Source organism: Taudactylus pleione, unplaced genomic scaffold (assembly GCF_031769625.1).
Source record: "Taudactylus pleione unplaced genomic scaffold, aTauple2 ptg000454l, whole genome shotgun sequence".
In the NCBI taxonomy this organism is placed as follows: domain Eukaryota; kingdom Metazoa; phylum Chordata; class Amphibia; order Anura; family Myobatrachidae; genus Taudactylus; species Taudactylus pleione.
The window spans coordinates 12,459,714-12,531,802 of NW_028284856.1; the positions used below are offsets into that span (position 1 = coordinate 12,459,714).

A 72,089-nucleotide genomic window follows, 5' to 3' on the forward strand; every position below is an offset into this window, starting at 1 on the left:
GTGATTGGGTCTCCGGGCTGTGGCATTACAACCCAGTTGGTTGGGTCTGGTGCTTAAATATAGGGGGTACCCCATGTTGTTTTTGCCCCCTATATTTAAAACCAGCACTAGTCCCTGCAGCCTGGTGTTAGTTCCTAAATTCGGTGGAACCCTACACATTTTGTTCCCCGTATTTTTAGAAACCAACACTGGCTGGCAAGCCTGGGGCTGGTTTGGCTTTTGGGGGGGGACCTTATGTCATTTTTTTTTACATTTTTTACTAATTTTTTTATAGCTTAACTAAAACGGGAATTTTCTGGAAATATTCTAGGGACCCCCCTAAAGATGTCTAGACATGGGGGATCACTATGGGTACCCCCATTTTTAACTCCTGAAGGAAGTCGGGTTTTCTAATAGCCACGGCAGGAAAAAACACCTTGCAAAGCTATTTAAAAACCCGACTTTCTTTTGCAGGCAAAAACAGGATTACCCATGGTGATCCCCCATGTCTGGACATCTTTAGGGGGGTCCCTGGCATATTTCCCGAAAATTCCCGAGGGTAATTTTTTTAAAAACAGGGATCATTTTTCACCATTGAATAGGTGTCGAAAGAAAGTGCAGAATTGTGGTTTAGGGGTGCAGGCTTACAAAAAATAGCCTGCACCCCTGGGAATGACATTTAAAAAAGAACTGTGTCAAAAAAAGTTTTAAAAAAAAATAGGGACACCCCAAAATTTAATAAAAAAATTGGGGTAAAAAAAAAAAAGGGAAAAAAATTGTTTAACAATAGGGAAATAGGTTCAGGGCTATTCTGTATGTATGCGGCAGGTGTTTTGAAGAATAGATTTATAGCGGCAGGTGCACAAATGCAGAATTTTTAAAAACTTACTTTAGGGACTTACAAATATGCTAGTACCCATTTTCATGTACCCCAAATTTGATGGGACCACTTAAAAAAATGAAAAAAATAACCTAAATGCTCTTCTGCATCACTTCTTCAATGTCAGGAAAAAAACACCTGCTGCGGCTATTTAAATCCCCGACTTTCAATTAAAGGCTAAAACGGGGGTACCCATAGTGTTCCCCCATGTTTTTACAACTTTAGGGGGGTCTTACAATTATTTTAAGGAAAAATTCGTAACTTTACGCAAATCCAACTTCGGAGTTTCCCGTTTTCGTTAATTTTATATTGAATACGGGGATAAGCGGGAGCGCGCCCGATACTTTAACGCAGGTAAAAACTCTGATATGAAACGTTAACTTCGACAGTGAAGTTAACGTTTCATATTGAATACCCCTGTAAGTATTTGTTATTCATGACATCTTGAATTGAATCACTCACCTTGGAGACATTATGTATGTGTGCTTTAGGGGGTGGCTATCATTTTGTGTTGTGGCTTACTATTACATTGGCATTTTGACTAGTGTGCCAGGATGTGGAGAGCCCAATCAGGTCACAGAGGTAGCGCATGCGCAGGATGCGCATGATTCATGGGCATACACCGTTGTGACTGGGTTTCAGTCGGGCGGTGGAACGCAAAGGTGAAACGCATGACGTCACCAGGGAGCGCCGGAAGTGAGGGAACCCTGGTGTGGCCCGGCTGGAACGCACGCGGTGTCCGCTTTGCACTGTAACACAGGTGGTGCCCAGATTGCCTCGTGGCAAGTGTCGTGAGGTGAGTGATTCATTTGTTTTACATCAGAAGCGACATTTGGAGTGATTATGCTGCAGGTCTTTAACCGCCCTGGATGGGACCGAGGTCAACAGACCACTTGAGTATATGTTGGACTCTGTGCTGAGAAATTAGCTAGTATGCAAATCTATGATATTGAAATCATGTCTCATTGCGGTGTTGTTAACTGACTGGCACTTTACCAACATGTGCCAGGAGTTAAACGTTTCTTTCACTGGGTGGTGATGAAGATGTACTATTTGTTAGAACAATTAAAAGGATTGCATTTTTCCTACAAGTGTTTTTTTTTTTAAGAGTGTGCCCTCCGGTACTGGACTTATATATATATATATATATATACACACAAACATTCTTAAAAACCTACTCTTGATCAAAACACTCTCTCCAACTACCGATCCATCTCTCTCCTCCCTTTTGTCTCCAAACTCCTTGAGCGTATTGTTGGCAACTGCCTTACCTTCTTTCTTTCCTCCCACTCCCTGCTTGACCCATTTCAGCCTGGCTTCCAAGTCAGTAGCGACCTCCTTGCTGCCATATCCAAGGGCCACTACTCTCTGCTGCTTTTGATACTGTGGACCACACTCTCCTCCAGCAAATCCTTCACTCCCTTGGTCTACACAATACTGTCCTCTCCTGGTTGTCCTCCTACCTCTCTGAACGCTCCTTCTCTGTCTCCTCTCATGACTCCTCTACCCCCCCACCTTCCACTAAAGCTATGTGTTCCCCAAGGTTCTGTTCTTAGACCTCTCCTATTCTCCCTCTATAAATTCCCCTCTATAAATCTTTTTTTAGGTGAAGGCATCAGCTCTTTTGGCCTCCAATATTATCTCTATGCTGATGGTACTCAGATCTACCATCCCACCTCTCTGCCTCTCTCCTCACTTGTATCCCCAACTGTCTTTCTATCTCTTCCTGGATCTCCCAGCACTTTCTTAAAATTAACATGTCTTAATCTGATCTGATAATCTTATCATCCTCCTGCATAACCTCACTTTCCACAATTTCATTATCTATTGATTGCACAACCATCTCCTCTAGCCCCCAAGTATGCTGTCTTGGAGTTATCCTTGACTCCACTCTCTCCTTCAAACTACACATTCAGTACCTCTTGCAGTCCTGCTAATTCCATCTCAAAAATATTTCTCACCCTGGTTGCTACTAAGACCCTCATCCACTCACTGGTCATCTACAGATTGGACTACTGTAGCCTCCTCCTATCTAGCCTCCCTAATTCCCACCTCTCTCCATTCCAATCTGTCCTCAATGCTGCTGCTCGGCTCAGCTTCCTCTCCAAATGTTCTAGATCTGCCTCCCCTTCCCTTTCAGAACCCAATTAAGTGTTCTTACATTCACTTACAAAGCCCTTACCCAAATATCTCCCTTCACAATCCTGCCTGCCCACTTTGCTCAACAAATGCATCTTCTGCCATCTGATTAGTTCCTCCCACTCCCAAGATTTTTCCTGGGCTGCTCCCTACCTCTAGAACTCTCCCTCTCAGGCTCTCTACAAATCTTCAAACGGGCTCTCACTATTTCTTCATAGCCTTCCAGCTCTCATCCTAACCCGCTGCTCCATGCTCCTTCTCCACCATCTACCCCATTTGTGTCACCGCTGTCTGTCTGTCTGCCTCTCCCCTTTAGAATGTAAGCTCTCACGGGCAGGGAACTCTTCCCTCATGTGTTTCTCCTTCCCTTACCCATGCTATAATCGACTGCTAACTCCCAACACTTGGTTGCTTACGCCCTGCTGCTTGTTGAGTGTTATGATCGCTAATACAGCAATGTTTATTTACCAGGTCCTTGTCCTGCATTGCTTCATGCTGTAAGTCACTGTTTTCTTGTTTGCTCATTTGTTCATGTACTTTGTTAGGCACTGCGGAACCCTTGTGGCACCATATAAATAAAGGATAATATTAGTAGTAATATTAATGGTGGGGGGAAGTTTCACTCCATGCTGTTCATTAATATCCTATAAATGCTTAATAGGGTTCAGATAAGGGAACCGAGAAGGCTGTGAGTTATGGATACCCATTTAACTATTAGAAGAACCTGCATGCTCTGTGGATCTATTGTCATTCTGGGAAACAATTCTCCTGTAGGGAAAGGAATCACTCAGCATAGTATCAAATTAGCATTTATATTTTTTATTAGCATAATTTTTCACTGAGTGTGGCACGTTTATGGTCTCATTTTTATGCATTGATTAAAATATTTGCTTTTATTAAATTAAATGTTAAAATAGGGCCCTAATACAGTGCCTTGCAAAACTATTCACCCCCCCTTTGCATTTTTCATGTTTTGTTTCCTCACAACCTGGAATTAAAATGGATTGTTTGAACGTGTACATCATTTCATTCACAGAACATGCCTACAACTGTGAAGTTGTGTTTTTTTATATTGTGGCTCAAACAACATTTAGTACAACATAACAGAAAACTTCAGCGTGCAGAACTATTCACCCCACTAAAGTCAGTACTTTGTCGAGCCACCTTTTGCGGCAATTACAGCTGCAGGTCACTTTGGATAAGGCTCTATGAGCTTGCCACATCTTGCCCCTGGGATTTTTGCCCATTCCTCAAGGCAAAACTGCTCCAGCTCCTACGTGTTGGATGGTTTCCGCTTGTGAACAACAATCTTCAAGTCTGACCACAGATTCTCAATTGGATTGAGATCTGAGCTTTGACTAGACCATTCCAACACATTTAAAGGTTTCCCCTTAAACCACTCGAGTGTTGCTTTAGCAGTATGCTTGGGGTCATTGTCCTGCTGGAAGGTGAACCTCTGTCCCAGTCTCAGATCACAGACTGAAACAGGTTTTGCTCAAGAATATCCCTGTATATAGCACCATCCATCTTTCCCTCGACTCGAATCAGTTTCCCAGGCTCTGCTGCTGAAAAACATCCCCACAGCATGATGCTGCCACCACCATGTTTCACTGTGGGGATGGTGTTCTTGGGGTGATGGGATGTGTTGGGTTTGCTCCAGATATAGCGTTTTCCTTGGTGGCCGAAAAGTTACATTTTAGTCTCATCTGACCAGAGCACCTTCCTCCATACATGTGGGGAGTTGGCCACAAGCCTTTTGGCAAACTCAAATAGTGTCTTCTTATTTTTAACACAAAAGCTGCATACACACACAACGATTTTTTAAATGAACGATTTTAGTAAATGGATTTTCGTTCATTTTTTCAAGGGAAAAATGAACGAAAATAGTTTACTAAAATCGTTCATTTACTAAATGTAATGAACGATTTTTTTTTTTATAACTACAAACGATTTTTGCATATTCTCGTAATGAAAATCATTGAGTTGGTCAGTCTGACTGAACTACAACGTGAACGTGCATGAACGATAATCATTCATCGTTTTAACTTAGAAAGTGAACGATTTTTTGAACGATAAATGATATAGTTAAAAAAATCGTTGTGTGTGTATGCACCTTAAGTAATGGCTTTTTTCTGGCCACTCTTCCATAAAACCCAGCTCTATGGAGTGTACGACTTATTGTGGTCACATGCACAGATACACCAGTCTCTGCTGTGGAACTCTGCAGCTCCTTCAGGGTTACCTTTGGTCTCTGTGCTGCCTCTCTGATTAATGCCCTCCTTGCCCATCTGTGAGTTTTGGTGGGTGGCCCTCTCTTGGCAGGTTTGTTGTGGTCCAAAAATGTGGTAGTTGCTCAATCAGCTAATTGGCATACCACAGGTGCTTGTAAAGGGCGGGGTTTATACTGAACACAGAGAAAAGTGAACCCCTTAATGTTAGGGACGCCAGTATAGAGGAGCCTTGACGAGGCCTGGCGCTTATACATATGTTTGCAAATGTATGTAACTAATACCTCTGAATCTCTATTATCAAGTAGGATTTAAGTATTGTTTTGGCTACAGTGTGCTGGAGGGCAAATCCCCTTTTTTCTGAGTTCAGGTTTGTTGTGGTACCATGTTCTTTCCATTTGATGATGATGGATTTGATGGTGCTCTGGGGAATCATCAAAGATTTGGATATTTTTTTTTTTTTATAACCCAACCCAGAATTGTACTTCTTAACAACTTTGTCCCTGACATGTTTGGAGAACTCCTTGGTCTTCATGGTGTGATGCCTCTTGCTTAGTGTTGTTGCAGCCTCTGGGGCCTTTCAGAAAAGGTGTGTTTATACTGGCAGATCATGTGATTTCACACAGATGGACTTCATTTCACTAATTATGTGACTTCTGAAGGTAATTGGTTGCACCAGAACTTTTGAGGGGCTTCATAGCAAAGGGGGTGATTACATATGCACATGCCAATTTTCAGAATTTTATTTATAAAGATTCTTTTTTATATATATTTTTCTCACTTCACCAAATTAGACTATTTTGTGCAGATCCATCACATAAAATTCAGATAAAAAAATAAATAAAAGTTACAGGTTGTAATGTAACAAAAAAGGTAAAAAGCCAAGGGGGTGAATACTTTTGCAAGGCACTGTAACTACCAGACGGCCAAATAGTCACAGTTGAATAGCATAATAGCTGTTCCAGTGCATGTCAGAGTTCAGTGATGCAAGAGCACAGGCAATGGACTACTGAGCAGTGGAGGAAGGCGACAATCAGAGGAATTATCCTTCACCCTGCTCTTGACACACATGGTGCCAACATAAAGAACTCTACAGACCTTAGGGCTAGTTTCTGACACAGAATTGTTCTGGTAGTGCCATAATGTATAGGTAATAGAAAAGAAGAGAGAAGACTTTGTCTAGGGCACACTTTGCAATATAAATATATATAAAATATAACTTGTATTATGTAATTTATTACAAATACTATTTCAAATGGGTACAACAAACAAATGACCATGCAGCCTGAATAAGTATAAGGTGGCCCGCAAGTTGAAAGTTAATGTGGTCGCCAGATGACAGACGGTACAGGGTGGGCCGGGTGGCACTGGAATGTCAGTGCAGGATGATGGTTCTGGAGGGACACAATTGACAGTGTTCAAATGATAAAGCTTGGGCGAAGTAGTCTTCATTAGAAACCAATTCTAAAGAAACCATATTAGTGATACAAATGGTATACCAAATTAGTGAATATGGTTTAATAATACAAAACCGTTAGATCAGGGAAGTTCATATTTTGTCTATGTATTATCTGGTTGAACCACTGTTGCACGATGATGATATTGTTATATTTCTATGCAAACAAGTGGGTTCTGTACCATGGGATCTCCTATATGCATAGTGATTACCAGCTCAAGACACTGAAGAAATTGAGCCTACCTGGGCAGACAGAGATTCCGCATTGCAGAGAAACCACCATAAAGGTAAGAAAAAGAATCTCAAGCACAGGGAATAGATATGAGTGGCAAGAAAGAAAGAAAAAAAACAAAAACAAAACAAAGTAACAAAGACTTGAGGGAACTCAGTTCAAAAAAACACTTCAGTTTGGTGGTAAAAAAATAACAGCGTGTGACACTGAGGGCATAGAACATTTTGATCTTTTTAAGTGACCCAACATTGTAGTTTCAGCTGGTGGCAGGAGTGTTAAAAAAAGAATCTAAAATGTATTTCACACTATGCTTGATACATCTCCCCCATTATATGATATACAGTATATTAGTATATAATATCATATAACACACATAAATAGGAACATGGAAAACCTAAACATACTGCATTTATATTGGCTAAGACCCAGGGTTTTTTCTCACCTCTCAGACATAGCACACCAGGCTCTCACATTCATCAATGAATGTAGTTTGGTCAATTCACAGAGGACATCATTCAGAAATATGTACAAAAGGTGTCTAGTCTTACATGTTTTAGCGACATTGTCCAGGTAAAATGGGTCAGATTGGCATTTCTTTAGTTGGATAACCTTGCTGCAAATTAAATCATATTGTAATGTACAATTGGCAGACTAAAATATCTGCTCAGCTGCATTATTATCCTTTATATAGAAGTATCATATTACACAGTGCTGTACATTGCACAGTTCATATTCCAAATAAATAAGGTAGAATTCCATAAAACAGAAGGGAAGTATTGCCCTGTCCAGTTAGTCTACAACACAAGAGCTGTGGGGAAATAGAAGGTAGCTGAACGACAAAATGTAGATCGTGGTGGGAGAGGCGTGAGGTACTACCATAAAGCAAAATCTGCCAACATTAAAGCAGCCATTGGGGACTAGTATTTTTGTGCAGCTCCTGATTGTAATGTGGAAAACATTCACTTAAACTTGCAGAAACAACATTTTAAATGAATTGGCCATCCACCAAATCCTGCTGCCTTCTACACCTACCACAAGCTGTACCATTACCAGCCACACCTCCCGCAGAAAGGTACCTTTTCTGAAAGCAAAATCATTGCAGTCATACAATTGTGTCAACAATCTCCTGGCCCAATGAATGACATAATACAAAAGCTTGTTTGCAATTCTCAAGCACCGTTTTTGTCATCAGTGTGATTAGTTATGAAATAACCCTATTCTTTTTATTTGTTACATAATTTCACATCTGCTGGCTCCGGTTAAGCAGTATGTGCACGTCCTGAGTGAAATGGGAGGGGGTTGGACACAAACAGATCATCCTGGCTTACACAGAAAATAACCCTCACTGCCACAGTCATTTTCCTTAATTCGATCAATGGCTCAAAGGTCTATTGTTCTATTTTCTAGAACACATATTGCATAATTCAGGCAATACATGACAGAGCTCACTAGAAACTATGAATATGGATACAATAATTGGATTTGCAGCTTTTATGATGTAACAGTGTAAGATCATGTTGTAATTGTACCAATTTAAAAAAGTCAATAAAAGCTGATTGACTTCTGATAAAAATGTGACAATACATGAATGAATGTATGTGTGTAATCAGTAAGGAATCTGACTCCAAGCTCCACTGGAGTAGGGTAGTATGTAAATGAATAAGCAAGCATGTATATATAGGTTGTATGTATACATTCCTATAAAATCACATTATATATATTTATATTTAATCCATTTGCATTCTTGTTATTTAGGTATTCACCTACTTGGTCAGCCATTAACATTCCAATGGTCATATGTCCTATAACCTCCCCCATCATACAGTTTTGACAAGGATACGCCAATATCCTTATCATAATGGTCTTACTATTGATAATGTCTCAATGTCAGTAGTAACTTTTATTCAAAATCAGTGTTATATAAAGGCGTAGCGCTCCTGTTAGGAATGAGCTTGGTTGTCATCTGCTCTCTACTCATACAGTATATTAAGACCAAATGTTACTGTTTGGTTATCAAGTGTCTATTCAGTTCTTATAATGTTTTTATTATGTTAAAAGGCCATTAAACACCAAAATTTATAGAACCTTCCATTATATGGCAATAACATCCCCCTTACTTCCCAGAAGAGCAGGCCTACACTCCATAGAAGGGCCGTTCCCATGTTTGGCTGTATGGTCTTGTGGGTGTGTGCAATGTCACCCACCCAGCTCTCTTCCAGTGTATAGACTGGTATAAAAAAAATGTTTTTATATACTTGTACAAATAACTGCATTTATATTTTACAGATAGTAATGAAAGAGAATGGGGGGCACAGACCTCAGCACTGTATGCTTGTGAGGAGCAAAGCAAGCTACAAATTTAAATTCAGACTTGGTCACCCATTCTGAGAAACTTTCAAAAAGAAAACAGGCAAGTGGAAGACTTCTGAAACTTTGCCGACCCAATCGCGTGCTATCAATGGATGCTTTTCCAGAACTTAATGACTGAAAAGCCTAAAATATTGTGCCAAATTTGTTAAATATACAATGCTATATATAAATATGCAAACTTCTAACAACTGTGTTTTAGTTTTTGTTTTGGACTATATTTAGAGAACGCTAAGAAAAATTTAATTAAACAATGCTGAAAAAGGGTTTATTTTTTGGGGGGAAGTATATCAATTATATATACTAGTAAAAAGAAGTAAAAAAAAAACCAAAACACTCACAACCACATAATAAACCTGTTAAAGACTGTACACACATGTCATTATACTAAATTAAGTAAAATGACAAATTCTTATAGCAGAAATAAAAGATAAATGTGCTTACATATGATGTGATTTGCAGCAAAATACTTGTTTAGCCATCTAACATAATATCATAAAACTTTCACAAGTATTGTGGCTAGAAAGTCACTGGATTCTCAAATCTTTTTTTATCATTGTTTTATTTTCTTCAAAACAATCTTTCAAGCAATAAATTAAAAAGGTTATAAATATCAGAAAAAACATATATACACAACATACAGCTGCCCTGATACAGAATAAAATAAACCACTTAAAAAGGACAGGATATTTACATTAAAGTATAGAAATACACTATTGCAATGATTTCTTAATTTCACACTTCCAGTAGTCAAGACCAACCATACCAGATGCACCTTTTTTTTAAAGTCCAGTGAAGTGCCAACAAACATTTTCAATATGATAGAGTGCATAAATCTCACTTTTATTACTTGCAGTGAAAAACAAAATAATTTCCTTATAGTTGACACTATACTATTCTCATGCTTCCCATTGGATTGCAATGGCAAAAGCAGTGAAATATCTGTAGAAATTGTGGGCATTTGGGGCTTTATTTATGAAAAACTGCTGCTGCCCGATGGGTTATAGGTGAAAATTTAAAAGGCACCGACAGTGAGTGTAAAGCCTGACGTGCATTACATAGATTGCGTGCTTTATGCTGACTGCGGGTGCCGTTCTGTTTTCACCTGTAACCCACTGGGAAGCAGCGGCCTACAAAAGCCTCTGCTTCGTAAATAAAGCTCATGGAATATCTTAGGTTTTCAAAACCAATTAAAAAAAAAAAAAACATACTACAGTTAAGCGACTAAACTTTAATGCAGTAAGCGCAGGCGCTTTAATACCCTCAGCAAAAAAAGAACTGTTCTTATCAAATAATACTTATGATCTCACAGTAATGGATGGAGTAAGGCAAGAGGTCATCTACCAGTTATAGAGTAATGACATATGTATGTGAAATAAGTGGAGAAAAAAAAAGTGAGTGATTAGGTATTGGCTTATTGTATACATTATTAGATTCATCTAGAATTCCCCAGGAAAAATGCTGTGGTGGAACTAACGGCTTACTAAATATAATACACAGTGTCAAAAAGAAACTAAAATTCAAAGAGAAAAAGGAAGACAGATTTTCTGTGAGTAATATCAGAGAAAGGAAACCAATAAGCAACATTTGGGTTTCATTCACAACTTTAAGATACCTCAAGGGTTCTTCCTAGGTAAGCTCAAGCAACCACATTTTGATAGGGACTTTTGGAATCAGCCAGTTAGACCTACGCTCACTGAAGGAGAGATGTATCAAACTTTCAAGAGAGATAAAGTGGAGAAGTTTCCCATAGCAAGCAATCAACTTCCAGCTTTCATTTATCTATCACATGCTATGACATGAACTAGACGCCGATTGGTTGCTACTTCTCCACTTTAGATCTCTTAAAAGGTGTGATACATCTCTCCCTAAATAAACTATGAACCATTTATACAAACACACACTGCAATTATGCACCCCTTGCTAATTTACATATTAAAGAAAAAAAAATGAAATACAAACTGGACAACTGATAACACTTTTAGACTTAAAATCCTGGCTTCAACCTGGCTCAGACCCGGGGACACCAAGCACAGGTTGAAGCCGGGCTACCCCTTTCATACTAAGGGAAACGATCCTGGGTATTCCCGGGTCGTCACCCTTCACACCTGAACCGGGTCTTTGGGCAATCAGTGGGCGCTTGGAGATCTCATCTCCAAGCGCCACTGTCCCCATGGGGCCAGTTAGTTTGTTTTAAGAGTGACCCGGGTCGCACCTTTCACTCGAGCCAGGTCGCCCCCAGTTGTAAGTCCTGGGAAAAACCCTGCTAGCAAGAGCGCGGACCCGGGACTGTCAACCAGGGTTGCACCTAAGACTTACGCCAAGCCCGAGTTGATGTGCGTTCATGCTCAAAAACCTGGGTTTTAGGCTTAAGTCTGAAAGGGGTATTACAGAGTGAAGCAAAAATCATTAAGATTGACTAACTGTTGTCAATATTATGTTAGCAGTCAACATATTTAATGACTAAATACATTCCAGCAATGTAATGATTTTGTAAACTTCACCAGAATTAGTTAAAGAAAAAAAAAAAAAAAACACACACACACACACACACACTAGCTATCTCCATTTTAAAATTCTAAAACATTTATATTGTGAGGTCAAGGCTGAAAAGCACAATGTTAGGCTATGTCAATAGCACTTTCTAGTGAAATAACAATGCACTTTATACAAATTTATACCATCATCAACGCAGCTTCAACCTTGCATCACTTTGTGCACACGTTACATCTGTATAACCATCACAATGTGCTAAGAGCGGCTTTAAAGATCTTACTCCACAGGAAATGTATCCACTAAAGAAAAAAAAAAAAAGAGCCTCCTAAATATAATTTAACGCTCAGGTGTATGGAGGATAGAGTCAAGGTTCAGTTACCACTTCCGAGCAAGCAAGAAAATGTATTGTTATAAAATCTCAATCTAAAATCCTCCGCAAGTATTAGCTACTACAAACATGCATTCCTTGGAACGAAAAAACAGCATATGTGAAGGCAGATTATCAAGGCATTAAAATTCCACAATATGAAAGTTAGAAGAACAATGTGACTACACTACTTAAATATGGCTGGTTGAGTTTGAAAAAAATTAAAATAAAAAGACTAATTGAATTGAACAGATATTTAGAGATCAGATTGCAAAACCGGGCACCTGAAAATACTGAATTAAAAGATCACCGTCTTTGTTTTTTTTCCCATGAAAAAATAAAATATAAGCCTTGGGTCTTCCTAATACTGAGAAGGCTGATAAGGACAACAATGCCTTAATTGGGAGTGTTCAAGTGAAATGACGCTCTATGTGGTCTCACAAATGTGGAGTAGGAGTCGTCATATCTAGCAATCAGAGGTTTTACAGCTGGTTTAAATATTACATATATAAAATAAATATACTGCAAGCTTATTTAATTAGAACACATCCAGTGGCATATTTTAAACCCAACAAATATCCATTGACTGGCTAGCTTAGAGCAAGAACATTGATACAATTAAGAATCCATTTTTTATCATATGTATGAAATACTATAGTGGCACATAAATATCCTAATGCAACAGCTGATAGCTCCTGACCTGAGTCCAGCTATGATGCTTAATGCCAAAGTCCATTGTTGTGCTCTTGGTTAGATTATATAGAAATGTTGTTGTTCCAGAAATGTTGCTTTTTATCTTATTGCATTTTGATACTTTGGAGGACAGAACTTTGAAAGAAATACAAAATAATTGAAATTTCAGATTGAAATTGAAAAAAATAAAATAAAAAATCTCTCTCTTTGGGAAAATTTAAAAAATATTTTCCCAAACTTTATTTGCTTTAAAGCAAAAAGCTGCCCTGAAGCCACTTTGTCATGAAAATAATAATAATAATATTAATAATAAAAATAGTAATAAATACAAGTTGAACATGAAATAATCAATTTTACTATATAAATATTTATAAAAAATAATATATATATAGAAGGGAAATCAAAATAAAACATTCAAATAAAATCAAACACCAAATGGCTTTGGAGATGGAAAACTGCTCAATTATTATTGCTTGTAGGGTTCACCCACACTCTTATTTCAGGATTTACATTATCCTCAATGAAAGTTCAGTTAATATAAAAGGTCTTTTGGACCTAAAGTGGCCAAGGCCGATTAAAGTCAGTAGGTTCATTCTATTCTTTTCACATTTAGCAACTGGGTGATGTTGTGATGGGACTGTGAAGATAAGGAAGGCTGCTTGGTGCTGCTACTGATACAGGGAAGCTGAATACGAAAGGAGATGTGGGTGAAGAGGAATTCTTGCTACGCTCCAAAAGGGTAGCAGAAGGGCTGGCAGCCTCCGTGGCACAGGTAGTGGTCAAGACCTGAGATTCAAACTGCAACAGTTGTCCCATAAAGCTAAAGTTGGGTGAAATTATGCTTCTACGTTGCTTAACAAACTCAAAGGCCTCTTCCAACTTCACCCTTTTCTTCATCATCAAATATGCCAGACAGATGGTTGCTGAACGAGAAATCCCAGCTTGGCAATGTACAAGCACACGTCCATTATTATCTTTGACTGAATCTATAAAGAGAAAAAAAGCGCATAGAAATTACTCTATGACGTTGATAGAAATGACATATTTGTCCCAAACTGTTAATGACATTGAGTCCCATAAATGGTAAATTTTCTTTTACCAAGCCAGCAATGAAGTGGTGTGCAAATACTGAACCCACCGGCTACCTACTTTCACCCTTCCATAGAATTAAACTCTGATCCGTCACTCACTTATTACACTGTAATGTGCTGAAATCAAACAAACTGTAATGCTAGCTGACACCATAATAAGCTACCATGTGTAATACATTACATCTTATCAGTGACAGTAGGTTCACATAGCCTCTACATGGTGATCTCCTGAGGACACTTGCCCACTAATTAAGCATATTAATTTATACGCAATAAAAAGGAAAAGACATACAGTAATTATAATGGGGGAAGGCACCTTAGTAATAGGCTGTTTCTACAATGTAACAGTGTACGGGTAGAGAGAAAATCTTGCTGCTGCTCAGGAAAAGGCTGTATGAACTAGAGTTTCCCTTCTTAAAAATACAGCATAACACACACACTTATATATGGTGGAGAGGCCAACTTAGCAGAAATTTAGTAGGTTACGAAAGATGGTTGCAGCGAATTTACTGCGAGGATTTTTGTTCTTCCCAATTCAAAGAAAAAACTACACAGATCCTTACGTGAATAAACCACTATGACTTAAGCAGCTAATTATTGTTTTAATAAGTGATAGATTATGCTGGTGCATTTTCACCACTAAAGAGAAGAACAGCAGTGCGCATACTTACCGACATATTCTATTGCTTCCATGAACCAGGAGCTGATATCTGCTTTATGGTTGTCTTCCACTGGTATACATTTATACTGAAAATGACCTTCAAAGTGGTTTGGGCAGTCAGAAGATACGTTCAGTAAGGCGGTGATACCCAAGGCATCCAACATGTCTCTTCGAGCAGCATGATAAGCACTGCCGAGGTAAAGGAAGGGAAGGATCTCCACTGGACCACCCTGTTCCAAAAAGGAAGCACAAAACAATTGTAGAGGAGAAATCTAGATGAGAATACTCTAGTGTAAGTGATCTATATCACTGAAATGTCTTAATTATATACTGTATAAAACATGCAGCTCATGTTTTTCCTTATTATATGAAAAAATTCTCATTATACTCCTAATCATGTGTGTTTGTTCTATCAACAAATAACAGGTTATATTACACAGATGTCAGTGTGAGAAAGCGCAACAACAAGAAAATAAAGCAATATTCTTATTCTGAGCTACAATTTTGGGAAGGTTATGGAGATGCCCAACTCTCATTTTGTAAGCTCCTGCCTCTAGGCATAAATAACTATGCTATATCCAATGTAGAGATCACACAAACACAACAGTTTTCTTTGGGAAACCTAGATCGTACATGCTATGCTCATCACCTAGAATGTTGAAGATAAAACATAAAGCCTTTTTTCTCCTTGCAAGTGTGAGTATAATATATACAGATGTGTCCACATACATCTTACCTCCGAACTCTAAAAGTTGCGTTAAACATAACGCGGAAGTGCTGAGAGTCTCGGTAGAGCGGAACATCTTTTTGTGCAACTTTTTACCTTCAAATGCGTCTTATTGCAAAGCGGGGTGAATAGGACACACAAGCAGCTTCTGCTGATTAAAATGATATGCAGCATGCTTATACTCTGAGTGACTGCGGGTGTATCTGCCTGCAAAATGCTACGTTAAGGTGTCAGCGGCTGTAACCTATTCACAGCACTGTGCGAATAAGACGTATTTGAAGGCAAAAAGACGAAATGAAAAGATGTTCGACGCTACTGAGTCACGCCACGGCATGGCGCGACTAGAAGGGTTGTTCAACGTGCAAGGAAGTGAGCTGTATTAGGACACATCTGTAACAGATGTAGATGGAATATTATTGCTGATTTTGTTACCTGATCATGCAACGGAGTTGTACATGAGCTGCAGCCCATCTCAGCAGGCTCTGTACTAGCAGGCAGAGAAATACTGTTTATGGATTTTGTTTTTGCACAGAATTCTGGGTACTCGGAATGAAATCTTTCATAGCCTCCTACAAAGTAAAAAAGATAAACCATATTAATATAGAATCACCTACACATTTTAAAAGGCTTATGTATTTTATTTGAAACATTTTAGCGATTATAATGCCTACACAGTAAAAAGAAAGCATTTCTAGTGTAAAATGTAGAAATATATAACTTATTTTAAATATACATGCATTATTGAAACAAATTGACATTAATAATACTACAATGTGATCCTTCCATATATTGTCAAGGCACGCAACCTATATTCTTTAATAAATCATACAATGATAATGGTTTACAATTAACTTGCTTATGAAATAGAAAATGTGAAACCCTTATCGTAATCTTTACGATGATACATTTGTCAAAAAGCCGGCACCAAAAAGTTCAGAAAACTCTTTTTAATTGTGGTGACCAGACACTGTATCCCAAATCTTCCTTGCCGTTAAGAATTCTCTAAGCAAACACCGACACATTTGGTAACACTATTTATTACGTCAAATAACTGGAATTGTGTTTTTCACCTAGGATAACAAATTGCAAAAACATGAGATTTATTTATTTTACAAAATTAAGACAATTCAAAAATCTATTCAGCATGGTTTCTGAAAAATAGCACTGATGGAATTAACCAAAATAAACCACTGCATTGCTAAAAACGAATCTGGAATTCAACATGCCATTTCCCAATATTACTTCTTAATTGTTTAGCTTGTCACCTTTAAAATCTTCACACTCAAACTTACATAAAATTGTACTTTCATTTACTTTCATGGCATGTCAACATTATCCATTGAACTAGCCGTCGCTTTGCGAAACCTACAAAATGTAAAAGGAGTTTGATCTCTCATTGTATTTTAAGCTCATCAGTGATCATTTTTACTCAAAGATTGCATAACACCATATAATATTCATTAAATATTAAATGGCGATACTACGCACTCTGCAACTCAGTTCTCTTTATCAAGTATGGTAAACCACAACAACACATTTTTAAAAGGACATCACCTTGATATAAATTGGACATTAAAATATTGATTATTCCTAGGTATATTTATTTTGCAGCAATAGCCCTGTAATATTACATTTGTAGATAGTATGCTCATATAGGACTGTTACAAGTGTACGTAGTGAGCAATGGACAAGAGCAATTAATGGAACAGATGAAAAAAAGACGAAGCATACAAGAGTGTAGGGTCATTCCATGTCAAGAGAACCAATTTTGAAGTTCGTCCCCTGCTGACCATCTCCAATTTTGACAATATGAAGGTTGGAATATATGTCAAACTAACCGTGGGAAAAATGTAGTTCACAATATGCAAAATTGGCCCTTAAAGTGTGCAACTATCAAAATTGGAGATGGTCAGGTGGGGACCCCTGGTCCACTTGACATAGAATGACCCGTAAGCTAAAAGACAAGGGACATAGTCATAACTTTAATATTGGAGCATAGCACCTTAATTACTACTATCTGAACTTGGGGGCTAATTGTGTGCAGTGATGAAGGCATATTCCCAATCATCAGGAATCTGCGCGAGCGCAGGATCCGTTCAGCGAATGTGCAAAACAGGTCCTGTATGATCGCACGCAGCCCCTTCTATACCTCTGCCTGATTGACAGGCAGAGGCATATAAAGGGCAGTGCGGGGGCGGACAACGTTCCCAGATACAGGGAGTCTTCCAGGAGTGGCAAGGCCATGGGCTGCGTCTATAGATGCAGTTTCCTAGCCTCGCAAGCCGGCCAGCCTGAGTAAGCTGAGGTTTGCTCAAATGGCAGGGGGCCCGGCCCAGCCCAAGATTCGGTCGCAGTCTAGGATCGCAAATGCAGCAGGGGGGGTCATACACCACCTGCTGCATTTGCATATTTACAAGGACGGATTGGCACAGCTGCTTGCATGCATCTTTGCAATTCCGTCCCAAGCTGAATCACCCCCTTTAGTTTTTTAGACTAGAAAACAATTTAATTCTCAGGCAGAATGCTGCATTCAAAGAAGACTTTCCCTAAACCCCATGGTGATCAGACATTCCAGAAGTTTGCAAAGCAGGACAACAGTGACAGCCTTCTTTGTTTATAAATTTCCAGCTATTTAAGATTCCAAAATTGCAGCCAAACATAATGACGCACTATATGTGCATATAGACAACATAGAAAAAGAAAGGTTTATAATGTAGGAGGGCTGGGTTTCAGGCAGAAATAATGCTTCTCCTTTTTTAGAAAAGTTAAAATGTATTACTGATGGCCACTAAGAGCGTAGGAGTAGAAAGTGGTAATGTTGATAACACTAGATAACATCCTATTTAAAGCCCTTACACATAATTCTGCTCCCAGTGAGAGAGCTGCATGCACACAATAACCCAAATCTCTTTAGTAAAGCAAAGCTTGGAGAATGTTCTTACATGTCACAAAAGTGAAATAAAATAAAAAACAATTCCTGATAAGTATAATATCTATAGGTTAACTTTTGTTAATAGGTGTGAGGAAGGAATTCGAATATAGAGAAAAATGAATTAGGCGGTGACAACATTTTTTCCTGTGTTTTGATAACCCCTTTTTTATTACTTCTCCAAAATGTATTAAAAGGCAAGATTTCTCCAACGGTGCCTTCTGCTTCTCTTAATAACGCTATTATCATAGTCAGCTATGCCAGCGAAGCATGAAGGGCACTTACTAGGCATCAAAAAGCTGAGCTTGTCATTGCTTGTGCACTAAAACATAGCTGGCACCTCTGAGGATGGCGTTATGCTATGGTTACTTACCAGTCCAAACTGCGGCCGCCCAGTAGGCTTATGTGATACAAACAGGACAGAGATCGCCGGATAGATGACACCTCTCCGGTAACTATTTTTTAATACATTTTAGAGCCTTGATATTCGGTATCACTGCTATTTAGTTACTGCACCTTTGTATGAATTATGTAGAAAAAGAAAAACTATTATACGAATGAATGAACTATGTATCAGCAGCCATACAGAAATATTACAAAATTACAGTAAGAAAGCATGTCATGGATGATAATAAGAATATTATTTTATAGAACCACAAAGGATTGACCACTCTGCGCATATACTAATTAGCTGTAGCTGCACACAAACTAGCCATGGAGAACTGCATACACATTTGTGAATGAACCATGAGGAAAATCTGAGTGGGAGGCAAGATTAACACCTCATCTACAATGGGAAACATAAGCTCAGGAAGGAAGCAAAGCAGCTGCCCTTCTTTAATTTCCCAAGGGTGGCACACAATTTTCTGAATGGACCAAGGTTGCAAATAGGCAGACTTCCCACGTTCATGAATTAGCATCAGTGGGCCTGCAGCAGGGAGCATGACAACCATCTAATCTCCATCACTGAAATGATTCATATTTTCATGCACAGCTTTGCCATTAATATCAATGAATATACCATTCCATAGATCGGTTTCTCTGGCAACAAGAAGCAGAGGTAGCAGCTATCAGACACACACACTTGGGAACAGGAATATGTGAAGAAGATGTATGCTTGGATAGGAAAAGGTTATGTCATCTCAGGTGTTCAGTCAATCTCATAATTTAGCAATATGCAATGTTATTAGATTTGGCATGAAAAGGAGTACCTCAACCTTGGGTTCGTTTACATGTCGCAGGGGAAAAGAGATATATAATAAATTGGAAAATGCTTATGAATTCTGATAACAAGAGGAGACCTCTAGTTATTACTGCTTGTGCAGCAGCTTTGTAATCAGCGGACAAGCATTCCACATACATGTAATGGATACAATGTAAGTAGGCATCTGAACAAAGTGTAATGGAGGCAAAAAGTGTAAACATTATATTTATCTGCATTATTAAGCCTTGCAGCTATCAAGGCTATAGCGCCATACAGTAATTACCAAGGATTTTACAAGAGAAATAAATCCAAGAAATAGTTTATTTTGCCTTTTCAGAAAAAACATTCAGTAAACATATATGGGAATATGGTCTATCACAGAGGAAGCCTAATTTCCCTTTAATGAGGCAATCCCCTATAGAGGCAGGATTTTCATCTCACAGATACATCTACAGCTATTTATACAATTTTATTGTTCTTTCTTAAATATGTCATGTTTATGGTAATCTCTTCATGAATGGCAGATTACATCTTGGTATTGCAAATGGAAAACAATAATTTGGTTCTTCTACTATTCTGGCTCTATTCAGCAATTAATTATTTCATTAAATAATGCGTATTTTTCCTATGTATATTTCACATTGTGACAAGCCCTAGTTCTCCTATATACAGATACGGTATTAGTACTTTCAGTGCATGTACTCATTTAGTGTGTTGATAACTCCTGACAATAGTCCATATGAACATGTAGGTATGAAAATAGTATATTATGTTTTCCTGGTTACGCGGGGATCATAGCCGGAAGTTGTGTCAGTGCGCTCCAGCCTAGAACGCGGAAGCTCCTTTTGAGTGCCGAGGCTGTGTGGACGACGGTGAATATGTCACGCGCAGAGTCTGGGTGATGCGGCAAGCCCTGACATCCTGGGTGCACACGAAGTGACTTGTTCGTGTCACTGTGGATGCGGCAGTAGAGGAATTCGGCGCCAACGGTAATTGATGGCTTGTTATATGGAGAACTGGGCTTGCAGGGTAAGTGTAACTGTGCTATCTAGGTGGTGGCTGTCCTATGTGACACTATGATGTGCGGCTGTTTCTCTTGATAATGGTCCGAGTTAGGACCGAAACGTCGACCTATGATATGTATGTATAAATTAAAGGACTATACACTCTTTCATTTTTGCAAAACCCTGGTGAGTGCCCCTTTTGTTTCGCTCTACATTGTGGGCCCATTCAGGATCCTCTATTGGGATGCTACCCCAGTCGCTGTGATGAACTATGTGAAATGAGAGTGTGGCTTTATTGGAAGATATAAATTATATATATATATTTTTTTTATATAAACCACATAACTATAAATGTATACAAACTAATAAAAAGCCTATGTGCACATTTTGATCAATAGGGAGGCTGGTGCTGGACATGCACTTGCTGTTCGCCACACTGCAGGGAAGGAGACTAATCACCATATAAAGTAAGTATATGACTGAGCATGTGCAGAACAAGAAAAAAAGGAAGGTTTTTTTTTTATACTTCCGAAAACAATGCCTTCAGGAACTTTGCAGGGTCAGCGTGCTAACACAACCACTGTCCCTGCGTAGTTTATTGCTGAATGGCTATGATTAAAATTAATAATATAAAAAATATTGCGATGTTACCCAAAAATATTCAGGACAACAATCTCTGTGGTATAACATAGTGTAGATGATAGGCACAATCAGGGGTATTCAATTTGCAGCAAAAATTTCGGAATCGGCAATATTATTATTACGATGACATCATTTTCGCCGATTTCAATTATCCCCGTATTCAATTTCAAAGACTTTCGCAGGTTCGAAAAACCTTTGAAAAAAAACAAAAAAAACCAGGGATAACTTTTCACTACTGAATAGGTGACAAAAAAAAAAAAAGTGCAGAATTGGGGTTTAGGGGTGCAGGCTTAAAAAAAATAGCCTGCACGCCTGGGATTGACATTTAAAAAATAAAACTGTCAAAAAAAGTAAAAAAAAAAATAATAAAAAATAAAAAATAGGGACACTCCAAAAAAACTAATTTAAAAATTTGGGGTGAAAAAAAAAAATGAATTAAAAAAAAGTGTTTAAAAATAGGGAAATAGGTTCAGGGCTATTCTGCAAATATGTGGCAGGTGTTTTCTAGAATAGATTATTAGCGGCAGGTACATTTTTGCTGAATTTTTAAAACAACACTTTAGGGACTTAAAAATATGCTAGTACCCATTTTCATGTACCCCAAATTTGATGGGACCACTTAAAAAAAAATGAAAAAAATAACCTAACTGCTCTTCTGCATCACTTCTTCAATGTCGGGAAAAAATGGGATTTTGGTACCTACCGGTAAATCCTTTTCTCTGATTCCACAGGGGACACTGGGAGGTGCTTACGCTGGGGTATAGAGGCATGGATAACTGGAGCTGGCACTTTAAAATAATCTAGAAGTGTGAAGCTCCTCCCCCTCTATGCCCCATCAGCCCTCAGTTTAGAAAATGAAGACAGAGAGGAGATGGAGAACAAGCGGAGTAAAAGGGAGAGAAGAACACACAATAATCAAAACATACAACATACGGAACAAACCGAACAGACAGGCGAAGAGCGCTGAGGAGGGCGTCCAGTGTCCCCTGTGGAATCAGAGAAAAGGATTTACCGGTAGGTACCAAAATCCCATTTTCTCTTTCATCCACTAGGGGACACTGAAGGTGCTTACGCTGGGGACGTCCCAAAGTTTTCCCCACGGGCGGGAGCACTCTGCGGCACCTGCAGAACTAGGCGGCCAAAACGCTATGCCGAAACAGCGAACGTATCAAATTTGTAAAACTTGACAAACGTGTGAACTGAAGACCAAGTGGCCGCACGACACAATTGTGACGTGGAGGCTCCCCTACCGGCTGCCCATGACGCACCCACAGAACGTGTGGGATGAGCCGAAATGGACGAAGGAGGCCGGTGGTCGGCATTAACCTAAGCCTGATGAATGTCAGCCGGTTCCAACGTGCCAAAGTCTGCTTAGACGCTGGCCAACCCCTCCGAACCGCATCATAGAGGACAAAAACGACTCAGACTTACGGAGGGAAGCAGTCCTGTCAACATAGATGCGGAGAGCTTCAACCACATCAAAGGTAGAAGAACCACCAGAGTCCTCCACCCAAGATGGTACCACAATAGGCTGATTAATATGAAAAGCCGACACTACCTTGGGAAGGAAGGCGGTTACCATCCGGAGTTCCACCCTATCATCATGAAACAGAAGGTAAGGTGGCTTATAGGACAGAGCACTCAATTCAGAAACTCTACGAGCCGATGCTAGAGCCAGGAGGAGGACTGTCTTCCAAGACTAGTACTGAATATCAACCTCTTCCAAAGGTTCAAACATGGACGACTGAAGAAACAGAAGCACAAAGTTCAAGACCCAGGGAGCTATCGGAGGTACAAACAAAAAAAAAAAAAAAAAAAAAAAGAAGAAGGAGGCTGCAAACGCAAGACTCCCTGAAGAAACGTCTGCACCTCAGGAATGAGGGCCAATTTCCGTTGAAAGAAAATGGAAAGGGCAGAAACCTGCACCTTTAAAGTTCCAAGACGAAGGCCAGAACCCAGACCAGTCTGAAGAAAAACACAGAAACCGGGACACCGAAAAGTCCTAGAGGGAAGATCCCGACTGGAACACCACGAGATATAAGAACGCCAGAGGCGATGATAATGCGCAGCCGAAACTGGTTTCCTGGCATGTAGCATGGTGGGAATAACAGAGTCTGTGATTCCTCTTTATCTTAGGACAACGGTTTCAAGAGCCACCCCGTTAAATGCAGTTGCGCTAGGTTGGAGTGTATGAAAGGACCCTGCTGCAGCAGATCCGGGCGCAGAGGAAGGGGCCACGGATCGTCTGCCAATAGGGAACGAAGGTCAGAGAACCAACTTCTCCAAGGCCACGAGAATGACAGAGGCTGACTTGTGTTTTATCCTTATTTAGCAGTCGAGGAAGAAGTGGAATCGGAGGAAAAAGGTCAACGAAGTCCTAGATCCACGAAACTGTCAGAGCGTCTACTGCCACTGCCTGCGGATCTCAAGTTCTTGACACGTATACCGGGAGCTGACGATTCAATCGTGATGCCATGAGGTTCACCTGAGACGTATCAGCGCGTTGAACACGTCTGGATGAAGCTTCCATTCCCCGGGATGGATATCCTGGCGGCTTAGGTAATCTGCTTCCCAGTTGTCCACACCCGGGATGAATACCTCCGACAGGATTACTGACTGGCTCTCGGCCCACCTGAGAACCTGAGTTACTTCTCACATGGCCCTGCGACTCAGAGTCCCTCCTTGGCGGTTGATGTACGCGACGGCCGTCGCGTTGTCGGACTGAACTCTTACCGGACGAGTTCTTAGAAACTCTGTTGCTTCTATCAGAGCATTGTAGATCGCTCTGTGTTCCAACACATTTATGGGCCACTTTTGTTCTAGAGGGGACCATCGACCCTGTAAATGATAATCGAGGACTACAGCTCCCAATCCTCGAAGGCTGGCATCCGTTGTTATGATGATCCAGTCCCACACTCCGAATCTCCGGCCTGCAAGAAGATTGTTGGATTGTGTCCACCAGAGAAGGGCCACTCTGGTAGCTGGGCTCAGACGGATCTGGCAATGTAGGAGCAGATGAGACCCTGACCCCTGTGTTAGTAGGTCCAGCTGAAACACCCTGGAGTGGAACCGCCCGAACTGTAGTGCCTCGAAGGCCGCTACCATCTTCCCCAGGAGACGCAGACCAAGAAGGAGGGACACCCTCTTTGGTCTGAGGACCAGCTGAACTAACAACCGGATATCCCGGGCCTTGTCTACTGGAAGGAAGATCCTCTGTGATGCCGTATCTAAGATCATGCCCAGAAACAGGAGCTTCTGGGACGGATTGAGATTTGATTTCTTGATGTTTATTATCCAACCGTGTTGCTTAGGCTCCACCCCCTTCTTCATGCCCTAAGGGCTCCATTATGGCTGCTATGTGGTCCATCCCCCCCTCCCCTCCGCGCTACCCGCATGTATCAGCGGGGAGAGGGAAGAAGCAGGGAGCCGTGAGTGTCGCGCTGTGTACACACAGCTTCCCTTAGCGCAGGGCAGTGCCGACAGCGGGCTTCCCTTACACAGCGCACAGATGTAGCGCTGTTTAACTGTGCTATGCACACACTAACACAGCGCAGCAAGCTGTGTTAGCGCTGGGCAGCGGGGCAGGAGCCAGGGGATGCGCAGCTTGTTACACACTGCGTGTCCCCTGTAGTCTCTCTCTGGCAGGTCAGCAGTCTTCTCTTCTTGTGTGAAGACCTGCTGTGGTGGTAAGGAGCTGTCAGAAGCTCTTGTAATGAGCCCTGTGCACTCCTTCCTGGTGTTTGCTAAAACACCAGGGCGCCAGGTACCCGGACCCCACCTTTTAGATAGGTGGCGAAGGGTACCTATAGGAGTGTAAAAGATGCTTTTAAATAAAAAAATAAATAAAATAAATGTATTTGCTGGAGCACAGCATAATGTGACCAGCTCCATGAGGCACATTTTCTAAACTGAGGGCTGATGGGGCATAGAGGGGGAGGAGCTTCACACTTCTAGATTATTTTAAAGTGCCAGCTCCAGTTATCCACGCCTCTATACCCCAGCGTAAGCACCTCCAATGTCCCCTAGTGGATGAAAGAGAAAAACACCTGCAGCGGCTATTTAAATCCCCGACTTTCATTTGCAGGCTAAAACGGGGGTACTCAGTGATCCCCCACGTTTTGACAGCTTTAGGGGGGGTCCTACAATTTATTCCAGGTAAATCCCATTTTTTTTCACCTATCCTATTTCGCCGGCTCCCGTTTTCGTAGCTTTTTAATTGAATACGGGGATAAAGCGGGTGCGCGCCCGATACTTTATCCCAGGAAAAGCTCCAATGTGGAGCGAAAAGCCCAGCATGGACTTTTCGCTCCCATATTGAATACCCCTCATAGTGGGGTATTCAATCTTAAGGATGTACAGGAAATTTAGGTTGGCGATGTGATTGTGTGTGTGTAAAAGTCATCTCTGCACAATCTTGCAATTCAATGCCAAACTCTGGCGTGGGACCAGTATGTGGGGGGTGTTGCATTTATGGTATAGATTGTAAGCTTGCGAGCAGGGCCCTCTTACCCTTATGTATGTATTGTATGCATGCATGCATGTCTTTTACAACCCAGTATAATGTTTGTTGATTCAAATTTTAAAGCGCGACGGAATAAAAAGAGCTTTTGAACTTTCAGGTGTGAGTTAAAAAGGTTTTTCCAACATTTTGTAAACTTGTCTTAAAATATTGAAAAAGGACATTAAATACATTTTTCTGTACCCCAAAATTCTGTACAGACTTTAATTTGCTGAAAAACAATGGTTGCCTACATGGGCGTAAGTAGATATTTGAAGGGAACATAGCAAAAGTCTATGTAACAGCCACTGGTGAAACATGTATATAACACATGTAACTTTGACGAGGAAGATGGGCCCCCTCAGCTCTGGGCCCCATAACAGCTGCACCCCTAGTGCCTATGGTAGTTACGCCCATGGCTGTCTGCCATTTTTCCTCCATTACTAAAAAAATAACCATTTGACACCTTTTAAGAACATCCAACACTTTGCTTAAGGCACTTACAGCATTCTAATACTGTTCCTCTATGTTATTTGGCATTTTTGGGGGGTTCAGGGTGATTTCCCCACTTTTTCATCCACTTCTCCCTGGTCACACATTGTAGAAAGAACGTGTGATATTACCCGGGAATGGCCATTTACAATTGAATTGTGATAGGTGCCACCGTGCTGCCCAAAACTTTTCTGGTGCCTCCACTATGGAGTCACTTCTGAGAAAAGGTTTCCGTTTATGAATTATCAATTTACCAAAATGTCCCATATGCATACTATCTACAGTATGGCTAGTTCAGAATATCTACCAGTATATTAACATTACCAAATATGTAGACATTTATTGTGAAATCCAGTGAAAGACTCAAAATGTTTATGTTTAAAACAACAACATAAAAATGTACAGTATGCATATCATGCAAAGAGCTATGTGAAATGTAAGTAGCCATCTCGGTTGATTATTCCTTCCTTATAGTTTGCGATATACAATACTGCAAAATAGTCAACATACAGTCTTAACAAACGACATTTGTCTTTTGCTTTAATAAGGATAAAAACATTTGTAACTACTAGTCCCAAAAGGTTAGCAAACAGCGTTTTCAGCAACTGCCAAACATATGATCACACCAAGGACAGTTGACTGGTGAAATGACCAAACAAGAAATGCAAGTTATAACAACCAGGATATTGTGTCTGCTTCAGAGTGCTAATCTGTTTACACAGCGACACTGAAAATAAATATATATGAAGGCCAGTCTCTGAAAGTATTAGGAGCAAACCATCTAAAGAGAGTTTTCTGCTAAATCAAAGAAAATGTAGCACATGTATCAGACATGTTATAATCAAATTGCACAATTTTCAAAAATCAAAAAGTGATTCTTCTAGTAATAGCCAGATTAATCCTGTGTGGGAACTGAAAGAACAAAATAACTATTTCTAGGTACAAGTAGTGTTTATTATGCAAGTCCCTCTTAGGTAAAAGAGAGATGGTTCTTCAGGAAAAATAAATAGATATTTAAGACTCAGGCACTAAGGGGGCGATTCAATTGTTTCTGTACATGGCTGTTGGTACCGGTCGCCCGACAGAGCAATTCAATTGTTGCTCTGTGATGGCGCATACCGCTGCAGAAGCACACTTTTCAGCTCGCAGCTCCCCCGGGCAGGCGAGCATAAATATGCGATAAGTCAGGAGTTTGGTCACCCAAAGCAGAACTTTAGATGGGTTTACCAGTGTTACGCAGCTAAACCTTGTACATTTGGGTGCAAAATGTGTAATGTGCATGGGCAATCAAAAATGAATTGAATATCGCACCCCGATCTCTTGTCACTTTAGACGGGAGATAGGGAGTAGTAAAACAATTAAATCGCCCCCAATATGTCAAAAAAAAAAAAAAACCTCTAGAAAATGTCCTTAGTCATTAAGTGATGACCCAGAAAATACTTTTGGATAATTCAGTCTTTAATAAATAATATATATAACAAAATGAATATATTTGTACACAAGAAATGAGTCTGTTTATGTTTCATTAGGGAAGTCATAGGGGTATATTTAACAAAGTGCAGGTTTTTAGAAGTGGAGATGTTGCCCATAGCAACCAATCAGATTCTACTTAACATTTATCTAGCACCTTCTAGAAGATCATAGCAAGAATCTGGTTGGTTGCTATGGGCAACATCTACACTTCTAAAAACCCACACTTTAGTAAATATACCCCATAATGTCAACATTTACAATGTTGACATTGAACATGTCGGCATTTGCAGAATGTCGACATGTTCCCATGTTAAATATGGTAATTCTGCAGGAACCAAAGGGTTAGGCTGCGGCAGGGGAGGCTTAGTGTTAGGCACTAAGGGGAGGGTTAGGCTAAGGGGAGGGTAAGGGTTAGGTTGCGGCAGTGGAGGCTTAGTCTAAGGGGAGGGTTAGGGTTAGGCTGTGGAGGCTTAGTGTTACGCACTAAGGGGAGGGTTAGGCTGTGGCAGTGGAGGCTTAGTCTAAGGGGAGGGTTAGGCTGTGGCAGTGGAGGCTTAGTCTAAGGGGAGGGTTAGGGTTAGGCTGTGGCAGTGGAGGCTTAGTGTTACGCACTAAGGGTAGGGTTAGGCCAAAGGGAGGGTTAGGGTTAGGCTGTGGCAGTGGAGGCTTAGTGTTACGCACTAAGGGTAGGGTTATGCTAAGGGGAGGGTTAGGGTTAGGCTGTGGCAGTGGAGGCTTAGTGTTACGCACTAAGGGTAGGGTTATGCTAAGGGGAGGGTTAGGGTTAGGCTGTGGCAGTGGAGGCTTAGTGTTACGCACTAAGGGGAGGGTTAGGCTAAGGGGAGGGTAAGGGTTAGGCTGCGGCAGTGGAGGGTTAGGGTTAGGCTGTGGCAGTGGAGACTTAGTGTTACGCACTAAGGTGAGGGTTAGGGTTAAGCTGCAGCAGTGGAGGATTAGTATTATGCACTAAGGGGAGGGTTAGGGATACTCATCCCTGGAAACCCTACGAGAAACATTTAGTGGATATTCTAATAGTATCGATATTTCATGCTAAGCATGGCGACGTGATCAATGTTGACATTACGACATTCTCATGTCAGAATTACTACTGCAGTAACATCACAGCAACGTGTTCAATGGTTGTGGCAACAAACTACAAACTCCTTCATTGAATGAATCAAATATTAGCAGTAAACAATGTTGTCTTACCCCTATGACATATACACCAAGATGTCTATTATAATTAAATTGGCTAGAATTTGAGTTCTGCACAATGTGCACACCACACAGGCTGCATAAAATTGTCTGTTAGGCCGGCTACACACCTGCACGATATAATTAACACGTTGTATTGGAAATTATGTTTGGAACCAACATATGTCATAAAAGTAATGTAAAAGTGGACATTCTTTAAATTGGTTGGTTCAATTAGACACAATATCAACTGCAGTTGTCTTTGTCTGGGACAGCTCCTCCCTTCCTGACCTCTGCCTAGGTTAATAGATGTGACATAACTGTACATTACTGGCTTGAATACCTGGCTAATTTAAAAGAATGAATGGAATGTTGGAAGAAAGGAAAACTGCTAAGGAAGTGGTTAAATTCTCGCAACACTCAACGACATCACTATTACTAACCCCACCATTACTTATCACTGTAGAACAAAGAAAGTAAAAATGGATTGCCAAATATCACCAGCCTTTATCTTATATGGTGTCTGAAGCACCTTCTATAATCTATGCAAAAAATGGGCACAAGCTATATAAACATTTCTGCATATGCAGTCATAAGACCCAGGAAAAGCACATGAGGGAAGAGGGTTCAGCACGTGAGAGTTTATAATCATGGGGAGTGGCAGACAGGGGTAACATAAGATTTAATAACATAAAATAATACAGAAATACACAAACATACATTACATTATAGATGTAAACTACAAATATATTAAAAGTCACTGTATAGTTCCATCACAATAGGAGAGAAAAAAAAAAGGAGGGACTACTTATATAATTTGTAATATGCACAAGGAGTGGTATTTAAATTTGTATAACGCACAAGTTTTACTTACAAGCCCAGTATGTTTCTTTTGCAATGGCAGCTAATGCTACCAATAATACAAGCCACTTTTGAGAAGCAGCAGAACCAAGGCTTAGACATGTTTTCTGCACTTTTCACTGGCCCAGATATCATGTAATTGCCCTGATACTATAGCATGCCAGGGAAACGGAAGAGACCCACTTAGATATTGGTAGCGAAGAGCTTCCACTAAATAAAGGTGGCTTCTGTAGCAGGTAATTATGAGGTATATTGGTGCTGAATACAATCGGACACACTACACCAAGGCTATCTTACTAAACACCTAGCCTACTGACATTACTTGCATAGTTATAAATACAGAAGAAATAGTAATGTCCTAAAATGTCACTAGGAGTGAGTCTATATACAGCATTCTTATGTTGACAATGTCCAGATTTTTTAAGTAAAGATGGAGGTGTTACTTATACCCCTTTCAGACATACGACCCGGGAAATTTCCTGCTCAGACCCGGGAATTTCTCCTGTGCAACTTCCCGGGTATTTGGTAGAGACCCCCCTTTCACACTACAACGTCTACCCGGGAAATTCCCAGGTAGACCCCTTTCAGACAAGAGCAGGTTTTTTAGATTACATGGCAACTGCTGGACACAAAGATGAGGTGGGGCTGATGTGAGTGGTGCCAGGCCCTGATCACACACAACTATGTGCCCCCTGTGACTGGCATGCTGTGTATGTGGGGGTGCACATCATTTGAAACACTTCCCAACATGTCCCCAAACTACCTCCCAAGGGTGCCCTGGCAGCTCGCCCCCATCCCCAGGCCTCTGGCTGGGCTGCCCCTGGACACAAGGCTCCTGCCTGGCACTGATCATGGGCACAGAGAAGAGCAGAGCAGCGGCCGAGGTGCCAGGGCCGGACAGGCCAGGTACACGAAGAGCCGTCACCCACCCATATTTGCGGCAGCAGCAGCGTCCCACCCAGCTCTCCCCGCCTTTCACCTCTACAGTGGCCGGGGCAGGCAGAACCCCCAGCGAGCCAGCATCTCACCCCGTCACCCGATGCTATGTTCGGGAAATAGGGGCAGTAGTGGTGGTCCAGCGGGAATGTGGGCGGGTGGTGAGCGGCAGCGCTGAGCATCCTATAGGACGCTCTGCGCTGTCAGCTCAAAGCAGCAGTGCTGAGCGTCCTATAGGATGCTCTGCGCTGTCAGCTACATGTAAAAGCTGCTTGGTGCTGCCCGGGAGTAGTAAATTCCCGAGTAGCACCATTCAGACAGAAGCAGGGTAAAAACCCTGGTCGATTGCAGGGGCGGCTACCCGAGAACGTGTTCCCGGGTAGGTACCTTTCAGACAGACGGGGCTACCCGGGAATTTGGCTGAGGCAGGCCAAATTCCCGGGAATCTCGAGATGTCTGAAAGGGGTATTATTGTGCCAATTCAGTTTATGGAACTTGATTTTAAAGAAATACTTATATTGAACAGCATCTCTTTGCCTTGTTTGTTGCACTTGGGCCTGATTCAGCACGGTTCGCAACCGCGATAGCAGCTGCGTAATCGCACGCAGTGAATCTGAGAAAATATGCTAATGTTTGCCACCACTCAGCCAGCATAGAAACGCCCACTACTGCCCTCTTACATCCATAATACCTCGCAGTCCTGCGTATACATCGGTAACATCAGAGAACATCAGCCCCTCATGCACAATTACAGCAGGTCTGACGTGTCTCAGAATTTGCAAGTCTCATCGCACACAGTGAGTATTCAGGCTGTGTAGGCAATCGCAGTGGCTAACTTATGCACGCCCATTCAACGTCGTTCAAGCGGACAGGCACGCCTGCGTTTCTGCAACCACTCCCCCGTCACCAACCCCAAACGCTCACGGCCTGACACTCACTCTGCGATGGAGTCCACAATGCATCCGTAATCGCAGTGCGATCGCCGCGCATGCGGTGTTGTGACTGTGCAGTACGCAACAATCGGACGATCTGCGTACGCGGTTGCAATTGCGATCCATGCTGAATCAGGCCCTGTATTCGGTCACCAATAAGTACCCAAAAAGCTAGGCAATCAAATATTGACCATGCGTTATAGAAATCTGTTACTCCAGTACGTAAATAATTAAAGAAAAGCACAAATTCTTAATAATGTACAATTGATGTTACAATAACAAGAGTCTTGGTTGACATAAAGGGTTTTCTTGATTGTCAAGAGGGAAACAAATCTGGTTTCTTTTCATTGAATAATGGCAGGGTACAGGGGAGGGGAGGAAGAGGTGGGGGAGTCAAGTGCTGTTAATGCTTATTCAAAGGCAACAAAAGATAGAGAAATTACAAGAATGTATGCTACATATTCAAGCCCTAAAAAGTCTGGGTGGGTGGAGTGGATACAGAAATCTAGGTTTTTTTTTTTTATGTAATGTAGTCTGTGTGGGAGTGGGTGAGAGGTCAGTTATGTTCTCAATGGTTTCTGTACAAGTGTACATGGACCAAAATCATGAATGAGAATGACTGGTACCGTCATAGAATCATGAATGAAATGACTGGGATAAGGACAGCATTACATCAAATGTAAACGCTATCACTTCTGTACTGCTTAAATGTAATCTGTCCATTGTTACTGAACATACAGTAGGTGTCTGTTTATAAAGCGGTCAAGGACCACTTGTGATGTTTAGCTTATACAGAAATGTCCTTCCTAGTCTATCCTCAGGGAGTTATAAGTCGTGTTACACAGGGCGCATGAGAGCAGTCAGCTGTCGTGCGACTAATTTTTTTTTCGACAAAAATGCGTCTTCTTTGCAATGCAGTGCAAATAAGACGCACAACCAGAATTTGCTGAATAAAATGCGGCATGTGTATGTTCTGCGTACGGCTGAGTCTGTAAAATCATCACAGCGGAACATGGTGTGCAAAACAGCCGCTGACACTGTAACTTAGCGCTTTGTATACAGATACAGTTGCAGGCGCACACAGAACATACACATGCCGTATATATCTAATGGTGCATACACATGGTCAGATTTTCTGTCAGAACTGAACGATAACAATTTTAAAAATCGTTCATATCTGAAAGAAAATCTGACATCTGTGACTGCAACGATGCGCGTTCCCGTTTGTCAGATAACGATATCTGACATCTGATGTGTTTGCAGCCAGATTTCATTCATATTAATACAGGCAAAAATTGTTCAAATCGTTGGTCAAATCGTTCATCTGACCGTGTGTATGCACCACTAGTAATCAAGAAAGTCAGCAAAAAATATGCATTTGCAGCGAAAAAGACGCTCGGTTTGAGTAAACTCGCACGGACATAGGTGCGACTAGAAGGCTTGATTAACATGACTGCAGCAACAACGATGGAGGACACATCTGAACACTGAAATCCTCCTTACATTGTGTTATGCTGGTACTATTTTATGCATCATGATGTATCACTACAATGATTTGTTGTTTTTGTTTAGATCCTACAAGCAACCGATCTACAATTATGGAAGATTTACCAAGAAATTACCATAGTTTACAACACTGAATTCTGCCATGTTTGAGTATATGCTGCTAATTACAGCAATGAAACAGGAGAGAAAAAAAATCAAGGCAAGAAAATAAGGCACTTTCTCAGCGTGGCCAGCTAGAATAAGGATCACCTATTTAAAATAAAAAAACAGGTGTCTTGCTGTCAATGCTGCACTTTATTACACCCGGTCTGACAAGACAATTGTCCGGTTTTAAATATGACCAATTACCCTTTATAACCAAAACCCCAGTTACTTCTGTCCAGGAGTTCACAATAATGATTGTGATGTACACAATACATATTACATAGACAAATGTGCCCCAAACCACTGTATTCCTACAGCGCCATTTTTAAGTTTGAGAAACAGTATCATTTTTAATGTGAAACTAATGATCTGACTTTCCCATCTTGTAAATATATATTCTTTCCCAAATTAATGCTTTCGACTATAGATCTAACATGGCGGAATATATATGTCCATTTAAGCAAATAAGAGGTCACGTCCTCCACTGTATATTTTCAATTCATTAATGTACCAAATCCATTTTATTAATAAAATCCTACAGAATGCAACAGCATTTATGATCTCTTCACAAACAATATATATATATATAGAAAATGTACTCATCTTAATAGTTTAAAAAAAAATAATTATATATATATATATATATAAAAATGTGCTCATTAGGTCAATATATAGTTAGTCTGTTAGCTTAATATACTGATTTCTACACAATGTTGGTGTTGTCATTGTTCTGTACTGTTAAAAACAAAGTGTATATAAAAACAACCTAAATAAACCAAAGTACAGGTTTGTACTGTTAGTAACAGCAGACAATGAAAGGTCACATTACAGTTTATTTTAAAATACACATTTAGAACAAAGGCACACAGAAATACTGTTATAGGTTACAGTCACACTAATACACTGGAAAGGGGAGATATTTGGAGCCATATTTAGATCCTTTTATTCTAACATATGCCTTAGAGGACATTTTGGGCAACTGTTTTCTTAATATTAAAGCAGTAGCTACAATGTTTGTTTTTTCAATATTAATAATACAAAAACTCTTAAAAAACCGTAAATTTAAACTCCACTATCAAATAGCGTAATAATTGTAGGAAGGAATTTGCTTAGTACGGCCTAGCACACACACATAGATAGATATCTCAAATAGATTATCATCATCTTTTAGGGGGGTATTTATTAAAGCTGGGAGAGAGATAAAATTGTGAGAGATAACGTACTAACCAAACAGCTTCCAATTTACATTTGTTTAAAAAAATTATAGTTAGGAGCTGATTGGTTGGTATTTATTTTGTTTACAATTTTATCTCTCGACCAGCTTTGATAAATACCCCCCTTAGTTACATAGCTCAACCAATATAAATCCTATATAATGTATGAAGTATACCCTGAATAAATAGCCTGTAGTGAGAAAAGGAGCCTGTGTATTGTGTCCATCTACAGGGCTAAAAGCAGCATTATAAATAAGGGCCTGTCAGTTTAGAAAATCATTTCCCTGTGACAGCTTTAGAGAAGACATATAAAACAGTGATGGTAAATAGAAGCATAACATAGCAAAGCCAAGTCTAGATTACTGTACAGAGCACGAACACCTTAGAGTAGCCTGCATATATATTCTTCTGCCTGCACTATTTATAAGAGAACATCGCAGGCAATAATACATAGGCAGGTCTGGGACAAAGAAAGAAGCCGCCACGTTTATGAATGAGAACCGTTCATAAACAGACATGTAAGTAGTATTGGCCATTGCCAGCTTGACACCGCAGTGACGTACACTAACCATCACACGGCGCCGTGCAGCCACCCGTACACCCGCAGCGGGCACATACCTTTCAGTAGGCAGATGTCAGTGCTGTCAGTGTCCTTCCGCAGAGCCTGCACCACCAGCGACACGGTGCTGTCCTCCCGCAGCGACTCGGCTCTGGGGCTCCGCTCGTCGTACACAATGACCGCCGAGTACAGTCCCGAGCGCAGCCGGCTCAGCACCTCCAGTTCGCCAGCACTCCCCGCCGGCAGGATCTGCTCCAGGCTCACCGAGCCCTTGGCTCTGCGCCTGACGATGGTGTTGCAGCGCACATTGACAGAGCCCAGAATAAAGCCTGCGCTGTGCGCCAGGAACGGTCTGCAGTCCAGAAGCAGGCAGCTGCCCCCGACACCCACGTTGCTGGGGTGACCGCCGCCGGTCCTGGCGGGCACACCTTCCCTCTTCAGCAGCCTCTTTAAAACGCTGCAATCCATCTCCCTCAGCTCATCCATGGTCAGCATAGTGCTAGCAGCTCAGCGATAACGTATAGCAGTGACCGGAGACAGCAGCCTGCACACCGTATCTAGGGCTGCTGTCTGCACCCCAAGCAGCGGGTGAGGAGGGAGACTGCTCTGGTGGTGCACGTTGTCTCTCTCTCCGCCCTGCTGCACTTGTTACGGCTCTCTCTCTCTAGTCTGCTGTTGTTGCCTGAGCTGCCTGCTCTTAGGAGGGAGGGAGACTGAGAGACAGAGAATGGAGAGGGGGAGGGGAGTGTGTAGGGAGGTCAGCCTGTGCACATCCTGCCTTTTTACACTACTACCCTGTGAGTCTGTATATTATACCTTACTACTACATAGAGCATACGTCTCTGCTTGTACTGTGTACGAGATTACCTGCATCTGTATACGAGTCTACAATAGGATATATATTTATATGTGTATATATATATATATATATTTATATGTGTATATATATATATATATATATATATATATATATATATATATATAGTTACAGTTGCAGATATCGTTATATAGCTCTTATTTATAGGTATAATGCATTAGAGACGGGCTTGTTGTGTATTCTTTGTCTACACAGGGCAGCCTCTTTGTCTTCTCGGATGTACATTGAATTAATGATGCCCCTCCTTCCCTTACAGAGCCTCAGTGCCCATCTTATTAATACACTTGTGTTAGTGAATGAAGGGGCAGCATGACGTCACAGAGAAGCCGGCACCGAGCTATTCCAAGAACGCTCCCATTCATAACAGAGAAGCGTGAGTGAGGCGTCGGTCTCTCCCTGGCTGCGGGGAGGGAGGAGGAAGAGGAGGAGGGGATCTTTGTGAATGGAGGAGAAGGCTCTGCAGTAGCTTCCTGCTGTCACACGTAATCTAATGTGTCATTCACAGAATCTAGTCTGAAACAAAGACACCAGAGACACTGGAGAAAGACACGAGCATTATTCTGACCTACAGGCTCATCCAGCGGGTGTCATATGTCAGATACCCTCATGTACAGAAAACAACATCAGATAAGCCAGTGCCATTTAATGCAGCACATTTGTTGCATAATTTTAATATCCAGAAAAAGATTCTCATTTATGATATAGACAGGAAACGATTGTATCATGACATTTGCATCATAGTATTATTCTTATCTTACAGTCTCCAATATTATACACTGGGTTACATTGTTTGCATTTTACATTTTATGCTTCATCATACTAGGAATGCTAGGAATAGTACTGCCCATGCAAATCTATCATGAAATATGCCTCATTATTACGTATTTAGGACACAAAACTGCATCATACATGCAAAATCAAACATGTTTGCATCATTGTAGGTAAACGTGTGGCGTTTTCTTTTTCATTTGTATGTTTTTATTTTGCTTGTCTGTTTGACTTCATTTTATAATACTATACTGTACATCCGGTTAGGCATTTTTGCATACTATTTGTGTGTCTGATAAGAAAATGAATGTAATAGAATGGAAATATTATACTTTTAGGGGCCTATGTATCAAAGATGGGAGAGAGATACCATTTTGAGAGATAAAGTACTTACCAGTCAGCTTCCAATTTACATTTTGCAAGCTGTGAAAAATGTGTGAAAAGTGGGATTAGGATCTAAGGCGATACAGACATAAAATATATACTTAGCAGAAGGTCGTCAAGACTAGAAATTCTCCTTTTCAAAATGATCAACTCCGTAGAATGGGATATGAAATTAAACATAAACAAAAAGGAACATATGTGAAGTACTGTTAGAATTGGTACAAGTATGTAAATTTTCTTCTTTGTGTTCTAAAGAAGAGGAAGGTGATATAGATTTTCTTTTAATCCAAGATGGAGGTCACTCAATCAAATTAGGACAGGACCTCACCACCACTAGATGTATGAATAGGCAGGGCCGTTGAGAGCCCTGCGGGGCCCCGGTAAAGAGGGGGCGTGGCCTAATCGCGGGAGGCGTGGCCACGCCCCCTCGAATAAAAAAGTAAAAAAAAAGTATATATTTGCGGCGCTGCGCGCCGGGGAGGGGGGCGCTGCGAGCCCCTCAGCCCGGCGCAAAGCCAGGGGGGGCGCAATCAGTGTGATCGCTCCCCCCTCAGGCATAGGAGATTGCTGTGGCTGCTAAGCAGCAGCCACAGCAATCTCCCACTGCATCTCAGCACACGCTGTGTGCTGGGAGATAGTGAGGAGGGAGGGGGGGCGGCACTGGACCCGGGCCCCTGCCGGGCCCCTCTGGAAGCCCGGGCCCGGGTAAATTGTACCCGCTCCCCCCCCCTCTCTGCGCCCCTGTGGATAGGCGTACCATAAACTCACTTAATGAGTGTGTTGGAAATACATATAAAGGTATCTTTCAATATGCTTCACCATGTGTCATACAGAAGCGTAATAGACGGGCGTACCCCAATTCACGTAATATAAAGTTGGGATCCACATATAGAGGTAGCTTTGAACTTCTTAACAGGTAGTATATTCCCAGAAAAATGAAAAAAACACAATTCCTCCTCAATTGGAAAAAATGGGTTCACATGCAGAAAAATCCATGAACTTCTTAATGAAGTGTCACACAATAAATGTAAGGGTTAGGCACCCCATGCGGCCGGCGGTATATCATACCCATTCCATTCTAAGAGTACTTCACATAAGTTCCTTTTTGTTTATGTTTAATTCATATCCCATTCTGTGAGCAAATGTTCGATTGTCATTTGCTCCCATTCATTACCAGATTTTCATTCCAACCAGCCAGATTGGACAGATATCCGACAGATAATTGTATACTGTATGCCTAGCATAAAAGGAATGGCAAGGGTATTGACTGATAGGTGTGGAGGCAGCACTGGTGAGCAAGGGGGAAGCTCACCTATTTAAATATAGCTACGCTAACATGGGACAGATCTCCTGAAGGATCATTGGGTAGTTAGGAAAATGTATTTTTTTGATGTCTTCAATTGACACAACTCATCATAAGTAAATAACTATATAGCACAGTGTCTCTGAGGTTGGTTCTTTTACCATGAGAGAAATCCTAGAGTAAGGCTTGTAAAACATTGAGACCATACAAACTCCTGGCTGATCCAAGGAGCACTGTCCAGGGGCAGAACTATGGGAGACAATGGAGACGCCTGCCGCCGGGCTCCAACTCTGAAGGGGCACCTCCACCATTGTCCACAACATATTCACCCCACCTAGGGCTGTAACTATGTACCCGGAGTGTACCGTCATGGATGCCCAATACATGGCACCCCTTTCCGGCACCTGAGAAGCCACCATACACTAGTGGAGAGCTCCATGTCAGATCATCAGCTGCTGCCTTTGTCTATCTATAGCCTGTCTACATGCGAATTGCTACATTACAGTGTCAGCACCTGCGGGGGGTGGGGAGTTGGGGGGGACACCACATTATAACTTGCCTCCGGGCATCTGGAATGAACTTATGCCACTGGCACTGTCCACTGTGTTGCCCACAAATAGACAAGACCCATCCACATGTAAATGTGCCATATATATATTAAAGCATAATGTTTATATTTAATATCATTCATACTTTTTATAGGTCATGATCAGTAAGCACAGTGCTGTTTGCCGTGGTTCCAGTCTGCACATGATTTGTGATGTAACACTAAATGTGAAGCAGATCTGTAAGAAGAAATGTTGGTAAAATACTGTATGTGTATGGTTAAAGTCCCATGAAAAATCAGGATATATTTTTTATTATTATTTTAACATAAACTAATGTGGAAGGCTATAAGAAGTATGTTAATATGATAAGAGAATGGGTTGTCAGTTTTTGAAAATAAAGGTTTAGCCCACTGGACACCCACTTGTGTAATCATATGTGTACTATTATTGCTAATGTTGCTGCCAGTGTTTATGTGTATATACTGTAAAATATTGTATATATTCTTATATGTCACCACGCTCTCGTTGGAATATTCCTTTGTTCCCTAGGGCAGTGCTTCTCAAACTCAGTCCTCAGGACCCCACATAGGTCACATTTTCTAGGTCATCCAGCAGGTGCACAGGTGTAGTCATTACTGACACATTTTAAAAGATCCACAGGTAGAGCTAATTATCTCACTGCGATTCTGTGAGGAGACCTGAAAAACATTCACTGTTTGAGAACCTGTGCCCTAGCGGATGCATTTAGTGCTGGGTTGCATCAAGTCTGTATAGACAAGTCACACATGTGGTGACAATGACAAGGTAAAAGCATGGGGGAGAAACTAAGGCCAGCCTAGTTGAACCAAATGACAGTGAGACCAGATGGGTATAAAATGCGCAGTAGGGTGTTATTTGTTCCTGGAAATGATTGCAGCAAACAGAGTAGTAACTCGACTTTTTGGTGCTCTGGGCCAGAAAAAGCATTGGTGCACCCCTCCATGTTTCAAAGAGGGACTTAAGGCACTCGTCTGAAAAAGGGGCGTGTAAATCTGATTTGTCTCATACAATGATGAAGGGGTACCTTTCTAAAACTGTTATCCAGGTGTCACTGTAAACACAGTGACAATCCAGTGGCTGCAGTGATGATACACAATAATTATGCAGTATAACTCACCAGCTTTAGATGTAGTAGAGCGCTGGTGCATCTGCACCTGCAACACAAGCCTGGAGCCAGCATTGTAGGTCACCGACTGAAAGTATATAAAAAGTGCTGCTTGTAATTAATATGTAGCAAATATAAGTGGCGGGGAGGTCCAGGTATGCACCCTGTGCCAGCAGTTGAACTCACTGGCAAACGTACTCAAGGTGTGCTGGTAACACCTGAGTGGGGAATCGGTGGCTGTGTTCAGGGCTGCTAACAGAAATTGTGGTGCCCCCCTAGCCTGTTGGATGCCCAGAGAAAGCATATGCTATGATGCCCCTTCCCACATGACACATATATTTAGACATATATATGGTACACCTTTATGTGTGTAACATTTATAGAATACTGGCTTTCATACCCAGGACTTGAACCCAGCACCTCTCACATTGGCTGGCAGGAATGCTCCTGTAAGCATATGTGCACTTTCAGTTACAAACTCCTTTATTTAACACACACATTTCTCAATACCGTTAGACCCGGGACTCAAACCCATCACCTCTGACATTCCAGTCAGACAACTTACACATGGAGCTATTTGTTCACAGAAGCAGATATTTCCATGTATAAGGTGTCTGTCATGTGAGAGGTGATGGGTTCGAGTCCTGTGTGCAATAAATAAAAGATGATGTGACTGAAAGTGCTAGGGGAGGTGGCTAGATGGAGGGGGGAGTTGGCCAGAGTAGATAGGGGTGGCCAGGAGATGCTGGGGATATCAAAGAAGAGGAAGTTCCAAGTGAGAATAATTATAAACACAAGCACCTCTGAATAGTGCCCCCTGCCGTGTGGTGCCCTGTGCCGTGTCACATGTTGCACCCCTCTAGTTAAGGCCCTAACAACAAATATGCTAGTCAGAGCCAGGAGTGTGTGTAATTTGTAGTGTGGTATTGTCACATTTATGCTATTGTTTTGTGTTGTGTGTTTTTGTACAATACTCCTAAGGTCTGACATACTGACGGATTACTTGTCTGGCAAGGGCAAATGAGCAAAACCCAGTTATCCTCACAGTTGGTATTTGTTTTTTATTTTTTTCAGTCTGCTATTCATGATTCTGAACTAGCATGGCAACTGTAGTTGTGTCACATGATGTAGTGAGCAGTAAGGCTTTGGAATGTCCCTATGAGCTCTGTTTGCACTATGGCATCTTTCTTCTCCCTCCTTTCCATTACATGACATTCTTAGAGCAGTGAGCTTGCACAGGCTGGCAAACATTTTTTGCCTTCCAGAGAATTAAACTATGGATTGGAATGGGGGGCAATGGGATTATACCTTCTAGGTTCCAGTCCCATTATTCAGTCCTCTCAGGCTCTCCCAGCTGACTGTAGAATAGATGGAGTCCCATTATGCAGTTGCTCTCAGTCACAGATAGGCTGGAAGCGCAATCATCACTGCGCAGCGTGCTCCCAGCTAGTCAGTGACTTAGAGCAGTCACATCACAGGACACCAGCTCTTCTACTTCAGCTGGGAGAGGACTGGACAACGTGCCCAGCCAATGACAGCAGTCCCTTCTGAGTGGCACTATTGAATAAGTTAAGTGAAAGGGGAGGGGTGAGAGGAGAGAAAGGGATGCTGGGGAAGGAGGGAGGGGCTGGGGAGAAGGATATCAGGAGGGGAAGAGATAGAAGGAAAGTAGTAGGGGAAGCATATCAGGTAGCACAGAGTGGGGAACGACAGGTGGGAGATGGATGGCAGAGAGGACAGGAAGGGGGGTTGGATAGCAGAGAGCATAGGTGGGGTAGATGGATAGCAGGGAGGAATGGAGGGGGGATATGGATTGCAAAGAGGACAGGAGAGGGGTGATGGATGGCAGTGGGGACATTGTTGGAGAAGAAATAAAAATAAATAAAAAAATATGCTTTCATTAACTTTTTCCCTTAATCCCAAACCCCAAGATTGATCCCAAAGTTGGAGCCCAGTAATCCTGAAATTACAAAATTTTGGGATTGGAATCCCTATCCCTTATACATCATGTTACCCATGCAGAGCTGAATGCAAGTCATCCTTAATTGCTCCTACATTGTGTGTATGAAATAAAATGCATATATTTCGCCTTTCTGGACCGATCCTATCCGTATGCTTGGTTCTATAGCTGTCATTATTATCAGTGTGAACCTGCCCCATCTCCACCCTTCTGTAAACAGACATACAGTATATATTTGCTTATGCATAACTCTGAATAGTCCATTATTCCAACAACATGCCTATGTGCGAACGCCACCCCATAGCAGCCCTGGTATGCCGTCTCAGTAACATGTAGAGATACAACTGAATTACAAACAATTCTTCATAACCCATAGTTGCGTACATTCAGTTCTGGAGCATGTGCAGTGTGAATGTACGCAATATACTGTATACTCCACAAACAGAATTTTGTTCAATCTGCATCAGCCCTTAGGGGTTCCATTGCTTGGTGTTGCCAGCCCTAACCCTCTAGCCTGTTACTAGTTCTTCATTATTCTTATTTCCTCTACTTTGTTCTAGAATTTATTGAATTTTAAACTTCTGTGCTGGTCACACAGACTGTAATATTACAGCTGATATTAGGCACTCAGCCTAAAAATTATAGTAATGTATAATAAACTGATCTTAATTGATTAGATAATTATTAGCAGGTACAGTAGTCGACAGATGGTCATTAATCACCATTAACGACTTCTGTGTGCTGTCATCTTTTTAATGTACTTTGAAGAACCTCTTAAGACAGACATGTGTGTGACCCAGTTAGACACTGGTCCTGTCACCCTGATCTTGTGCTGAGTGGTGGGGTCAGTTTGTGTCCAGCCAGCTCTACATTCACAATGTCTCTCGTTTATCATTCCAGTGGGCTCAGACCTAGCTCCATTTTATTATCCAATTTTTATTGTTATATAACTGACAATGCATTAAAAAATGTCTATGGGTTGCTTGAAAATGGAATAAAACAAATGAATTAAATTACAGTCTGGTACATATGAAAGACATGCTGTACTGTACAGGTTGTTTCAATGCTCTGGATATAAATTGTTGATTCATGGTAATCCTGCTGATGTTAACAATAATGATCACACATAATCATGAATATGCAACAAATATAAGAGGATAAAAGATGCACAAAAATCACTCTGCAGTGAATGTAGAATAATGCCATATGCATTTTTAATAAGCATCCTGCATTAGAGGGAAACACTCATTAAAAATTAAGGAGCATGTTTTCAGTTTTGTGCATCTGGTACATGGTGATCATCATTTTACACATGCATACAAAAGAGAATTTCAATTTAATTTAAATATAATTTAAACTTCTTATTTGGAATCTGAATTATTTGCTTTATACAGAAATGTCCAAATGCGATCATCTGGGACCTCAATTTGCCAGAAGAAGTAGATCTCTGATGTGTTGACTCCAGACTTGATAAAACCATGCAATCCCAGTGTCTAATCTGTGACTGGCATATTTAGATTCTTATTCTGGAACAACCATTTTATGCTAAACTGCCAGACTGGATGTATAGTATGATAATAATGAAAACTTGTTTTACTGTGCCTCTTCTGTCCCCCCCATTCCATCACTCCAGGGGAAGCTGGCAAAATTGCACAAGTTTTCATAGTTTCATATGTGTGAGCCCACTCTTTGGGCATGCGCCAAGCAAATACACTATATAGACAAATGTGATTGGACATCCCCGTGCAAGCGAAATGCATACCATTGCACACAAATTCCAAATGGCCACTAATGTGGCGGTTCCGACAACACTTCATAGGGAGGCCAATGGAATTGCAGTTCTACGGAAATAACTAATGTTTTTATCGGGATGACAATGCCACCTGTCATGTTTCCAGGGCGACGCTGGACTGGTATACAGATAATTCGGTAACTCGGATGGACTGGCCAGCTCAGACTCCAGATCTGGGAATTCAACCTCTGGGATGAATTGGAGCAACGGTGCGATCTAAACTGACGCGACCTTCAATGTCACAGTTGGTCACTGTACTTAAGGAGGAAGTGCAAAACATACCGCCTGCTGTTATCCAGGAACTTGTGGTTAGTTTGCCAAGAAGGGCGTCTGCAGTAATCACTGCACGTGGTGGTCCTACAAAGTACTGACGCCAATAAAATCTCATTGGTCTATTTGCAGTCAGTGTCCAATCACTTTTGTCTGCATAGTGTACATGCAAGCTACACAAAACAACCTGGCATCAGGCCAATTATGCTTATGTTTGCATCACAGATCACCTTCACATTGAGCATGTGACTGATATATATCTCTGAATCTCTAGTGAGATGTGTCGCAAGATATTATAGTCCGAAAATATTGTAGAAAGCCAAGATTAGTTCATGCCATTGTGCCTTCTGAAAAGTGCCTTGAAAATGTTCCCTGATTTGATGCCTAACACTTGTGAGCACACAGGTTTAAATGATTCTATGGCATTAACTGTAAAACCCATTAAAATCTGTGTGGACCAGAAATTGCATTCAAGCATTCAGTTAAAGGTTTCAAGCCATCCGTCACATGTTCATAATGTTTCACGGGGTTCCTGCGGTCCAAGCAAAACATTTTGATGTTTGCAGCTGCTGCTGCTCATCCTCCATTCTTCTAACCATTTCAGTCCCCATACATTTCAGAGCAATTTATACAAATATACCAACTTTTTCACCAACCATCGCTATTTTCAAATTCCTTCAGTAGCCAAAAGATTTCTAGTCATCATAGTTCAATGGCATGCAATTTCAGCAATCTTCTACAGGTTGAGTCTCTCATATCCAAATATACCAAAATATGGAATTACCGAAATACGGAATAATTTTGGCATGACTGAGATAATGAAACCTTTGATTTTTGATGGATCAATGTACACAAACTTTGTCTAAGGTATAAATGATTAAAAATATTGTATAAAATTACCTTCAGACTGTGTGTATAAGGTGTATATAACACATAAATGCATTCTGTGTGTATATTTGGGTCCCATTCCCAAGATATTTCATTATGATTTGCAAATATTCCAAAATACAGAATATTCTGTTATCCAAAATACCCCTGGTCCCAAGCATTTTGGATATGGGAGACTCAACCTGTATATTAGAAATACGGCTAAAATACCTGCCTTTAAATTCTGGCAGTCTGACATGCAGATTCGTAATCCGCAGTTGGTACACTGGGCCTGATTCAGAGCCGAACGCTCTAACCAGAGCGCTTGCTCTGAATCAGGGCCCTCCTCCATGAAAATGGAGCGGCCTCCTGGCCGCTCGCATAGCTGTGGGTGACCACCTACAGCATATGCGAGCGTCCATGATGATGGTCGCGATGGTCTTGACCATCGCGACCATCGGGCTTGCGACGGAGACCCTGCGGTAGGGTCTCGCTGCCGCAAGCCCTGGAGTGATTTTGGCTCTATCAGAGCCAAAATCACTCCCACTGACATCACTAGTGATGTCAGTGGGGCCGGCTCAGACGGTAGGCGTTCCCATGGGATCGCCTCCGTCTGGCAGGCACGCCCCGGGCACGCCCACCAAAGGGGGCGTGCTGTCAATCAACATCGACAGCACGCCCCCTTTGGTGCGAGACCCGGAGCGATGGAGAGCCCGTCGCTCGCCGGGTCTCGCGCATGTGCACGACGGAGCTCCCTCCGTCGTGCGCATGTGCAGTGGGGGAACATCGACCCGCTTGCGAGCGTCTTGCGCTCGCGAGCGGGTCTGAAAGACCCCCACTGCACGATTTGTACTCTCTGTATGTAAAAATCGGGAATAAATTTCAGTTCTGGTGGTTTTAATGTTGTTTGATTGCGGTTTGGCCATAAGTAAATTTCTCATGGCAGCTCTATTTCGTAAGCCATTGCTTGATAAAGAAAGAATACAGGCACTCCGAAAAAATATAATCCTGAAAGTTGTAGAAATTACAAAGTATTAAAGTAAATTATTGCTGTTCTGTTACATTGCATTATCGCTTAGTGCATTCTTCTACAGTTATAGTATAAATACTAAGGACAGTTCAGGGAAACACTGTTGTCATTTGTAAATGTAGGTTAGTGTAGGGTCTATTCAGCAACAGTGACGATGTTGCCCAGAATATTATCGGGCAACATCGTCACGAGATTTTATCAATTATGATAAAATATGTAAGGTATGCAGCATTATTTTCAGCAGGGACAGCGGTTGCGGTAACACGCTGTCCCTACAATGTCACAGAAGGTATTGTTTTCGAGATTCTGTTTGTTCCTCTGTGCATGCTCAGTCATGCGCTCGGGAACAGTCTCCGTCCTGGCTTCCCGGTGACCGCGGAGGGGGTAAGTACAGCTCCAACCTCCCGAAACTGATTGATATGTGTATACAGGCTTTATGCTAGCCTGTATACATGTATAGTTATGTGCTTTTATATTTAACATTTATATATAAATGTTAAATATAATTGCACATAAATATACATGTATACAGGCTAGTATAAAGCCTGTATACACATATCAATCAATTTCGTGAGGTTTAAAAGGCTCTAAAGTGACTTACCTGCCCCCGATCACCAGGAAGGAAGGACTGAGACTGGGCGGGCTTATAAGATGCTGCAGGGACTTATGGGAAAATTTTGCTCTGTCCCTGCAGTTTTCGGGATATTTAAGTATTGTCTTTGTATAACGCCATTCTGAAATGGCGTTATATAAAGGAATTATTTATCGAGTGATTTAACACTTTTTGCTTTGCTGAATAGCAAAAAGTGTTAAAGCACTGTAGAGATCAATGGCTGATCCCTACAGTGCGGTATTCAGCAAGGTGGGAATCAATGGGGAAGGTAATTGCGTTATCTTCTCCATTATCCCATTGCTGAATAGGAGAGTTACATAAAAAATACAGAAATCATAGTTTCCGTATATTTTTTATGTAAAATAATCAATGCTGAATAGACCCCTATATCTGAAGCTTGGGATTCAAAATAACAGAAAACTCTAAGTCCCAAACATTCTGGCTAATAGATTCCAAGCTTGTACTAATCAACCCACTAATATTTAAATCTGTAAGGGCTGCTAAGCAGTATAAACTCTAAAGTGTTGCTGTGGCAACAGGGATGTGTCATTGTTACCTTTCTGGTGGCATTGTGAGGTTAGGCAGGTTATCTTCCATCTGTCGTATTCAGATCATGTGTGCAACAATGTACAATAATGATAAAACAGAATTTTGGCACAGCTCATGTTTGCATAATTGTAGTATTTCCTTTCATTGAGCAATAATTTGTGTTGTGGGAAGTTCCTAATCTGAACTGTGTTTTTTTTTGTAAACACCTATGTAGTTATGTAATTTATCATTTAAAGTAATTTTATGTAATATATTATACGAGCTGGGATACCCGGCGTTGCCCGGGTTAAAGAATGGACCTTGAAGTACGTCTGTAACCTCCATTTTTAACATTGTCCTCGCCTATAACACCATTCCATTGATCCATTGACATCTTCTTGTACTTCCTCTGAAGTCTCCTCACATCTTGCCTCTCTCTTACCTCTAGCAGCTGAGGAGCTGCGACCCACACTGGATCGTTAATTTGCTGGCATGGCTATTCTAGTCTTTGGTTGTTCTTTAACAGTGAATGGTCTTGAAAGGCCACACTTTTGAAGGCTGAGATGTGAAAATAACTAAACTTATGCTGCATACACACGGTCAGATTTTGTTAAAGATCTGAACAATAACGATTGTATAAATCGTTCATATCTTTGAGATGTTAGGCATGCATCGATCAACGATGCGCGTTCCCGCATGTCAGATAATGATATCTGATAATGACTGTGTTTGCAGTAAGATTTGGACAATTTCATTCATTTTAATACTCTCAGAAATCGTTCAATCGTTCATCGTTCACTAAATCATTCAAATCGTTGATGAAATCGTTCAATCGTTCATCATTCATCGTTATCGTTCAACGAAATTGATGATCTGACAAATCTGACCATGTGTATGCAGCATTAGTTTGAATGTGAAATACTAAAGGTGAAAAGCTTTGACAAGGTACACAGAAGTCATTTGCACCTGGATAACAATGTAATTTAGGAGTAAAGGACAGTGCAGGCAGGTGTATTCTCTATGGGGTAGATTTACTAAAGTGTAGTTTTTACAAAGTGGAGATGTTGCCCATAGCAACCAATCAGATTCTACTTAACTAGCACCACCTAGAAGATAATAGCTAGAATCTGTTTGGTTGCTATGGGCAACATCTCCACTTCTAAAAACCCACGCTTTAGTAAATACGTCCCTTACTGTTTGGAATTAACTATATCAGGAGCAGAGTGACTTACTGGTCAGAAATCAGTATAGCTTCCCAAATCCCTGTGGTTTCAGAAATCACTGCAGAACAGAAATCATTGGCACGCAGAAATCTCTGCAGACCAACACAGGGAGACCATGGTATATGAAAATGTGCTTGGAGGAAATTAGTAACTGTCAGTGCAGGTGCAGTGTGACAGTTGATCCTCCAACTCACTGCTCATCCGTTGGAGCTCTGCCTGCCCCCCATTGGTGCATATCAGCCTGTGCCTTCAGATCAGTGCAGTTTTAGGAACTGGAAGACATCCTGAGCGAACATCCGTAAACAAAAATTTCAAATTAGAGACTCCACAGCCTAGTTTGGTGGATGCCATGTAGACCTCCATGGCCCTGATGAACTTCAAATAGCCACAAATCTAATCCTGGTCAAACGACACCACCATACCAAATATGGTGGAGCTAGGTACAAAACTCTGGCCGTGCATAAAGGACAAACGTACAGACACACACACTATTGATACTTGGGGTATATTTACTAAAGTGGAGTTGTTGCCCATACAACCAATCAGATTCTACTTATCATTTATCTAGCACCTTCTAGAAGATAATAGCTAGATTCTGATTGTTTGCTATAGTCAACAACTCCACTTCTAAAAAACTGCACTTTAGTAAATATACCCCTTAGCTGGGACACCCGGTGTTGCTCGGGTTGAAGACTGGACCCTGAAGTACACCTGCAGCCTTCATTTTTTTACATTGTAGTTGCCTACAACCTGGATAAATATGCAAATTAGGAGTAAATAACAGTGCAGGCAGGCGTACGGTATTCTCAAACCGTTTGGAATGGGGTATATCAGGTGCAGACTGACTTACAGAACAGAAATCAGTATAGCTTCCAAAATCACTTGAGTTTCAGAAATCACTGCAGAACAGAGGGGGTGATACAGCTGCGAATGGATATGCGATCTCCATCAGCAGACGTATATCCTGGCCTCTCCACTCCCCAGCATCCATGGTGACACGCTTACATTTTGGGAAATGGAGGCCTTCCCCTCACCACCCATAAACAGCAGCAGACTGTCAACCACTGACAAATTGTTGACTACTGCGTGCAGGATTGCAGACCCGTGCTTCACATGTGCAGTACGCAGCTGCGACTCCGGCAACAGACACAGTAGAATGCATATGATGCTGGGAGCAACCCTTGCAAAAGTTATAAAAGTGGAGAATCAGGGAAAAATCTGCTATATTGAATTAGAGAAGAGCGCTTGCTCTGAATCAGGGCCCTCCTCCATGAAAATGGAGCGGCCTCCTGGCCGCTCGCATAGCTGTGGTTGACCACCTACAGCATATGCGAGCGTCCATGATGATGGTCGCGATGGTCTTGACCATCGCGACCATCGGGCTTGCGACGGAGACCCTGCGGTAGGGTCTCGCTGCCGCAAGCCCTGGAGTGATTTTGGCTCTATCAGAGCCAAAATCACTCCCACAGTGGGGCCGGCTCAGACGGTAGGCGTTCCCATGGGATCGCCTCCGTCTGGCAGGCACGCCCCGGGCACGCCCACCAAAGGGGGCGTGCTGTCAATCAACATCGACAGCACGCCCCCTTTGGTGCGAGACCCGGAGCGATGGAGAGCCCGTCGCTCGCCGGGTCTCGCGCATGTGCACGACGGAGCTCCCTCCGTCGTGCGCATGTGCAGTGGGGGAACATCGACCCGCTTGCGAGCGTCTTGCGCTCGCGAGCGGGTCTGAATGACCCCCACTGCACGATTTGTACTCTCTGTATGTAAAAATCGGGAATAAATTTCAGTTCTGGTGGTTTTAATGTTGTTTGATTGCGGTTTGGCCATAAGTAAATTTCTCATGGCAGCTCTATTTCGTAAGCCATTGCTTGATAAAGAAAGAATACAGGCACTCCGAAAAAATATAATCCTGAAAGTTGTAGAAATTACAAAGTATTAAAGTAAATTATTGCTGTTCTGTTACATTGCATTATCGCTTAGTGCATTCTTCTACAGTTATAGTATAAATACTAAGGGCAGTTCAGGGAAACACTGTTGTCATTTGTAAATGTAGGTTAGTGTAGGGTCTATTCAGCAACAGTGACGATGTTGCCCAGAATATTATCGGGCAACATCGTCACGAGATTTTATCAATTATGATAAAATATGTAAGGTATGCAGCATTATTTTCAGCAGGGACAGCGGTTGCGGTAACACGCTGTCCCTACAATGTCACAGAAGGTATTGTTTTCGAGATTCTGTTTGTTCCTCTGTGCATGCTCAGTCATGCGCTCGGGAACAGTCTCCGTCCTGGCTTCCCGGTGACCGCGGAGGGGGTAAGTACAGCTCCAACCTCCCGAAACTGATTGATATGTGTATACAGGCTTTATGCTAGCCTGTATACATGTATAGTTATGTGCTTTTATATTTAACATTTATATATAAATGTTAAATATAATTGCACATAAATATACATGTATACAGGCTAGTATAAAGCCTGTATACACATATCAATCAATTTCGTGAGGTTTAAAAGGCTCTAAAGTGACTTACCTGCCCCCGATCACCAGGAAGGAAGGACTGAGACTGGGCGGGCTTATAAGATGCTGCAGGGACTTATGGGAAAATTTTGCTCTGTCCCTGCAGTTTTCGGGATATTTAAGTATTGTCTTTGTATAACGCCATTCTGAAATGGCGTTATATAAAGGAATTATTTATCGAGTGATTTAACACTTTTTGCTTTGCTGAATAGCAAAAAGTGTTAAAGCACTGTAGAGATCAATGGCTGATCCCTACAGTGCGGTATTCAGCAAGGTGGGAATCAATGGGGAAGGTAATTGCGTTATCTTCTCCATTATCCCATTGCTGAATAGGAGAGTTACATAAAAAATACAGAAATCATAGTTTCCGTATATTTTTTATGTAAAATAATCAATGCTGAATAGACCCCTATATCTGAAGCTTGGGATTCAAAATAACAGAAAACTCTAAGTCCCAAACATTCTGGCTAATAGATTCCAAGCTTGTACTAATCAACCCACTAATATTTAAATCTGTAAGGGCTGCTAAGCAGTATAAACTCTAAAGTGTTGCTGTGGCAACAGGGATGTGTCATTGTTACCTTTCTGGTGGCATTGTGAGGTTAGGCAGGTTATCTTCCATCTGTCGTATTCAGATCATGTGTGCAACAATGTACAATAATGATAAAACAGAATTTTGGCACAGCTCATGTTTGCATAATTGTAGTATTTCCTTTCATTGAGCAATAATTTGTGTTGTGGGAAGTTCCTAATCTGAACTGTGTTTTTTTTTGTAAACACCTATGTAGTTATGTAATTTATCATTTAAAGTAATTTTATGTAATATATTATACGAGCTGGGATACCCGGCGTTGCCCGGGTTAAAGAATGGACCTTGAAGTACGTCTGTAACCTCCATTTTTAACATTGTCCTCGCCTATAACACCATTCCATTGATCCATTGACATCTTCTTGTACTTCCTCTGAAGTCTCCTCACATCTTGCCTCTCTCTTACCTCTAGCAGCTGAGGAGCTGCGACCCACACTGGATCGTTAATTTGCTGGCATGGCTATTCTAGTCTTTGGTTGTTCTTTAACAGTGAATGGTCTTGAAAGGCCACACTTTTGAAGGCTGAGATGTGAAAATAACTAAACTTATGCTGCATACACACGGTCAGATTTTGTTAAAGATCTGAACAATAACGATTGTATAAATCGTTCATATCTTTGAGATGTTAGGCATGCATCGATCAACGATGCGCGTTCCCGCATGTCAGATAATGATATCTGATAATGACTGTGTTTGCAGTAAGATTTGGACAATTTCATTCATTTTAATACTCTCAGAAATCGTTCAATCGTTCATCGTTCACTAAATCATTCAAATCGTTGATGAAATCGTTCAATCGTTCATCATTCATCGTTATCGTTCAACGAAATTGATGATCTGACAAATCTGACCATGTGTATGCAGCATTAGTTTGAATGTGATATACTAAAGGTGAAAAGCTTTGACAAGGTACACAGAAGTCATTTGCACCTGGATAACAATGTAATTTAGGAGTAAAGGACAGTGCAGGCAGGTGTATTCTCTATGGGGTAGATTTACTAAAGTGTAGTTTTTACAAAGTGGAGATGTTGCCCATAGCAACCAATCAGATTCTACTTAACTAGCACCACCTAGAAGATAATAGCTAGAATCTGTTTGGTTGCTATGGGCAACATCTCCACTTCTAAAAACCCACGCTTTAGTAAATACGTCCCTTACTGTTTGGAATTAACTATATCAGGAGCAGAGTGACTTACTGGTCAGAAATCAGTATAGCTTCCCAAATCCCTGTGGTTTCAGAAATCACTGCAGAACAGAAATCATTGGCACGCAGAAATCTCTGCAGACCAACACAGGGAGACCATGGTATATGAAAATGTGCTTGGAGGAAATTAGTAACTGTCAGTGCAGGTGCAGTGTGACAGTTGATCCTCCAACTCACTGCTCATCCGTTGGAGCTCTGCCTGCCCCCCATTGGTGCATATCAGCCTGTGCCTTCAGATCAGTGCAGTTTTAGGAACTGGAAGACATCCTGAGCGAACATCCGTAAACAAAAATTTCAAATTAGAGACTCCACAGCCTAGTTTGGTGGATGCCATGTAGACCTCCATGGCCCTGATGAACTTCAAATAGCCACAAATCTAATCCTGGTCAAACGACACCACCATACCAAATATGGTGGAGCTAGGTACAAAACTCTGGCCGTGCATAAAGGACAAACGTACAGACACACACACTATTGATACTTGGGGTATATTTACTAAAGTGGAGTTGTTGCCCATACAACCAATCAGATTCTACTTATCATTTATCTAGCACCTTCTAGAAGATAATAGCTAGATTCTGATTGTTTGCTATAGTCAACAACTCCACTTCTAAAAAACTGCACTTTAGTAAATATACCCCTTAGCTGGGACACCCGGTGTTGCTCGGGTTGAAGACTGGACCCTGAAGTACACCTGCAGCCTTCATTTTTTTACATTGTAGTTGCCTACAACCTGGATAAATATGCAAATTAGGAGTAAATAACAGTGCAGGCAGGCGTACGGTATTCTCAAACCGTTTGGAATGGGGTATATCAGGTGCAGACTGACTTACAGAACAGAAATCAGTATAGCTTCCAAAATCACTTGAGTTTCAGAAATCACTGCAGAACAGAGGGGGTGATACAGCTGCGAATGGATATGCGATCTCCATCAGCAGACGTATATCCTGGCCTCTCCACTCCCCAGCATCCATGGTGACACGCTTACATTTTGGGAAATGGAGGCCTTCCCCTCACCACCCATAAACAGCAGCAGACTGTCAACCACTGACAAATTGTTGACTACTGCGTGCAGGATTGCAGACCCGTGCTTCACATGTGCAGTACGCAGCTGCGACTCCGGCAACAGACACAGTAGAATGCATATGATGCTGGGAGCAACCCTTGCAAAAGTTATAAAAGTGGAGAATCAGGGAAAAATCTGCTATATTGAATTAGAGAAGGAAGCTGGGCTTCCCCTGTGCCTGCTTCAGGCCATAGGCTTGTTTATTTGATGTGTCAAGGATTTTCCCATGTACTCTGCACTTTATAAGCCTTTCTTGTTTAGCTAGCAGGAATAAATAAAAAATAAGGACAAAATAAGGTGATAAACTGTTTCAATACTAAGAAGTAGCCAGGTTATCTGTCCAGTATATAGCTCAGAGATGTCACGTCACTGGGGAAATGTCGATTCGGATCAGGTACCCTAGGGATAGGTATGGGTACTGGAAAGTAAATGAAGTAGGCAGACAGTACTGCCATCAGAAATTGTGGGACCCGGTACTACTGGGGGCAGATGTGGGAGAAGCTGTGGATAATGTGGGTGGAGCTACAGCAAGGGGTGGGGCATTAATCGGTGCGTAAGCCAGTTTAAAAATCTGCAAAGTTTGGACTTTGGGGGTGGGTGTTATTATAACATGTGAATCTGTAATATAATATATGAAAGTATTCAAATACAGAAATATAGGAGAGAAGCCTGCTGTAAATTCACACACAGAAAACCAGGATCTATACTAAATATATAGAGAAAGCCATATTGATTCTACATATATACAGGGGCGTAGAGAGCCTTCCCAGGGAAGGGGGCATGGCCTAATCATAGGAGACATGGCCACGCCCCCTTTGGTGAGGAAAAAAACATTTCTGCAGCACTGTGAAGGGAGGGAGGGAATCACTGTGAACCCTCCAGCCCAGTGCAAATCCAGGGCAGGCCATGATTAGTGTGATTGCTCCCCCCCTCAGACACAGGAGACTGCTGCTGCTCAGATCAGTCTCCCATTGCAGCCCAACACATAGCGGGGGGGGGGGGGGCAGCGATGGACCCAGTCCCCTGCTGGGCCCCTCCAACAAGTCCGGGCCTGGGTAATTAGTACCTGCTCCCTCCTCTCAGCGCCTTGTATATATATATACTGTACAGGGTCGGATTGGGAACTTAAAATGGCCCTGGAGAAAATTCTGAGAGTGGCCTCATTCAAATTTAAACTGCAGGTGCCCCAAAACAATCAGAAGTTGTGCTAGCAATCAGCCAACTTGACAGCCATACAATACAGAGAGTATCTTTGTGCCTGCCATCCACACAAACAGCATCCCAGACAAAGGTGTAGCTATAGTAGGAGAGTACGGCTGCTACGGGCACCCTCTCCCTGAGCCCAGGCTTTTCTATTTTTGTCAGAGTGTTGCTGCAGGGTATCTGGGCCCAGAGATGATCCAAGCTACAGCCATCACTAGCTGCTACCTGCATGTATTGTGATGTCACAATGCTGGTCACAGCCCTATATAAAGGATGCCCAGCTACTGGCAGCCATTTTGTGGTGACATGTTGCTACACTGATACTATCTGAGTAGTTCCTGCTTTATTTAAGTGAATTTGGATAACAACTACTGATATGAACATTGGATTATATCTCCCAATAAGGTTCTGAACAGCAACATTTTCAGAAAAAGAATCTGAATAACATCTTCAGGTAAGGACTATATAACAAATTTTGGCCTGTACCCTTCCCCCTTCAGAAACCTCCCTCCATTTTATCTATAGTTTTTAATTCAGAAACAATGGATAAAGCAATTGATTAATCTGATATGACACTGCATGATTTAAGATGGATACACACTTGTCCAATCCTCTGAGGATTTAACTCCAGGCCAGACTGTTAACACAATCCTACTGGAGACCTGGATGTAGATTCAACACCCAATATAGGCCTACTCAGCTGTCCAATTTTGCAGCAAATCTCAGACAGTAGGTACAGAGAATGGGGCTGCTATGGGGCCAGCCTGTCATGTTGCTGCAGGGCATCTGCTGTCTCTGCCTCCATCTCTCTTCATTAACTGATTTATCAGTGAATCATAACCTTCTTTTATACCATGTTGTATAAGAAACATTTAGGATTAGAGAGACTATGGGCCAAATGTAATAAGGTGTCTGTTTTGGTAAATTGCGAGTTTGGTGCTAAACGTGCAATTTTTCACAACTCTCCAATGTAATAAGGTGTCTGTTTTGGTAAATTGCGAGTTTGGTGCTAAACTCGCAATTTTTCACAACTCTCCAATGTAATAGGGTGTCTATTCACTAAAACTCGCATTTTTCAGAGTTACTAAAACTCTCCATTCTCAAACTCGCATCCAGATTAGGGGTGAGCGGGTTCGGATTTCTGAAATCCGAACCCCCCTGAGCCCCCCCGATCCGAGGCCGATCCGAGTCAGGCTCGACTTTTCCCGCCTGACTCGGATCTGAAATCGAGGCAAAACGTCATCATCCCGCCTTCCGAGTCTCGCGGGTTTTGGATCCTATATAAGGTACCCGCGTCGGCGCCATTTTCTCACTCGACTGTGGACAGTGAAGAGGGAGGGTGGGAGTTAGGGCTGGCTGGGCTGTGTAGTGTAGTGTAGCGCAGAGTAGTGTTGTGCTGTGCTGCGCTGTGCTGCTGTTGTCCACTACTTCAAAGTCCATAGGGGCTGGCTGTGTGGTGCTGTGCTGCTGTTGTTAATAGGGGCTGTGTCCACTGCTTCAAAGTCCATAGGGGCTGGCTGGACTGTGTTGTGCAGTCAGTTCTCCATAGGGGCTGTGTCCACTCCAAAGTTCTGTGCAGTGTCCCAGTCCTAAAGGGGTGCTGTAGTGTTGTCCAGGGGGTGCTCTGTCCATCAGGGGTGCTCCCCCCAAAGTGCTAAAAAAATAATATTTTTTGTGTGTTTGTGAATTGTGTGCGCAGTAGCCGCACATGCATCAACAAAGTAGTGCCAAGCGTGCGCCTGTGTCATAAGTAAAGGGCCGGCTGGCTTGACCGTTAAAGGGTGCTGTAACCCCCAAAGTACACTCCAAACCCAAAAAATATATATTTTCTGTGTTTGTGAATTGTGTGCGCAGTAGCCACACGTGCATCAACAAAGTAGTGCCAAGCGTGCGCCTGTGTCATAAGTAAAGGGCCGGCTGGCTTGACCGTTAAAGGTGCTGTAACCCCCAAAGAACACTCCAGTCCAAACCAAAAAAAAAATTATTTTCTGTGTTTGTGAATTGCGTGCGCAGTAGCCGCACGTGCATCAACAAAGTAGTGCCAAGCGTGCGCCTGTGTCATAAGTAAAGGGCCGACTGGCTTGACCGTTAAAGGGTGCTGTAACCCCCAAAGTACACTCCAGTCCAAACCAAAAAAAAAATTATTTTCTGTGTTTGTGAATTGTGTGCGCAGTAGCCGCACGTGCATCAACAAAGTAGTGCCAAGCGTGCGCCTGTGTCATAAGTAAAGGGCCGGCTGGCTTGACCGTTAAAGGGTGCTGTAACCCCCAAAGTACACTCCAGTACAAACCAAAAAAAAAATTATTTTCTGTGTTTGTGAATTGTGTGCGCAGTAGCCGCACGTGCATCAACAAAGTAGTGCCAAGCGTGCGCCTGTGTCATAAGTAAAGGGCCGGCTGGCTTGACCGTTAAAGGGTGCTGTAACCCCCAAAGTACACTCCAAACCAAATAAGAAAATATTTTTTCTGTGTTTGTGAATTGTGTGCGCAGTAGCCGCACGTGCATCAACAAAGCAGCGCCAAGCGTGCGCCTGTGTCCCATAAGTAAAGAGCCGGCTGGCTCATTTCTTAAAGGGTGGTGTAACCCACAAAGTGCACTACTCTCCAGCAAAAATAAAAAAATATTTTCTGTGTTTGTGTGCGCCTTAGCCGCAGGTATATATCAATATAACATAAATGGAGGACCAAACTTTCTCCGATAAAAATAAAATAGGGAAAGATCAAGAACCATTTCCTCCTAGTGCTGTTGCTGCTGCTGGGAGTTGTTCATCATCCCAGAGAGGAAGTAGGAACATCACTACTTTTACTAAACAATTGACCCTCCAACAGTCCCTAGCGATGAGGATGAAGTACGACAGCAGTCATCCTGAAGCAAAACGTATAACTGAGGCCTTGACTGCTATGTTGGTGTTAGACGTGCATCCGGTATCCGCCATTAGTGCAGTGGGATTTAGACAATTGATGGAGGTAGTGTGTCCCCGGTTCCAAATCCCGTCTAGATTCCACCTGCATCCTCAAAGCAGCAGCGACAAGCGTGCGTCTGTCTGTTAAAGGGTGGTGTAACCCTCAAAGTGCTCCAAAAAATAAAAAACTATTTTTTTAATGTGTTTGTGACTTGTGTGCGATGTAGCCGCACGTGCATCAACATAGTAGCAGCGCCAAGCGTGCGCCTGTGTCATAAGTCAAGGGCTGGTTTGGACATCTGGTCCGGTCTGAAGGACGTGCCAACAATTTCTGACAAGTCTACTGTCACTGCATATGATACTGTCCTCAAAGCAGCAGCGACAAGCGTGCGTCTGTCTGTTAAAGGGTGGTGACACCCTCAAAGTGTGCTACACAAACAATAAAAATATTGTTCTTTTTTTTCTGTCTTTGTGAATTGTGTGGGCTGTAGCCGCACTTGCATCCTCAAAGCAGCAGCGACAAGCGTGCGTCTGTCTGTTAAAGGGTGGTGACACCCTCAAAGTGTGCTACACAAACAATAAAAATATTCTTCTTTTTTCTGTCTTTGTGAATTGTGTGGGCTGTAGCCGCACTTGCATCCTCAAAGCAGCAGCGACAAGCGTGCGTCTGTCTGTTAAAGGGTGGTGTAACCCTCAAAGTGCGCTCCACAAACAATAAAAATATTCTTCTTTTTTTTTCTGTCTTTGTGAAATGTGTGGGCTGTAGCTGCACCTGCATCCTTAAAGCAGCAGCGACAAGCGTGCGTCTGTCTGTTAAAGGGTGGTGACACCCTCAAAGTGTGCTACACAAACAATAAAAATATTGTTCTTTTTTTTCTGTCTTTGTGAATTGTGTGGGCTGTAGCCGCACTTGCATCCTCAAAGCAGCAGCGACAAGCGTGCGTCTGTCTGTTAAAGGGTGGTGACACCCTCAAAGTGTGCTACACAAACAATAAAAATATTCTTCTTTTTTCTGTCTTTGTGAATTGTGTGGGCTGTAGCCGCACTTGCATCCTCAAAGCAGCAGCGACAAGCGTGCATCTGTCTGTTAAAGGGTGGTGACACCCTCAAAGTGTGCTACACAAACAATAAAAATATTCTTCTTTTTTCTGTCTTTGTGAATTGTGTGGGCTGTAGCCGCACTTGCATCCTCAAAGCAGCAGCGACAAGCGTGCGTCTGTCTGTTAAAGGGTGGTGTAACCCTCAAAGTGCTCCATAAAATAAAAAACTATTTTTTTAATGTGTTTGTGACTTGTGTGTGATGTAGCCGCATGTGCATCAACATAGTAGCAGCGCCAAGCGAGCGCCTGTGTCATAAGTCAAGGGCTGGTTTGGACATCTGGTCCGGACTGAAGGACGTGCCAACAATTTCTGACAAGTCTACTGTCACTGCATATGATACTGTCCTCAAAGCAGCAGCGACAAGCGTGCGTCTGTCTGTTAAAGGGTGGTGACACCCTCAAAGTGTGCTACACAAACAATAAAAATATTCTTTTTTTTTCTGTCTTTGTGAATTGTGTGGGCTGTAGCCGCACTTGCATCCTCAAAGCAGCAGCGACAAGCGTGCGTCTGTCTGTTAAAGGATTACATCGGTGACAGCATCCAAGTAGGCATGTCAGACAGTCCGTACCTGTACTGGCAGGAAAAAGAAGCAATTTGGAGGTCCCTGTACAAACTGGCTCTATTTTACCTGAGTTGCCCCCCCTCCAGTGTGTACTCCGAAAGAGTGTTTAGTGCAGCCGGGAACCTTGTCAGCGAAAGGCGTAGGAGGTTGCTTCCACAAAATGTGGAGAAGATGATGTTCATAAAATGAATTATCAACTCTTCCAGGGAGACCAGCCTCCAGAACGTACAGAGGGACCTGTGGTTGTGGATTCCAGCGGGGACGAATTAATACTCTGTGAGGATGAGGATGTACACAACACTGAAGAGGGTGAGGAATCGGTGGATGAGGAGGATGAGGACGACATCTTGCCTCCATAGAGCCAGTTTGTGCAGGGACAGATTAATTGCCAGCTTGTTTTGTGGGGGCCCAAACGAACCAATCATTTCAGCCACAGTCGTGTGGCAGACCCTGGCACTGAAATGTTTGGTTTGTTAAAGTGTGCATGTCCTGTTTATACAACATAAGGGTGGGTGGGAGGGCCCAAGGACAATTCCATCTTGCACCTCTTTTTTTTCTTTGCATTATGTATAGTTTGGGGCCTAGTTTTTCAAACTGCCATCCTGTCTGCCACTGCAGTGTCACTCCTAGATGGACCACGTGTTTGTGCCGCCCACTCGTATCTCTTAGCATAGTCATCCAGCTACCTTGGTGCAACTTTTTTGACATAAAAACACTATTGTGAGGTGTGAGGTGTTCAGAATAGACTGGAAATGAGTGGAAATTAAGGTTATTGAGGTTAATAATAGCATAGGAGCAGAAAAACCCACAAATTCTGTGATTTTAGCTGTTTTTATGCTTTTTTTCAAAAAAATACAGATCCAAAACACAAAACCCAGAACCCAAAACACGGAAGGGTGGTTTTGGCAAAACCAATCCAGATCCAAAACACGAAGAAAGATCCAGATCCAAAACCAAAACACAAAACACGAAAAGTGGCCGGTGCACACCCCTAATCCAGATGCTTTCACATTGAAATCAATCAACTCGCCCAATGTAATAGAGTGTCTGTTTCAGACTCGCAAAAAAAAGATTACCAAAAGTCCCCAAATAATAGACCTGCTTCAGGCTAGCGAGTACATCCTGAGCAGGTCAGATTAACACTGAAACATTCACATATCCATGAGATATGTACATGTTTCTGTGTGTACTTATGTTAAATGTTTTTAAATAAAAAAAAAATGACGTGCACCCCCTCCCCAAAAGCATAACCAGCCCCGGGCTTTATAAAGCCTGTTCTGGTTCTAAAAATACAGGGGCCAAAATGCGTAGGTGGCCCCTGTATATTAAGAACCAGCACAGGGCTTTGTTGAGCTGGTCCTGGTTCTGGAAAATCGGGACAAAACGAGTAGGGGTCCCCTGAAAATTCCAGAACCAGCACCGAACTCTGTCTAGCGGGGGGATAATGCCACAGCCAGGGAAAACCTTTCACCGGTTTCCCCGGCCAAAGCATTATCCCTGACCGCTAGTCAGTCCAGGACGGGGATCCCTGGGGAGTTAAGGACTCCCCAATAAAGGGGTCCCCCTCTCCAGGGCACCCCAGGCCTAGACTGATAACCCGGGGCAATGCAGCACAAACAGCATCCTAGTTACCACCATACAGCAAAGTCTATATCCCATGATCACCATACAGCATCCCAGTGACTGCCATAATGTACAGACAACATTCCATTGAATGTCATACAGTGCATTGAGCACCAAGGTCAGAGCCATAGCTAGATATTTTGGTGCCCTGTGCCTGAAAGAGCATTGGTGCCCCCCCCCCCATATTTTAAATAGGGACAGTGCGTGCAGGAAGACACGCAGCCAGAAAAGGATATGTTTTCACAGGGAATGGGTGGGGCCAAACAATAGTACCCCCAATTCAAATGATGCCACACGGTAGTGCCCCTTACCCCTTATGCCACACGCTAATGCCTCTAAGCACCTAGAGACTCTAGGTACCACTGACAATTATACTGATTCTGTATTAGGAATAAGTATGAATGTTACTGTAAAACACTAGTCCTGCTGCTAGATCAGGCTCAGGCAATCTGTTGCAGCAGAGCAAAAAACTGCCTAAGCCTGATCTAGCAGCAGGACTGGTGTTTTGTTTTTTATTGTTCATTATTGATTTGACAATTGCTTTTTTTTTCTCCCCCTCCCCTCCATGGCAGGTTCTAATTGCTCTGTAGTTGCCTGCCTTTATAGGGTCATGACATTAACAGCACTCTGGCCGTAGCTCAAGTCCAACATACTGTGTGGAGACCAACATGGGAGATCATCGTGCTTGAGTGACCCTTGTTGCCCAATTCCTGTTACATGTTGGACAAAACAAATTGAATACATCTACAAGTGAAGCCTACGACCAATCAACCCTGCTAGTTATTCTAGTCTACATCTGTATTTTAAAGTAATTGTTTCATATAGTTAAGTAAAGTTATTATATACTGTAGAGGTATGTTTTTTCATAACTTGCCACTAGTTAAAGTTAGTATTCTGCAGACTAGAATATGAGAATGCAAAATTAAGTATCCCTGAGTTGGTCTAATCACAATTGTATTTTGATTGCTGGCATAAATAGTGTGTGTTTCTATTAGTTTGATAAAGGGATCTTCATATGTGCACTGTGTGTTTGGATGTTTATGTAATATTTCCCTCACCCCATTTATGAGAGAGGAGGAGTCAATTAAATGTTGAGGAGGGGAGGTCTTGTTGGCTGGGACCCACTCTGCTAATCCCCAGAGGTGAATCCTCTAGCTGGTTGGTGACCAAGTAGACAGGACGTTCCTCTCTGTGAGGGAGTTTCCCAGCTTCTGGACTTGGGGCATTTGTTCTACTCCTGTCAGCAGGGCCAGATTAACAATGGGGTCGATGGAGCTACAGCTTTAAGCTGGCCACACACTAGACCAACTTACATCCAACCAGCCAACTAGTTGATTGGTTGGAATGAAAATCTGGTAAGGTATGAAAGCAAATGACAATCAGCAATTTGCTCCCAAACGCTGGAAAATGGACCAAAACTGTTGTTTGAAGAAATAGTTTACATCAAACATTTAACAAACTTGAACGACCATTTTCATTTGTTTTCTGGCATTTAGGAGCAAATTGCTGATCATCATTTACTCCCATACATTACCAGATTTCAATTCCAACCAATCAACAAGTTGGATGTAAGTTGGTCTAGTGTGTGGGCAGCTTAAGGCCTCCACATAAAAACAGGTCTATCATCATGGCAGCATGATGGTGACCAGCTGCATCAAATATTCGGCCATATATCTTTACTATTAAAAGGGTATTGTGAGGTTCTGGTTTTGTTGTGGGCCCTGGAAGGTAACAGGAGCAGACACTGAAGCAGATTTAAAAATAAACGTGGAGTTTTTAATGTCTGACTTAACAGACATGAATGTGGCAAAACAAAAAGTCCGGGTATAGCACTAAAGTGCACTTGGGAACTGTAGTGAGGCAATGGGAAAAAGTCCAGGTAGTAATAACAGAAGGCAGTCCAGTAATCCAGGTTTTGTTAGGCTGAAATGAAAGTGCAGGCTGAAGAAAATAATGTCCAGAGGAATGCAAGTGGAGGCAAGGTGCAGGGTAACAGCTGACACAGGTACTCAGGCAAGGGAGAGGTAATGGAGGAGGCAGGAGAATCCAGCGGGCTGGAACAGGCAGAGTGAAGCAGGCTAGGTAATGATCCCAACAGAGAGGTGAACAAGCACAGGAACTCTCTCTCAGCTCTCACTAAGAAACACGTTGCACTGGCAATGAAAGGAAGCTCTGCACTCCCTTAAATAACCAGTGCCACACTGTGACAGGCTAGAGAGAGCATGTGACACATCAGTATAGGGCAACTAGGTCACATGTCCGGAGGCAAGATGGCGGCGCCCATGCCAGAACGGAACGGAAACCCCACCAGGCCTAACCAGACCAGAGTGACAGTATGCCCGCGCAGCCAACGCACCCCGCCAGACACCAGCACCACCACCAGACACTCCTCGCCATAGCATCCTTACAGGTATTACCTGCCGGCCGGCATGCCGAGAAACTCTGGTCGTGACAGGTATTTCTATTTTTTACACAAAATGTTGCAACTTTCTTTTTTTATGTATATAGGGAGACAGTGGGGCTGAGAATGTAGGGGGTGGGCAGACCCACACAGCACTGGTCACAGATTCTCCCCTTTTCAATATGGACCATTGAACATTTACTGTCCCAGGCCCATGTAGCCCTTAATGCAGCTCTGCCCATCAGCCATGGTTAGGAGAAGCAAGGATACTTATTCTTCAAAGGGGGCAGGACAAGTGGTGGAATTTCAGCTGGGGGCAGAGACATTTGCACAGTACACAGTAAGTGCAGACTGTGTTATGTAGCCTATTTGAATGGCTGCACATAGGGAAGTTACACCACTGGGCAATGTAAAAATATTATTTACAGTATATACAAAATAAAAACACAAAGCAGTACACTGGGAATTACTGGTGAAGCTATGGCCAATCCGCCCATGCCCTCAGCAGTGTACAGGGGCCTAACCCTAGTGTAGTTACACGCTCAGCAGTGAGTGCTCATGGCTGCCCCCAGTATAGGTGCCCCCTCAGCAGTGAGTGCCCAGAGTAGTAACCGCAGTGTATTACCCTCTCAGCAGTTAGTCCAGTGTGCTGGCCCCAGTGTAGGTACACCTTCAGCAGTGAGTGCCCAAGGGGCTGGCCCCAGTGTAGGTACCACCTTTGGCAGTGAGTAATCAGAGGGATGAAGGCAGTATAAGTACCCTTGCACCAGCGAATACCCATGGGGCTGTCCTACGTGTTTGCAGGCACTACTGGAGTTGGATTACCAGGAGTAGAGGCCACCTAGCTCCAAAGCCTCAAAATTTGACCAAGTCCTGTAAGGGCAAAGTGGGGAAACAGCCAGCCTATACCCTACTATACCAGCCTGCCTGACTATATACCCTAGCGTACTTCCAGGGGCCTGTAATACAATGCAATGAAAGATGCTGCAGCCCTCACAGACAACCAGGTGGGTAAACACCTAGCAGTGCCCCAGACAGCAGCTCCCCAGGTGCATGCACGCCTAAAAATTCCACAGAGGCATTCACCCAGCAGCAGGAAATGCTTGGTGTCCACTGCTCACTAACTCATGTGCAGTGATGAAAGAGAAGATGATCTCTGGTGGTCTGCAGGCAGTGGAGGGGGAGTGACGGGTGACCTCTGCCGCAGCGACTGGGAGAGGAAGCAGCCACCAATCCCAGCATCCACAGAATAGATCAACAGGCAGTCAGTATATGTGTATGACCCCGGCTTTGAGACGCTGCCTGTGCTGCTCACCTCATATCCATACTTTCCAGCACCTGACGCCACTTGCAGGTAATCAAGGGAGGGTGAGTAGTGGATAAGTAAGGAGTGGATTGATCTGCGAAGCACAGCCATAGGTGGCTGGTCCCTGGGGAGGGGTCAACCACCATGAACAAATCATGTCAGTTTCAGTAGACTGGGTAGGTTGGGTCACATATTTAAAAAAAAAAAAAATTGTTTACAGTGACCCCAAAACTGTCCGGACCATCGGGAAAACTCCCTGTGAGGTCTATGGCCAATCCGCCCCTGATACTGTATAAGGAAAGCCAGATTTACATAAAATACATTGAAAAAGCCGATCTATATGGGGCAATACATGGCAGACCAGTGATGTCTGGAAGGGCTATAACTGGAGGGTCACAGGACAGGGAATACTGGACCTGTGTGATGCAGGGCTGGACCAAGGGGAGATACTGAGTAGAGAGGGATGGACCTGGGGGGCACAGGGCAGGGAGGGTTAGACCAGGGGAGGAATGAACTTACAGGGAGCACTAGGATGGCTAGACATGGTGGGGGGTGGCACAGGGCAGAGAAGGCTGGACCTCAATGATGGGGCACACGGTAGGGAAGGCTGGACCTGGATGGGCTGACAAAGGTCAGGGGAGGCTCAACCTTAATGGGGGGACACAGGGCAGGGAAGGCTGGACTAGGGGGGGTCAAAGGGCAGGGTCAGGAATTATGCCATTCTCCAAGTACCTGGTTCAAGGGAGGATATAGCTGTTTTTTTATAGAGGGTCAGTATATATATTTGTATAATATATAAAATACAGTAACCTTTCCACCAGAAAGGTTGCATGCAAACAGTGGCCCCATCCTCTCCAGTCAAGGGGAGGCTTGCACTCTGCTTCCTACTGGTGGTCCCTGTCACAGAGTGTGGCCTGTACCCAGGGTAGTGCTCCGAGCTGCACCTACATAGGTAATCCAATCACACCTATCCTCTGCTGTGGTTGCCGGGCAGGGAGCAGGTTCGCGTTCGGAGATGCCAGTGAGTAGATTTGCTGCTGGAAGCACCTATCCCAACTATAGATGCTCCCAGGGCCCCTGCCCGGAGTTGCACTGCTGTAGCATCACCAGTACATGACATCAGTGGCTGTGTATTACAGGGGGCGATTCCCTCCTCCCCCTCCCCAGATCCTCCACTGACCTGGTTGGTGCTGATGCACTGGCAGCCAGCCAGGCATGTAGAGACAGCTGCATTTGAATATGGTGCCAGCCATGAACGAATCACAGCTCGTGGACCGACAGCCAATCAGGAGCGGCCTCGTGCGCATGCGCGAGACCCGGGGAGCGACGGGCTTTCCATCGCTCCGGGTCTCGCACCAAAGGGGGCGTGCTGTCGATGTTGCTTGACAGCACGCCCCCTTTGGTGGGCGTGCCAGGGGCGTGGTGGACAGACGGAGGCCATGGGAACGCCTACCGTCTGAAGCCGGCCCCACTGACATCACTAGTGATGTCAGTGGGAGTGATTTTGGCTCTGATAGAGCCAAAATCACTCCAGGGCTTGTGGCAGGGAGACCCTACCGCAGGGTCTCTGTCGCAAGTCCGATGGTCGCGATGGTCAAGACCATCGCGACCATCTTTTTGGCCGCTCGCATATGCTGTGGGTGGTCACCCACAGCCAGGGCTGTCATCAGAAATTGTGGGGCCCGGGACTGAAAGAATAGGCAGGGCCCCCCTCCTCTCCATTATTGAATGCAGTCTGTGCGCCCTTCCTTTTTATTTGTATTACCTCACCCCCCCCTTATTGAATGTAGTCTGTGTACAGGCCCTGCATTTTCATCACCTCACCCACCACCCCTCGTTAGTGAATATATTCTGCGCGTGGCAGGCCCTGCATCTTTATTTTTATTACCTCACCTCCCCCCATTAGTGAATTTAGTGAGCGCAGCAGGCCCTGCATTTTTATCACCTCTCCCCCTCCTGCCCCCCTGGTAGTGAAGTCTGTGAGCGGCAGACATCTCTCCCCCTCCGCCCCCGGGTAGTGACATGTGTGCGCGGCAGGCCCTGCATTTTTATCACCTCACTCTCCCCCATCCCCCTGTTGCCCAGACATTCCCCCACTTACCTTATGGATCTGGCAGCGGCTACTTCCTCCACGGTCCACCAGCACTGCAGACGCGCTCCTCTTCTTCCGCAGCTCTCCCTACACTGGCGCGCCGTTACGTCGCGCGCGCTGACGCCAAAACAAGCTTGCGGACCGGCAGCCAATCAGGAGCAGCCGCTACGGCCGCTCCTGATTGGCTGCCGTTCCGCAACCTCAAGTTGGCTTGCGGCCTCCCTGCTCCTATCTCTCTCCCTGCATCATTTGCTGCTGCAGCAGCGCTGCTACCCGGGCCCCCCTCCGTCTACCCTCCCTCCGGGCCCGGGACTCGAGGCCCGGCGGTCCCCCCCTGATGGCGGCCCTGCCCACAGCTATACAAGCGGCCAGGAGGCCGCTCCATTTTCATGGAGGAGGGCCCTGATTCAGAGCGAGCGCTCTGGTCAGAGCGTTCGGCTCTGAATCAGGCCCTGAGTGTTTATTTGTAATATATCCCACCTCTTACCAGATGCCATTGTAATGGGATAATTAATGTTATTACTTATTCATTTCCCCTTCAGTAGTTTTAATGTTATGTTATAGCTATATACACTCACTCCCATCAATCATTAGACGCCCAGGTACCCTAAGCAACAGAGTGGTAAATACAGGTGTGGAAGGCTGCAGCAATCACAGAACTTGTTTAAGTCTATTAAATAATCAGGAGACCCTGCTACTTACCTTATCAACTTTACAGTTACTACTAACTTCGTATTCTGACGAAAGTTATTAAAGTAACTAAAATGTTGATAAGATAAGTAGCTGGTTCATCTGTTCTTTTAATAAAAGTCCTGTGAGTGACTTCCAGGGCCTATATATATATATATTAGGGGTGTGCACCGGCCACTTTTCGTGTTTTGGTTTAGGATCTGGATCTTTCTTCGTGTTTTGGATCTGGATTGGTTTTGCCAAAACCACCCTTCCGTGTTTTGGGTCCTGGGTTTTGTGTTTTGGATCTGTATTTTTTTGAAAAAAAAAGCATAAAAACAGCTAAAATCACAGAATTTGTGGGTTTTTCTGCTCCTATGCTATTATTAACCTCAATAACCTTAATTTCCACTCATTTCCAGTCTATTCTGAACACCTCACAATAGTGTTTTTATGTCCAAAAGGTTGCACCGAGGTAGCTGGATGACTATGCTAAGAGATACGAGTGGGCGGCACAAACACGTGGCCCATCTAGGAGTGACACTGCAGTGGCAGACAGGATGGCAGTTTGAAAAACTAGGCCCCAAACAGTACATAATGCAAAGAAAAAAAAGAGGTGCAAGATGGATTTGTCCTTGGGCCCTCCCACCCACCATTATGTTGTATAAACAGGACATGCACACTTTAACAACCCAATAATTTCAGCGCCAGGGTCTGCCACACGACTGTGGCTGAAATGATTGGTTCGTTTGGGCCCCCACAAAACAAGCTGGCAATTAATCTGTCCCTGCACAAACTGGCTCTACGGAGGCAAGATGTCGTCCTCATCCTCCTCATTCACCGATTCCTCATCCTCTTCAGTGTTGTGTACATCCTCATCCTCACAGAGTATTAATTCGTCCACGCTGGAATCCACCACCACAGGTCCCTCTGTACGTTATGGAGGCTGGTCTCCCTGGAAGAGTTGATAATTCATTTTGATGAACATCATCTTCTCCACATTTTGTGGAAGCAACCTCCTACGCCTTTCGCTGACAAGGTTCCCGGCTGCACTAAACACTCTTTCGGAGTATACACTGGAGGGGGGGCAACTCAGGTAAAATAGAGCCAGTTTGTACAGGGGCCTCCAAATTGCCTCTTTTTCCTGCTAAGGCGCCCCTATGGACAACAGCAGCACAGCACAACACTACACTGCACTACACTACACTACACTACACAGCCCAGCCAGCCCTAACTCCCACCCTCCCTCTTCACTGTCCACAGCCGAGTGAGAAAATGGCGCCGACGCGTGTACCTTATATAGGATCCAAAACCCGCGAGACCCGGAAGGTGGGATGATGACGTTTTCCCTCGATTTCAGATCCGAGTCAGGCGGGAAAAGTTGAGCCTGACTCGGATCGGCCTCGGATCGGGAGGGCTGGGGGGGGTTCGGATTTCAGAAATCCGAACCCGCTCACCCCTAATATATATATATGTATATATATATATATATATATATATATACATATATATATTGGGGCGGAGGCTGGGGAGGGGGGAGAATATATGGGGCTCTATCTGTTTTATCTGTACTGCGCCCCACAATTTCTGATGGCAGCCCTGGTTGGAGATTGCAGAATTATGAGGATCAAACCTTAAGTAGATGAACAAGCAAACAAACAAGACTGTTTGAAACAAGTTATATTTTGTTCAGTTCAAAGAAGTGAATATTCTGGAGAAGAGGCTGTTCTCAATTTCTTAAATACACCCCTAAATCTTCCTTTCTTGCCACTGCCTACAAGTACTCTCTGTCACACTTCCTATCCCCTATCCATTTCTCTCTCACTGAGCTTCCCTAACAACTATTTCTGTTCTCTCTCACTCAGTTCTTCTCCATTCTCTCTTTATAGTCGGCTTTCACTGGTAAACTGTTTCTCTCTTTCTTCTCAGTTTTCAATGTTCTTACCTCCGGCAACTCCTTCCACTCAGAAGCTCTTATCTAACTGTCCCCTAACAAGGAGTTGCTTTGTTCTAGGAGCAGCTCGCAATAGCTCAAGATGTTCTTCTGACTGGTCGTGGAATATCCTGTAAAATATACTATACTACATTACTTCTAAATATATGATATCACTTCTAAATACATTATAGTACTACTAAATACACTATATTGCTGCTACATTTACTATATTACTGCACTGTTATAATTTGATTCATTAAAGTTACTAGTAATAAGAGCATAGTGAAGAAATAACATTAGAAAGGCTGCATGTGATACCCTAGGGGCAGCAAGTAGCCAACCGCTGTGCAATTTTGTCCACATACTACCTAAAGTGACCAATTATATTGACTATACTAATTACATTATATCTCTAACACCATGTATATAAATAAATTGTGATATTTTTAAAGATTGTTTACGACTTTGGGATTCACTGCAATCACAATTCTGTTTTTTCCCCATAACCATCACATCTTTTATCTCCAATATTTCCCTTGTTCTATCCTTATTCCTGATTTACTTATTTCCATAATGTGTATCTGTATTGTCTCATCATTTTGCCTTACTACACCAATTTGCCTTACTTGCCTTTCTGACACAATATTGTATCGGAACACTCATAACCTACTAAGCGTTTCACTTTCTGCCTAATGGTGAGTACACACGTAGCAATTTAAAAGAACGATTTGAATGATATCGTTACTGTTATCTTTCAAATCGTTTGTTTAAATGGTCCCTACCAATTTACAGTCGACCAGCGATGCTCGGTCACGTATGGACGATAGCGATATCGTCCATTGGCCGTGCATGCCGGTCAACTTGCTCGATTTCGAGCAAGTTACTATAGGGACTCGCGATCGATGATCGCGGATTGCTATACTCGACGGCAAGTTGGTGGTGTGCTGGATGATCGATATTGATCATCCAGCATACCAAGGAGGGTGCATAACGATCTGCAAGCAATATCGTATCGCTGGCAGATCACTATGTGTGTACGGACCATAACTCTCCTTTTATATTTCCAAATTAATCACATTTATCGACTCAACTAATCTGCTTATAATAATTGCTCTCCTGCATCTACTTTTATTACTGACATTAACCCATACTTGCAAATGTTCTATTTTACCCTCCTGTAGGGGGAGAGGCAGCTGATGACTATGGTGGACAGAGAATTGTCATGAGAGAATGGCATCATCGCACCCACTCATCCCACCCATTTAACTACTAAGTGGGAGGGTTACATACTCTTCCAGTAGTCTGTGGGAGTCACCAAGTGTACAATGTATTCCCTGTATTATTTATTTATTACCAGTTATTTATATAGCTCACACATATTCTGCTGCGCTTTACAGAGAATATTTGGCCATTCACAGCAGTCCCTGCCCCAGTGGAGCTTACAGTCTATACTCCCTACCACAAGTACACACCTACACACTATGGTTACTTTTTGTTGAGGGACAATTAACCTACCAGTATAGTTTTTGGAGTGTGGGAGGAAACCCACACAAGCACAGGGAGACTATACAAACTCCACACAGTTAGGGCTGTGAGGCAGTAATGCTAACCATTACACCATGTGTGCTGTCCATTAAATTGCACACATCACAGCTCATCTTGTAGAGGATTCCATCTCCAGACTACATACAATATGTCATAGTTAGGCATTTAACTGGACAGTTGTGTGTATTTGTACCACTGACTTAATCCCCCTGTATTAAAATGCACAATACTCCAAACAAGAGATTTGAACACCAAACTTACTATACTGTATTCAGACACAACTTGTGAGCTAGTGTAATATATGTGCACCTTATCAATAATAACTTTTATTTAATTCCCCCTGTATTTAAAACACACATTGCTCAGCATGTCATGCTGGGAACTCTAACACCCAACCTCATGTACCATAGTCAAACACTTAACACTTGAGCTATGTATTCCTATGTAGCAAGCCTTGTAATTCTAACTATATGTAAGCTAGTTGGAATTGTTAGTTTAAACTACTGCAGTGAAGCAGATCTTTTTAGTTTGTAGCTGCAGGCTAGCAGGAGGCACTGAGTCAGCCCATGCTGCCCTCTACTAGCCTTCAGCCATACATAGATCTGCTTAACTGCTCTTGTCTAAGCTAAGAAATAAAACTACTTACATATAGTTAGAATTACAAGGCCTGCTGCACAGGAGCACATAGATCATGTGTTAAGAGTTTGACTATGGTATACAAGGTTGGGCGTTTAAGTCTCCTGAGTGGAGTGCTGACAATTGTATGTTTTGAATACAGGGGAGTTAACTGAAAGTCATTATTGACAAGATGCCCATATCTTCTGCCTATTGGTTCTATGCTGACTCAAGGGGGTTGCTGAGAAATTACTTATGTGAGGCAAAAAGGAAGTGTGCAGGTCAAAGGTGTACTGTGCCAAAGGAGGGTGATAACACCAATTGCTACCCCATACCCCACCCTTGGATCTGCCACCACCACCACCACCACCACCACAAACCAACTGCAAAGGGGATAGGAACTCTACAAACTATAATCAGGTTGCAGCATATCACAAAAAACTCCCTGACATACCAATAGCAGATGATCTAAATTAACCCTCCAAGAACTGTCAGAGGTACTATAATATAGTAAATGCAGCATCAGACATGCCAGGATGTAATTT

General features: G+C 42.7%; 1 protein-coding gene across 1 annotated transcript; it reads right to left on the minus strand.

Annotated features, from left to right (window-relative positions):
* Window positions 1-9,901: 9,901 nt before the first annotated feature.
* Window positions 9,902-35,670, minus strand: DUSP4 (dual specificity phosphatase 4). Its single transcript, XM_088448393.1, has 4 exons — window positions 34,964-35,670; window positions 15,749-15,885; window positions 14,600-14,819; window positions 9,902-13,823 (listed from the first exon to the last, which is right to left on the minus strand). The coding sequence occupies exons 1-4, from the start codon at window positions 35,397-35,399 to the stop codon at window positions 13,447-13,449; spliced, it is 1,170 nt and encodes a 389-aa protein (XP_088304519.1). The 5' UTR covers window positions 35,400-35,670; the 3' UTR covers window positions 9,902-13,446.
* Window positions 35,671-72,089: the final 36,419 nt, after the last annotated feature.

What these genes read in the sequence shown, in the direction of transcription:
- DUSP4 (XM_088448393.1), bottom strand. Translation starts at nt 35,399, where the DNA reads ATGCTGACCATGGATGAGCTGAGGGAGATGGATTGCAGCGTTTTAAAG. An exon ending in TGACATCTGCCTACTGAAAG is followed by an intron (nt 15,886 to 34,963) that starts GTATGTGCCCGC and finishes TTTACTTTGTAG; the next exon opens with GAGGCTATGAAAGATTTCAT. An exon ending in CAACTCCGTTGCATGATCAG is followed by an intron (nt 14,820 to 15,748) that starts GTAACAAAATCA and finishes TTTTTGGAACAG; the next exon opens with GGTGGTCCAGTGGAGATCCT.